This window comes from Solanum stenotomum, chromosome 12, assembly GCF_019186545.1.
Source record: "Solanum stenotomum isolate F172 chromosome 12, ASM1918654v1, whole genome shotgun sequence".
In the NCBI taxonomy this organism is placed as follows: Eukaryota; Viridiplantae; Streptophyta; class Magnoliopsida; order Solanales; family Solanaceae; genus Solanum; species Solanum stenotomum.
The window spans coordinates 5568982-5641070 of NC_064293.1; the positions used below are offsets into that span (position 1 = coordinate 5568982).

At 37.3% G+C, this 72089-nt stretch overlaps 1 protein-coding gene across 1 annotated transcript; it reads right to left on the reverse strand.

Annotated features, from left to right (window-relative positions):
- Nucleotides 1-7735: 7735 nt before the first annotated feature.
- LOC125846662 (cullin-4-like) lies at nt 7736-52530 on the reverse strand. Its single transcript, XM_049526224.1, has 17 exons — nt 52091-52530; nt 34498-34613; nt 34077-34423; nt 32727-32907; nt 28492-28614; nt 28110-28397; nt 19161-19286; nt 18913-19014; nt 18781-18834; nt 11838-11944; nt 11697-11757; nt 11109-11240; nt 10883-11020; nt 10713-10793; nt 10160-10240; nt 9735-9815; nt 7736-8006 (listed from the first exon to the last, which is right to left on the reverse strand). The coding sequence occupies exons 1-17, from the start codon at nt 52431-52433 to the stop codon at nt 7893-7895; spliced, it is 2475 nt and encodes an 824-aa protein (XP_049382181.1). The 5' UTR covers nt 52434-52530; the 3' UTR covers nt 7736-7892.
- Nucleotides 52531-72089: the final 19559 nt, after the last annotated feature.

Consider the following 72089-nt stretch of genomic DNA (forward strand, 5'->3'; position numbering starts at 1 on the left):
TTTGATCTATGAGGGAACCAAAGGAGTCAGTTAGGAGGGTTTCATAGAAAGGATGCAGTTTTATCAAAATTTTGGACCTAAAGTTGGGTTCTATGGAAGAGGTCTACGGACCGTAGAATGGATGACGACCTGTAGAATGGTTTCGTTGAAGTTGAATGGATTTTAAACCCTAATAACAGGTTCTATGGTTGACTAGGACGACCCGTAGGTCAAAACCATAAACCTTATCCGATAGTTTTTTAGTAAGGGTGTTTTGGTCTTTTCTTACCTAATTAACCCCTAAACTATGTCGTTTTGGCTCTATAACTACCCTATAACCGTTTGTACTCATTAAACTAAGCCTAATTTCTCTCATTCACTTAAACTCTCCCAAAATCTCTCAATGCTTCTTCTCAAAATTCTTTCAAGAGCTCTCAAGGTGAAGGTTAGGGTTTCATTAAGCTCCAAGGTTCTTCTTTCCATTGCTAGGTATTTGATTACCTGAGGTATGTAGGAATTCACCATTGGATTCCTTTCATCCATTGGTACCCAAAAGAATATCAATCTCCTAATTGATTTCATCCAATTCCATTAAAGTTTTATGCAAATCTCCATGAGTCCTATTTATTATGATTCAATTGTTTATTTTCAATATTATTATGCATGATTTGATTCAATTACATAAATTTCAATTTATTTCATATGGACCCATGCCTGTACCCATTGTATGAACTTTTATGAACAATGCTTATGAAGGCATGAATTTTGATCATGAAATTGGTTATGAAAATTATGCATGTTTTATGAAAATAATGATTTATGAACTATGGATTCTTTTGAGGTAAGTATCTATGATTTATAAAAGGTTTTTCTCACATATGAATGAAATTATGATTTAGATTCTTGAAAAAGGTAAGCGTCTAATATGAAAGTTTTATGAAATGAGGATTTGAAAAGTGCTACTCTTACTCTTTATATGAACATGATTGGATTGGTAGTCTAAAATGTTCCTTTCAAAGTATTTTGATACGAAAATGATTATTTCTTTTCCATTGGGATTTACTTAGCACCAAGAAGACTTTGGAATGGAGGCCATACTATTAGTAGAGGTTTGGTATCTAGCAGCAATTCCCTCTTCCCAAACTATGTGTCCCCGTAGGATTATCTTAAATGACCTAGCTAGTGGATCCACAATAACAATTAGGAATGAATGTGATAGAATTCTACCTTGGCAAGTAGTTTTCCCTTTTTGGTGTGAGGGTTATGCCGGATTCCATGTTATAGCTCACATGGTCTTATTGTCAGTTAATAGTAAATATCCCACACATGAAGTATGCTTTTTTCAAAGATTTTATTAAATCTTTCCTTGTGTTTTAAGTATACATTGACCTTGATTTTGACTCATGGATTCTTTAAAGGCTCTTACTACGTTTACTTGGTCTAGCATATAATGTTTAAGCTCATCATGTTATCATGCCTATATTTTTATGCATTTCCCCATACTTAGTAAATTCAATGCACTAATGCATACTTTTGCTCATATTATCTTATAATATATGGTCTGATGCTCCTCATCCCGCTCATGGCAAGCTTGAATTGTTTTACTAGCACATTGGATTGGTGAGTCCTCATGCTCTGAGGTCAAGGACATTGATGCTTTAGTTCCTTTATTGTTTTTCATTATCTTTTCAGTTTCAAACTTGTACGTGGTGTATGGGTTACATCCCCAACCACTCTTATGTTATTAGAAATGACATGATCTTGGGAGAAAATTCAATGAGGGAGCCAAATGTTCTATAAAGCTTGTTGTGACTACCTTGTGAGGGTGTGGATCTATGTTGGCACCAATTTGAGCCTAACCTATTTGTTGACAACCCAAAAGAAGCTTCTTGAACAAAATTGTCCCTACCTTCTCTCCCAAAATCTTTTTCTAAGCATTGTGATGTTTGGATAGAAAACTTAGGAAAAAATCCTAAGTTGGGGAGTGTGGATAGGAAGGATGAACGAGAGCCAAGTGAAGGGCAAAGAAAGAAGAAATGAGAACCAAAATCTGAAAGTATTATAAAAGAGGGAACCCCTCCTTATAAAAAAAAATGTGTGTGTAGTTGTCATCAACTTGATGGAAAATGAAAAATAGAAGTGAATGAAATAAAGGGGAGTTCCAAATAATTTGAGTGAAAAGTATAGATTTGAGTTCTCAAATGAAAAAAAAAAGAACTTGAGAAGAGGTGATGATGATTGCAACAATGCTTTGAAAAAGAAAAGTCACCAATCCAAATTGACCATGTCTTAACCCTCAGTCCCATTACAAGCCTAAAAGACCCTTGAGATCTTGCATGAACTAGGTTGTGTAATGATTGGAAAATATGGTCAAATCGATAGGTAAAAGCTTCCATGTATTTCTCTTTTGAGAGAGTGAGAGTTGCATTGATTCCTATTACTTTTGTTGATTTTCTTTGTGAGAGCATGAAATCGTTCTTAATGTAAGGTCACTTAATGCATATGTCGAAATATGTTCTTGCTATAAAAAAGGTAGTTAAAGTGAGCTTGAACTTGTGTTGAGACTAACTAGTCATCAATTGGAGCTTTTTTATCATGATTTAGGGTAACATACTATTGAGAGTATTTTTGCCATGGCGTTTGCATGTTAACTCTCTTTGAGTACTGTTGTAGACACCCTTATTAAGCTTATTGTGTTCTTGATTTACTTGAGGACAAGCAAAAGTTTAAGTTAGGGGTGTTGATGAGTGGTATATTTGCACTCGTTTATGGTCCATTTAGCTTAATAATTGGTGTCCTCAATGTCTAACTTTTCCCTTTTCTAATCAAATGTTGATGATTTGCAGCCATGAAGGCAATTGGACAAGGCATGGACTAAAGCTTGAAAGAATGACCAAAAATGCGAAAGAAGTGCAAAATGAACATTGATGATTGCCTAGAATGAAGGACGGATCGTCAACTGAGCTAGACTTCGCCCAATCTGATAGCGCATATCACTTTCTTTTTACCAAAGAAGGTTGGCGAACTCTAGTAAAAAAAGCGATACGCCGACTAAGAAATGTGGATCTAAAGCACATCGCCCAAAGAGACAGTATGCAAGGCAAAAATTTAATGCTCGAAGGGCTAACTAAGGTTGTATTCGGCGATGCGCCGAATGTGAAAGGCTGACTCAATCGAGTTCACCAACTGAGGTTCAAACACCTAAAACATAGAGCATCACAAAGGCGAGCGTGGGGAAACGAAGGGTGATTCACCGAGTGAATTAGGCAAGCCCGACTAATGTCGCCAATTTGGTTACGACGTAGACATTTGGGCCAAATTTAGGAAAATATAAATAACCCAAATGATAGAGTTTTAGAAGAGTTGAACAGTATAATTGAGAGGAAAGTTTTGAGAAAGAACACTTTACTTTTTAGAACACTTTTTCTAGCTTTCTGGGTGGTTTACAATTTGAATCTTGAATTCGATAAATTGAAGTGAAATCCAAGGTGGATTTACTCTTAATTTCTTGATTTCAAGTCATTCATGGTTGCTTTCATAGAAGGTATATTTTTATGATGAGTGGCTAAAACCCCAAGATCTAGGGGAGCTATAATGGGGTTGGGTGTCAATTTAATGTAGTGGATATTTTGCTATGCTTTGTTTTGTTGTTGTTGATGCATGAATCTGGTCTAATTATCATAGGGTTAACTTAAGGGTTAAGGTTGCAAACTTAATTCCTACTTCCGATCTTCTGTTTATGCTCGAAAGAGATTAGCTTGAGTGGGTAATTAATTCAATACTAGCAATTTGGTTTGATGTCTTTAACTTGCTCGAAAGAGAGGTTATGGGTCGGATCTATTTTCCCTATTCTTGAAAGAGAGAATGGAGTAAGATAATGGGTCATTAATAATTGGCATTAGATGAGATTGAAAGGATATTCTAGGAATAAATGTTTTGAGATCAAAAGATGATTAGCGTTAGTGAAAATGACTTAGCCTATTCATGTATGCACATCACGATAGAGTAGCACATTATTCCTATATGACATTGATATCCGATCCACGCACCCCTAGATTGCTTGATAACTCTTGATTTTGTTCGAATTTTAGTTTAATTGGAATAATTGACAACAAATCTTTACATTAAGTTGGTGGTACCATCCACCCAATTGTTTTGACTACTCCAAATGAGTTGCTTTAAAGTCCAAATCTCTCGATAAAGAATTATCCACGATACCCGCTCCCTGTGGGATTTGACCACGACTCTTTGTTGGATTTTTGTTGACTACGATTGTTTACCTTTTTAATTGGGTTTGAAGGGTGATTTGAGCGTTATCATCACCACTTCCCCAAAATTGATATGAATGCTCAACATGATGCAAGCAATGAGAATAGCAGCCTCAACATGTACCCTTTGATCATTCTTCGAAGGCATGAGGTTGTCACATACAAAAATCAAGCCACAACTTAGCTTCAAACAACAAGTCATGTCGTACAATCTCACCGCCTACAGAAGCTTAGGAGGGGTGTACCACAGCTATAATGTTAGCCACCCCTTGGAGTTGGTGGCTTTTGGTGGTGAACTTCTATGAGAACAAGGTTCTCGAGGTTATATCAATCTCTTTCCTCACACAATGACTAAGTTTAAGCAAGGGAACTCTTCTACCATGCCCTCGTGTTTCATAGCATCTTGCATCGCTTGGTAAAGGATGTAAGATTATAGGACTAAATCGGGGGAATACCCTCCTGATGCATCCATGTGTTCAGCTCTTTATTTTTCCAATGAATTCTTGAAATTCATGTAAGAGGAAAGATGAGTTCTGATCACAGGTTTCTTTCTATTCCTAACTTGATCTAGTGTTTTTTCCATAAAATATTACTACTTTTCTATATAATTAGATATATTTAATATACTTAGTTGTTTAGCTAAGGAGAGAACTTTGAGTAAACAACAAAAGGGGTAAACACTATACAATGAAGAGTACTTTTACGGAACCTCTACTACTCACCAAAATTCCTCAACAATCTGATCAGAGAACGACAACTGAAATCTCTAAGAGTCTGTTTGGAAATCCACATGGTAATTGAAATTGATGTAACTATTACGGTAGTAATTATTAGCCTAGTAAATACACTAACTTGTTTGTTTGCCATAGCGTAATTACAGTTTAATTACAAATGTAATGTTTGGATACACAATTGCAATCATAAGATTATATTAAATTTTTAAAATAAAAGTTAATTATTTAATTTTTAAATTGGACAGATAAGAAATTTTATAAATGATATTAAATTAAATATTTAGGATATCTATTGTCTTTTGATAATAAACTTATTAATAAACATATGTTCTTAAATAATATTGTCAAAAAATAATTGATTTATATTTTTGAAATTAGTATATTTCAATTGAATTAAGCATAAAAACTAAAAGTACAAGATTTTTATGAACATCATGAAATGCATGTTTGTAGAAATATTAATATTATAAATAAAAGGGAAAATAGTATGAAATATATCTAAACTTTGACTAAAATTGCTATAACAATCCCAAACTTTTGACGGGTCCTACTACCTCCTGCACTATTTAATAGTGTAATTTAAAGGTATATATGTGCCTAACTAGACCACTTACTCGGTCAATCGTAAGTGATTGTCTCACACTGTCACTTAATAAATTAGATTAGTCAATTAGTTTAATCAATTGATTAATTGATTTTCAAAAGTATATTTGAACATTTGATAAATTAAAAAAGAAAAAAATGTATTCAGTTCCCGACCTTTCCTCTTCCCCAAATTTGATAAAGTGTCTTATTTTTCTTCACTATTCTCAAAGGGAGCAACAAACCATGAAAACATTGCACTTTCTCATTCAACTTTGGATCATTCTTGTCAAAATTAATGCTATTCAAATTCAATTTTAATGCTTTTATGGGTGACCCTAATGGAAAAAAAATAGAAATCAGAGAAAAGAAATTAGAAACCCTAATGAAAAATCGAACAAACAAAACAACTAAGCATAAAATATTAAAGAGAATAGTTTGTTAAAGCTTACTTCTTTGATCTACAATGGTGATTTTTGTTTGAGTGAACAATGGCCATGGAGAAGAAGAAGAAGAATTAGGTAAAGAGGTAAAAAGAATTGGGTCTAAATAAATGAATATTATTACAAAATAAATTTCACCTTTATTGATATGTGACAGTTTATGATAGGCTCATAAAGTATTTATTTTGTTCCCTACGCTTCTGTCTTATGTGTATTCATGCACTGATCCAGATGGACACATATATACTAATAAAATACACTATTAAATAATGCAGGGGGTAATAAACTCGCTCAAAGTTTGGATTATTCAGCAATTTTCATCAAAGTTCGTATATATTTCGAACAATTTTCCCTGAATAAAATGTCATAAATTATTAAATATTTAACAAAATTATAATCTATTAAGTCTAACTAAACAAATAAATGACCTGCATTGTGAAATCTCAAGTCAATACTACTAAAACAAATGAAACTAAAAATATAACATAATTTTTAAATCCAAAACAAAAAATTGAAAACATTCAAAAACAACAAACATTAGGCCATAAATAGTACTTCATAGCTACAGTTTCACTAATTACAATTTGCAACAACATTTTGATTTAACGCATTTATATTTTTGTATTTTTTCACGGGTTTGAAGAAAAATAATACAAATACAACTAATTTGTGTCGAAATGAATTCATATTACGAGGAAAGAGGCGAGCAAGATCAAGAGAGGGAGGAGAGAGGATTTTATTCTTTATTTATTTAGTACATAACTGTTTTGTATTTTGTATCAATTGTATTCAAAATACAACGAGTACAATTGTATTCATTCTCTCTTTGATTGGATACAATTGATACATAATACATTTGACAAATGCATATTATATTCATATGATTACAAATACAATTGATACAACAATACAAAAACAATTTTCAAATACAATTGATAAAAATACAAAGCTCCCACCTAAATTTGAATGAAACAATTAATACATGATACATTTGAATGAATTACTTTTTATTGATAAGAGAGAGGGAGAGGGAGAGGGAGATTAAACTATTGATGTTTTCCATAAACATGTTGCCATCTTCGCCATTTTCTATAATGTTCCCAAAATTTAATATAATACTCTTATGTCAAAGTTCAACATAATAACATACATAAATATCACATAAAAGAAAAGAAAAATGCAAGCCTATAACCTTACTAACAATGAATTCCTTTAATTTAAAAATTAACTACTAACAAAATTATGATGATAAAAAATAGATAATACAAAAAATTACATGGAATCAAAAGAAGGTTGAGAATGAATAAATAAATAAATAAAGAAATAATTTAAGATATTTTTAGAATAAAAAAAAAAATTAAAACAAAAAAAAAAACTAAAACGGAAAAAAACAAAAGTATAAATAAAAAGAAAAAAATAATAATTAACTTGTAATTACACCATGTAATTATAGCAATTCATGGTCCTTCCCTGAGAATTGGAGTGTATTTACACCTAATTAATTATACCCAATTATCTGCCGACCAAGTAATTATATGACCAATCAAACACGTCATATAGTATAATTACACTCAATTACACCAAATTCAATTATCAAGATAGCTTTCCAAACGGGCCCTAAAGTACATGATATCGACAGCAAAATTATTACTCGAGATGAAGTGAAGACAAAATGGAGAGAAACTTGCTCATATGGTTCAAGAAAAAAACGAAAAGTAGACATAAGAAATAAAAAAAAAAGTAGACACACGAAATAAACTTAAATATAAGCTTTACAATGTATATGACAACAAAATTAATGGTTACAAAGTCAACTGTACAGAAGCTGACAAGGAAGTCTCCCAAGTCATTTACATGGAAAAAAAAAATTGATGTCTGGAAACATTCTAAGCAAGGTAGTTGTATATTTGAGGATTGTTTTTGTCCCGTTCCAGGTACTCCCTATCTATGAGGCTTTCAATCCTTTTCTTCAGATCAGCTGGTTTTATTGGGAATTTAAGCTGCTCCAACAACAGTTAAAATAGTTGAATTAGTTTAAACAGAACAACCCCCCTTAAGCTAATATAGCTTGAAATGAAATGACAACACACATGCTTTATTTACAGTAGAACTGATCAAAATACGCTCCAAATGAAAACACAGCTAAAATCAAAAGCACTAGTACAGTAGCAAAAATATGCTCCTATTTCTAGCAATGATTGTTTCTTCTTTTTTTTATTATTTTGATAAACAAGAAACCCCTGAGAACCAGCGGCACACCATCTGAAACTCGGTGGAAAAATCAGCCTACCCCTCTACCCATCAATTATTACAAGTGACTTGACCATGGTACGTGGAAACAAATGTTGTAATGAAAGAGGCAAATTGAAGATATTAACTATTATTGTAGAAGAAAAACAGTCACAATATTGCTGTTTTAGGTGTTCATGAGGTCATACTTTGTATCCTAACTACCACTATACTCAGTTGAATCATATTGGCAACAATAAAGTCTTGATAATCATATAGGAACGTCTTCTCATCATCAAACTAAGCGAAAGTGCAGACCAACCCAGCTAAAGATGAATTGGATCAAATACACACTCACCATTGACAAGGTGAAAATATTTGAACCAAAAAAAGTAAAGTTGTAGAAGACAAGTTCTGAAAATTATTTTGGCAAATAGCTGATTTCATGAATACTAATAACCTTCCTTGCCTACAATGATTCAGTATAATTGTATTAATAGCTGATTTCATTGATATTCCCCTATTTTCTTATTCCGAGATGATAATGGTTCACTCTAACTTGGAAGTCAAAAAGTGATGGCCTTTTAGTGGTTTAGAAGACGCTCTCTTAACTTGCAGTTAGGTAAACTACTACCTTCATGCTTTCTAATTCATTTCTTCATCTAGTAGATTTTCTCATCCTCAACATTACCTATTACCATTTCATTAATAACCATTTGCCTCGGGAAAAGCATAACTATATATTTATTTTACTGAGAAGTCAACAACAAAGCAGTAGCTGTTTCCATTTAAAAAGGTTAAGGTTGCTGTTTGGAATTGAACAAATCTATGGTTTTACTTTCATCATAAGGCTTCTTATTTATTTAAGTTCACAAGGAAAAAATTTAGTTAAACTTGTGCTCAGATTTTCAACACCTGTCTGCCACCTGCATACTAACAGATCCAATGTTGCTTGCCAATTATTCTTTCATCAATATTTTTTTTCTGTTGCAAGAACTCAGAATAACATTTCATCTACAGAGAAAATGGTAAGGTACATTTCTTTTGAATAACAGTGGTGTTCATACCAGTTTATACACACCTCGACTCATCAATTGATTACCAGCTATCTGCTACGGAACAGGTACAGCATAACTCTATCACCAAAAATTTGGCCAAAGGGAAAAATTCACCAAGTATCACCTTTACTAAAATCAGTTCCCGATTATTACTTCAATTCTTCAACCCCTAAGGCCACACATTACTACTTCAAATTAATTGATATAAGTGCTCAGCTTTCTATGACCCATCAATTATCCCCTATTGTGCTCAGCTTTCAACACCTAGCAGTTAATCCTATGCCTGAATCCAGACCATTCGAATACAAGTAATGGTTCTCAACCACATACGGAGTTTGGGCATCTGAATCCACAGGGTGGGAGTAGGAGGCACCAGATCCATTCCCAGCTCAAGGATTAACAATTACTGAGTTAACACAACAAGGTGGAAAGTTTCATTACCTGCTGAAAGAGTTCAGTTATTAAGAGGGTATGACTCAGTACTTTTCTGGTCTTCATTATCCTAACAATAGCAGCATCAACCTGCATAAGTAGGCAGAGATGATTGAAGAAAATCAACAGCAAAAAACAAGTCTGAAATTCCTTTAATGTTTCAGCAGCCCTCGTCTTTTTTCTGACTATTTTTGGCCTTAGAAATAATAGGATATTAGGAATATATCAATAGTAAAACAGTGCAGTAAGATGAAATATGAACAGCATGTCATGTCAGTTAAAACTAAAAGACAAATTTGTGATGCATCTATTGAAGGCAGCACAAATCTCTTGTCTGTTAAAAATGCTACAGCAAGTTTTATTTACTTTAGAGTAGTTTTGACTGTGCAACTCATTGAAATACTAATGTAGAGAATAAGAATAGATGAGCAAACCTGGTATTGCCGGTCCTGAAATACTCTCTCAGTAGTGCTTGTGTTCTCCTCAACTGTTTCCTTCATCTGGATGGCATTTACCTGTATATATATATATATTTATTGTTAGCTCTGACATGTCTAGCAGGAATAGCAAACCACTTAAGAGGTTGTTTTGGATTGGCTTATTTTAACTAGTTTTAAGCTTTTAAGCTCTTTTATTAATTATTTTTGGAGGTGTTTGGGAAAGACAAAAAGTGCTTTTAAGCACCTACATTTAGGTAAAAAAAGGTACAAAAATAAACTAAAAGCTAAAATTTGGATATGACCAACTTATGACCTTTAGCTTTTAGCTTATAAGCTACTTTAAAAAAAAGTCAATCCAAACACCCCCTTGTACCAAAATACCAATCACATCTTTATCTCATATTTGTCAACAGAACACTTCTTTTCTTTTTTTTCTATGGAAAAGCCACTTTTTTTACGTTTTAACACTTCAGTCTTTGAGGTGATGGCATTATCTGAAAACACCAAAAAGCACTTGCCTTTATACTTGATCAAAAAAGGGATTTACCTTTATACGATATAGTGGAGCAGTAAATTGATCATTAAACACAAAGGTATCATCGTCCTCCACATCTCTTCCTTTTGGAATCTGTAAGATATTTTTTCCAAAAGAATCAGTATGTAAGATGGTAATACGATAAAAGAAAGAAAAATCTTGACCTAGCAATGACCACATACCTTCTGGAGAACACGAACTTTTCCACATGCAAGAGACTGTAGAGTCCTTCTCAGCTCTTTATCCTCAATTCCAGTTGCTTCCTTGATATCTTGGAAGCTAAGGTTTTCCGCATCATTAAAAAGCATCAAAACAACAGTCTGCAGCAAGAGGATAAAGGTCACAACCAATAACTTAGATAATATGCAAAGGAATACTATTATGCTAATAATACTAGAAAAAACCAACCTGAAACAGAGAAACTGCGAGCTCCTTTTTTCCTTTTGGATATTCAGCTTTCAGAACACAGTGGCCCAATGAATTTTGCCACATCAAACGCCTACCACTGTACTTGCTCAAGTAGAACTCCTTGAAAATATCCTGCAGCATGGGGCCCCGCATAACAAAATGTAAAGTGAACAGAAACATTAAATGGTGTCAAAGAGGAACTAAATATAAGTGTTAAATTAGGTCTTAGGCCTAACTCACACCCCAAAAGCTAGCTCAAAGGGAGGAGGATTGCCCAAGCCTTATAAGGAGTCCACCCATCTCATTAACCACCGATGTGGGACTTTTTCATTCTTTAACACCCACCTCATGCCCAGTGCTTAGCTTCTGGTGCGTGGGCAATTTTTGATTTTGGGGGACCCCAACATCGGGTGAGACGGGCCCTGCTTTGATACCATGTTAAATTAGGTCTTAGGCCTAACTCACACCCCAAAAGCTAGCTCAAAGGGAGGAGGATTGTTCAAGCCTTATAAGGAGTCCACTCATCTCATTAACTACCGATGTGGGACTTTTTGTCATTCTTTAACAATAAGCAACATGGTGCCAAACCTGATAGACATTGAGTTCGTGGGGAAGTCGAACATCCATGGGGGGATAGGTTGGCCAGTACCTGCAGTACAACCAGCAATGAACTTCTAACTCTGAAGATACAGACCACAAATATCTGAAAATTCTTTAATATCAACTTACCCCATTGTCAAAACATGGACACTCAACTCGATCCCTGTTGGGAGCTTTGTTCTGGCTTGGGAAGATTGCTTGAAGGATTCATTTATCTCTTTTGATAATTCAATGTCCTGGACAAAACAGATTTGAAGTATTAGCAAAACAAAAAAGATGATCTAGATGTTTTCTCTTGGCTGTTGGCAAAGGAAGCAGTGTCGCACATGAGAAGCTGACAAGTTTTCAACTACGCTCTAGATGCTTTTTATGTGGTAACAAGCAGAGACAATCAACCATCTTTTTAGTTTTTTCACATTGCAAGTGGACTGATCAACTGTGGAGGATATTCATTAGTCTGAGAAAGATAAAAACGGGTGAAGCCAAGGAATATAGGACTCCTGAAATGCTGGAATAGTGATGGCAAGGCATAAAAAAAAGAGAGAGAGAGAGAGAGAGATGGAAGATTGTCCCAGAATGTATATGGTGCACAGTTTGGAAAGGAAAGAAATCAAAGATGTTTGAGGGCAAGCAAACAAATTATAGAAGTTTAAGATGAATTGCTTAGGCCTTGATTACTTTTGGTGTGACCAGGAAGTGTCGGTACAGGCGGATGATATTTTTGATGTGTTAGATTATTTGTCAAAAACGGAATTTATTGTAGTTTCAAGCTGTAAGCTGTAATACATTTGGAAGGGGACTACATTAAGATGATCTAATGTTGAGTATGGTGGACATTTTGAGTCAAAGCGTGATGATGGCCACGCAAGAGCAGTAGATGAGATAGTAAACAATGACCATCTATCCCCAATGGGAGGAACTGGATTAAAAGAGGAAGGGGTGGCAGACAATCCATAAACTACCCTGTGAGCTCATCACAGGGACAACCATTTCGATTAATTTCCATGTTGAAGTCTCTTTATTGGAATACAAGGAGCATTAACACTGCTCTGGAGAGACTAAGACAAATGATAAGAAGCTTGAAATTCCCAATCAGTCAGAACCTTTCTATAAAGGTGATCAACTGGACAAATATAGAATAAAGCTTGGGTACAACAAAGCTTTCTCTAATATCAACAGTCAGATTAGGGTTTTCTGGGAGGATGGACTGGATTGTGAAGTGATCAATTCTGATGAGCAGCAGGTCTCATGCCTTGTGAAGTTGGATGAGAGTAGATTTATATTTTATAATGACTTTTGTTTATGCTAAGAGCTCAGCAACATGAACAGAGTTTATGGGACTGTCTGGGAAATATTGCAGATACTCATAAAGATGCCTTGGATAGTTGCGGGGGATTTCAACTGCATTGTTGATCCTGCTGAACAAATGGGTGGAAGACCTGATTGAATGACTAAAAGGATGGACTCTCTACCGTGTATCATGGACTGTAACTTGATGGACTCTGGTTACACCAGATCCCACTTCACATGGTGCAATGGGTGGATCCCTGATAAGCAATTTGGCAGAGATTGGACAGAATTTTGTACAACCAAGAATGGTCAAATCAGTTTGATTCTACTAGTGTTTCTCACCTAGTTAGAATGGGTTCTGACCATTCCCCACTTCTCATTGAAGTAACAAAGAAGACTAGGCATCCTATTAAATACTTTAAACTTGTTGATTTTGGGTGGATGAACCAGATTTCTTAAATGAGTGGAGCATGCAGGGAATAAAGAAGTCAGTGGACCACCAATGTGGAAATTTCATTTGAAACTCAAAAATTACTGCCAAAAGATTGTCTGAGTGGTCTAGAAATTGTTTGGGCAACATCTTTTGACAAAACTAAGGAACTGGAACTAAGGTTGCAGGCCAGCAGGCTGTCTCTAACTCTGATAATTCTGATAAGAATAGAGACTTACTTAATGAAGCTAATGCAGAGTTGATCAGAGCTATCAAGGAGGACGAAAATAATTGAAAACATAAGTCTGGAATTAAGTGGTTTGTTGAAGGTGAAACCAACTCCAAATTCTATCATTCTGTGGTTAAAAGCAGGAGGAGTAGGATGTCCCTCAAGAAGATGAGGAGAACTGATGGAAGCTGGATAGAGGGTGATAAAGAAATAGTTAGAGAAGCTGTAGAATTTTTTCAAAGTCAGTTCTCTAAAAGCATTCAGAACAGGGATATATTCCAAGAATCGTTGGAAGGGAAGAAAATCTAATGTTGAATGTTATTCCCACAATGGAGGAAGTGGTGATGTCTATGAGTTCCCACGGTGCTCCTGAATCTGATGGGATGTCAGGAATGTTCTACCATTCTTGTTTGGAGATCATCAAGAATGATGTTTTACTAATGATTCTTGATTTTTTTTTGAAGGAACTCAATTACCAAAGGCTTTGATCTATACCTGTCTAGTCCTTATGCATATCATTGGGTGCCCTCAGCAATTTAGTGATCTCATATCAATCAGTCTAAGTAACTTTAGTTTCAAAATCAGTAGGTTACGGTCTCTCTACCTTCACAAGGTAGTGGTAAGGTATGTGCAGTGTTGTAAAAAGCGTGCTTAAAGCGCGAGGCAAGGCGAGGCGAGGCTCCTGCGCTTTTAGTTCCTGAAGCGAGGCGACATTGAAAAGGCGCTCGCTTCTACTGTAGAAGCGAGAAGCGCAAGAAAAGCGAAAGCGCGATAAAGCGCGCTTTTTATGAAAAAGCGCCAATTAGGGTTTTTTTATTTTAAATGTAAGGTTTTTTTTTTAAAAAAAATTCTGAAAGATACTTACGCAACTAAGAAGCTGCGACTTTTTCTCTTCTTCTTTGCGACTGCTGTAGCCTGTAAGTTTTCTTCTTCTTCTTTTTTTTTTTGATAAAAGTTAAAGTTCTTCTCTTCTTCTTCTTCTTCTTCTTCTCTTCTTCTCTGCGAAGCTGCTGCGATCTGCTACTGTTTTTTTTTTTTGGTTGCTGCTGGGTGTTTTTCTATATTTTTATTGCTGCATTTTTTTTTTCCAATTCTGTTTGCTGCTCTGTTTTCAATCTCTATTACTGACCTGTTTTTTTTTTCAATTAATATTATTGCTCTGTTTTTTTCAATTCTTTTGCTGCTCTTGTTGAAGAATAGGAGTTTGATTCTTTGTGATTTAATTATGTTTTTGAGTTTTTGCTTTATATGTTATGACTTATGAGTATTATTGACTATCTATTTACTTTTAATCTAAGAATATATTACCTCTATTCAGTTGTTTAATATTTTTTTATTTTTATACTAAATATCGCTTTATTCAAAAAAAGCGCGCGCTTCGCTTCTCGCTTCTGTGAAGCGAGCCCTTGTCGCTTTTTTCCGCTTCTCACTTCCCAAAACACTGGGTATGTGTACACTCTACTCTCCCCAGAGCCCACTTAGTGGGATTCCTGGGTATGCTGTTGTATAAATCAGAGATAAGTCAATTATGCAGAAGCTGATATCACCGCGTCAGACAGGGTTCATAAAGTGAAGGTCAATCACAGAAAACATTATGCTCAGGAGAAGGGGCTTAATATCAGACAATCCAATGGACATGGAAATGTGGTTGTGAAATTAAACATGGAAAGGCTTATGACAGTATGGAATGCGACTATCTGTGCCAAGTTTTATACAGTTTGGTTTCAGTGAATTGTGGATAGATAGAGTTCAGAGGAACATTTCTACTCTGTCAATATCAATGGGGGTAGATGTGGATTCTTCAAGTCTACAAGAGGGGTCAAGCAAGGAGATCAGTTATCTCCATCTCTTTTGTGTTGGGGCTAAATTACTGTCAAGACTTAGGGATAATCTGATCTTCAATGGGTTCATCCCATACTCCTTTGTCAAAAAGGACCTACTATCACTCCTCTCCTATGCAGATGATACCATCCTTTTCACCTCAGATGACTCAAATTCTCTCAAGATGATGATAGATAGTCTCGGTGCATATGAGATTTGTTCTGGTCAGCTGGTGAATAAACAGAAATCTTGTTTTATTTTACCTCCCAGGTGTACTCTTGAGACATTTACAAAGGTCTACAAGACTACTGGTTTCAACAGATCTGACTTCCTATGCAGTTTCTGGGATGTCTATTTTTGTGGGGGCTAACAAGGTACAGTAATTTAGTTCAATGGTGGAAATGGTGGATGCTAGGTTGCAAGGATGACATGGAAAACTACCCTCTTTTGGGGGCAAAGTTGTGCTGATAAAGTCTGTCTTGCAGGCTCTTCAGTCATCAAGCAAATGGAGATGATCTTGGTTAACTTCTGTTGGGGAAAAAAGGAGGACAAAACACAAATCCCATTGGATCAAGTGGTCTGAAATGTGTTTCCTACTTCTGAAGGAGGAGCTGGGTTTAGACCAATTGAAGACTTTTGTAATGCCTTTGTTGCAACGATGTGGTGGACTTTTAGAACTCATAAATCTATGCTCAGTCAAGCCTTAAGGGGTCGTTTGGTGTGAGGGATTCAAAATAATAGTGATGGGATAAGGAAATAGTGATGGGATTAAAAATTTTATATCTTGTTTGGTTGCCATGTTTGGGATAACTTATCCCACCATTTATATCATAGTGATGGGATAAGTTATCCCATATACATGGTGGGATAAGTTATCCCAGGATAGCTAACCCCAAGATAACTTATCCTGGGATAACTTGTTCCCAACCAAACAACCCCTAAATGATAAATACTGTTCTAGGGATCATAGCCTAAGAATCTTTGAGATATGGACAATCTGAGATATGGACAATCTCATACTTGGAGAAGGATGATGAAGATTAAGGATAGAGTCGAACCTTTTATTCTCAGGAAAATTGGTCAAGGGGATATCTGATCAGGAATGGGGCCTTTAGCTAAAATGGTCACCGGTAGACCAACCCCCATGAGCACTAAAGTTAGCATTTTTATGTTAATGGGAGATGGAGATGTGATCCTTTGGCTACCATTTTCCCTGCTACTGAGGTTAATAACATTCAAAGGGTGGAGGTGGATCAACAAAGGGAAAACTGGGCATTCTGGACAGTGGATATAATGGGAGATTCTCAACTACTTGGCAATAATTGAGGTCCTTCAGGAATGAAACACTTCCTGGCAAAGCTCTGTGGCATGGGAAAATGCCTTCCAAAATTTCTTTCCATTTGCAGAGAGTTCAGAAGAACCAAGCTTCCAGTGATGAAGGTGTTCAAAAGTGTGGAGTCTAGATCTCTTCTAGATGAAATTGTTGCAAAAAATACCAGAGAGAGAGTTTCTAACATCTGTTTGGTAGCAGTGATAGTGGTGGCTCCTTAAGCCTATGAATGTATAGAGTTCTACTTCAATGGCTTCCCACATGTATTTGTGGGGAGATCTGGAAAAGCAGGTGCAAAGCTAGGTTTGAGAAAGTACATATGTCTATCAGGCTTATCATTTGGCAGGTATGCCAATAAGAAGCCTTGGTGATAAAATGCCCCTTTCCTAGTCTAAATTTCCCTGCCAGGTGGAGAGATTTGTGTAACAATGTGGAAAGATTAAAACCTGTTGTCCAAAGCGTAATGGTGAGATGGACTATTCCAGAGGATGGCTGGGTGAATTGAATTTGGATGGATGCAGAAAAGGTAAACTGGAGTTGCAGGTGGTGGTGGAATTATTAGAAATCATGTTGGCTATATGATAATGGCCTTTGCTTCATCCTATGGTATTTGCAGTAAGAATGTGGCAGCTAAGGCTATTTTACAAGGAATGAGCATGTGTATTGACAATGGTTTCCATAAAACTATTGTTGAGTCTGAATCTACGCTAATGGTTGATATAATCAATAGGAAGAACAATGTTCCGTGGCAGATCCATAACATTATTCAAATTTGGTCCTTGATGCATAGAGAATTCTTTTTATTTTTTTCACATCTTCAGGGAAGGAAATGGCATTACAGATCAAATGGCCAATTTGGGTGTTACAGACAACACATTGTCTTCACTGAAGATCTTTCTTTGCCAAAGCAAACTAGATCCTCACTGAATCAAGAGCAGGATGGAAGACCAAATATCAGATTTAAGGTTGGGAAGAATGTTTTTACTAATGACTAATGCATTGGGTCTTTCCAGTGGCACTCAGTTAACCTATTTAGCTTTGTGCACACTGTATTTTTTTGTTTCTCCTGTAAAGAAAGAACCAGCCATTGTATAGACTGTGTTCTTGATGCAAATAAAATGTATTATAGTTTACATCATTGTACTTTATCCTTTGGAGGCTAAGGTCTATGTCCTCCATGTAATCCATATCTTTTTATAAATATATTTACTGGATTAGGTAAGGCCTAATCACGGGAATCCATATGTATCCCAACATAATTTCTCCCTTAGAAGAAATTTTCGGACAGTGCAGGTATCTTTTTTTTTTTATTTGCACCGGGTGTCCGAGTCTCTTTGAGCCCCGACTAATCCCGGGGGTGCACAGGCCCTCGGCAAGGAGTTTCCCGCAAGTGCACCACGGTTAATTCAGGTTTTACCCAGTCCGATGGCCCTCAGAAATTGTTTGCACCTAGTGGGTTTCGAACTTGAGACCTTGAAAGGGAGCAAACCCCAAGGCTCAAGTCAATTGCCAGCAGGCCAACCCCTGAGGGTTCGGACAGTGCAGGTATCTTTCACAAATGTTAGAGCCTATTGATTTATTTTCTTGTAACAATTTTAGATATCAGTCAAAATATCCTAGATACAGCATTGTACACAGAAAAATAGCAGGGGACCAGTGGTGTTGGGCTATGGAGATGAAATGGAGAGAGGATAATGCTGACACAGGTACATCCAAGGCCATCATGATCTGTCAATTACACAACAGAAGGACTAACAAGTTCATCTGATGTTCAGTGAAACCACTTTGTGCTAGAGCAGAAAGTTCGAAACTGATGTTGGTAGATAACATCATCCAGGAAATGTATAACCTGTTTGCAAATTATTCCATGACTGATACAACACTATTTCCAGACTCCAATCTCAAGACGCTGAACAAAAAGTTCAATATATTTGCTATTTGGTTGAATAAGCGTGTACATAGCTAAACATACCTTGAACATTCCTTCCAATTTGTTAGTGAACTGGCTGCCACACTCGGTCTTCAACTGTAACAATAATGGTAAAATTCAGCAGATGGTACCAAAGAAAAGCAGAAACAGTGATAGTTAACATTAAAGACAGACCTTAGAAATCATGGACTTTTCAGCATCAATTGAAGCACTCTTACCCAACAACAGTCTTTTCGCAAGATCTTTCTTGTAGAATGCTTCAAATACATCCTTACCCTGCACAAAGATGAAAGATCAAACAAACTCTTAGCATACTTTCAGGTAATAAAACATACACTGATCTATCCCTTGAACAACAGAAATAGACTTATGCAGCTATAGATTGCATAAGTTCTCAGGTTACTGCTATTGTGTTCTCATACCTGTATAAACCTGAACAAAACCAGGACTTTATCTAATGTCCCCTCCAATTCCTCCTCTGATGTACCTTTATTCCCAGCACGAAGCTTCTCGTCCAAAAATTTAGCAATCAGCTCGGCAGGTCGATTCTATTACAAAGAAAATCCTATCAGTTTGAGAATCAAGTAAATATTACACTAAATAAGAAAGCATTAGTGCTTCTAAAGTGAAATTGCATTAGATCATCAGATGCAATCAGCCTGTCGGCTACCTGGAGAAAGGCCGTAGAAACAATACTCATAAGGAAGTGAAACCTGTGTAACGAGCAACACTTCTACCTGGGATATCAGTGCCTAGTATGACAATCTAGACTTCTACAAACTCCTCGAATGATTTTGTGCAAACCAGTACATGACATGAAGAAAACTTGCAGAAAACACAGGAAGTTGAATAATCAACTCTTAGGCAAGAATAAGGCGAGCATGAGTTTGCAGTATAAATAGCTAGTTGACTGCACCCAAAGATGTGGCCAAGTGATTAATGAAATGAGTTGAAAACCATGAGGTCTCAGGTTTAAATCCTTGTAAAGGAAAAAACACTAGGTGATTCTTTCCCATCTGTTCAAGCCTTGATGTATAGAGTTACCCGGTACTTGTGCCAGTGAGAAGCAGCAGGTACCTTAACGAACTAGTCAAAGTGTGTATAAGCTGGCCTGAACACCGCAGTTTTGAAGAAAAACACTGGCTGACCATGCACATGTTCTCACGGAGAAGTGTTAGCAAAGAATTTCCAGTGGCCGCAATTTTCTTCTTCCAATCAAGAGGGGCTTTGGTGGCTCGTTATCTATCCACACCATAATTAACCTTATCATGCCAGACAAGCTATGAAGGATACACTTACATAACCTATTGTAAATGTCAATATCAAGTCCTCAAAACATTTCTTTTTCACTTCTATTTTTTGCATTGTACGTCTTTATGATCTTGGTACAGGTTCAGATAGCTCTGCTTAAAGTTGCCTTCCAACCAATGCTTAAAGTTGCCTGATCAGTGACTGTATTTTCTTCAATATCTAATGAGTCAATAGAGTTGAACCTCTTGTGAGTTGTGGCCATCCTGTAAGAGAATTTGGTATTCTGGTCTCCATTTTCCAACCGCTGGATTCTTGACCTCTGTCTCCATGCTATCTCCTCATTCCTAACTACTTCTCCAAACTCCATAGCCAGATGAGCTTTTTGAAGTAATTCATCCACAATAAGGAGCGCCTCTGTTCTTGAATGTTATCAAGATTGGAGATCTGATTCAGAATGTCTTCTCTTTTTTGCCTCCAGTTATTACTATTATCCCTACCCCATTCCTTTAATTTCTCCTTAAGGAACCTCAGTTTTGAAGCCAGAATGAAAGAGAGTAATCAGATACTGTAAAAGACTGCCACCAATCTTGCACTGTGTCCTTGATGCCCTCCATACCAAGCCACCATTGTTAGAATATGAAGTAGGATTGTTTGTACTCCCAATCACCACAAGTTGGTAAAATTGGGTGCGGCATTAAAAGTGAAGAGTCCAAGCAACTTAGGTTATGATCACACCCCAACTTAGGAAGGATAGATTGCTTAATCTGCAGAAACAACTCTTCCCACTGATGTGAAAAAAGATCTATCAATTCTGGATGCTCTCCTATGACTATCTCCCCTTCTGCAAGTGAAAGATCCTCCAATAGAGGAGGATCAATCAGTTCCATGTCATTGATCCATTCTGAGAATTCTGCCATTGCCCCAGTGATTCTGCTACAATTTGCTCTCTCAGAAGGATATCTAGTGATGTGCCGTGGATTTACGGCACTTGTGATGCTTAAAACTTAGAATTTGTGTAAGTTCTCTAGCGCATTTTAGTAGATTTGATGTGGTCTCTAGTTGTTTTACAGGAAAACAGGATTCGGGAACCAAGTGCAAGTGTAGGAACTGTACAGGCAATTTTTTGGGAATTATGAGAGTTGTCTACGAGCCATAGATGCGTCCGTAGATAGAGGTTCAAAAATTGGTGAAAAAGGGACTGAAATGTACGAGTTTGCAGTAGGGTCGTAATTGCATCCATGAGTCGAAGACTTTGATCATAGAAAAAGTTTTGAAAGATGGGAAAAGACCCTGATTTGTACGAGTGATCAGTACGAGCCGTACTAGTATCTACGAGCCAAAGAAGCTGATCGTAGTCAAGATGCTGAGAGTGCACTAAAAACCCTGAGTTCTACAAAAGGAAAGCACGAGGAGTAAAAGCTTCCACAGGCCATAGATCATGTTCGTGGAGAAGTCCTGGGACTATGCCTTGACTGCTATCAATGAGAGAGATTCCACGAGCCATAGAAGAGACCACGACCCGTAAATGGGTCCGTAGAAGTTGTTGAACCCAGTGTTCCTGATTTTATTTGGATAGATTTTTGATGTCTATAAATACTTTTCCTAGGTTTTCTTTTGCATTATTATGTATGTATTGGTACAGGAAATAGAAGTAAACAACTCTTTTGCTTTTATTCTAGACTTTTGGAGCACAATTACACGTTTAATTTGGGTTTTTTGACTTTGAATTCAATTCCAGATTCTGGATTTCTACTATTCATCTAGTAAGTGTATGGTTATGCATAATTTATTTATCACTGATAGTTATCATACAAGCATGAATATGCTAAATCCACAACTAGGGTTGTGGGAACCATGGAAGATTAACGAAGTAGACCTAATACTTAATAAACCTTAAAAAGAGTGCATGCATTTATTGTTTTTACCTTCGCTTTGATTGCTTTTTTAACGGTGGTCAATGTTAGAACTCGTCTTATTCTTACTTGTCGGACCAAGGAGGTAACGAATGGAAAAGGGATTCTACAATAGATATTTGGGGCTATCAACCCTCAACTAATAGCTTGACCTTGTCCGGAAATAGCTAATTTGGAATAAGGGTAAGGATTAGTAACGCATTCACCCGTAGACAGACCAAGTTGTGTGGTGATATTCACTTATTTAGGGGACCAACCACTTAGGTGAACTTAAGCATGCTACACACTAGAAAGGATTATTAATATTTGGTATTGGCTATGAATTCATGGGGATCACAAAACCCTAGTTCCATCTTTTACTGATTCAAAACACGTGAACTTGCTACTTTGTTACTTGTTATTTGTGACAACAATAAAAGTAGTTTTGTTACACAACCCCCACCCCCACCCCAAATCTAATAGCTTGACCTTGTCCAAAAATAGCTAATTTGGAATCAAGGGTAAGGATTAGTAACATATTCACCCGTAGACAAACCAAGTTGTATGGTGATATTCACTTATTTAGGGGACCAACCACTTAGGTGAACTTAACTTGTCGGTCCTGCATGCTACACACTAGAAAGGGTTATTAATATCTGGTTTTAGTTATGAATTCATGTGGATCACAAAACCCTAGTTTCGTCTTTTATTGATTCAAAACACGTGAACTTGCTACTTAGTTACTTGCTACTTGTGACGACAATAAAACTAGTTATGTTACATAAACCCCCCCCCCCCCTCTTTGGGAAATAATATGACCAAGGAGCACGAATAATAGCAATTGAATTAAGTCCAAACCATATTCTCGTGGGATCGACCCTAACCTTTGTTAGGTTCTATATTTGAACAACGGCCGCTTTATACTTTTTTTGGGAGGTGTAATTTGGGAGTATCATCAAGTAATGTTGAAATCTCCACAAAGCACCCAAGGCCCTTCAAATTGGCACCTGACAACAACCAATTCCCACCAAAGCTCCCTTTTCCACTTTATCACAATCGCATAGACAACACTCTAAGTACCAAGTGAAATCTTGGGTGATACCTACAAGCTTACAAGTTAGCATCTGATTTCCACACTCAACTAACTCCCCTTCCACATATCGCTTATCCCACATCACCATAGTACCAAGTGAAATCTTGGGTGATACCTACACAAACTTACAAGTAATCATCTGATTTCAACATTCCCCGTATCTTTTATCCCACATCACCACAATGCCTCCACTTCTCCCTATTACATCCACATGCTAAGTTGCTCGAACACGGGTGCAGATCTAGAGGTCGGATCCTTCATGACCTAATTTTTAAGATTTGGGGATATGGATCCATGTATGGATACGAGTGGGAGGATCCGCCTAAAATAATTAAAATATCTAAAAAGTAGAGTTATCAATCCTAAATTATGAGATATTATGTGGAGAACTTGAGGAGAATCATGGAAGGTGATTAAAGGAAAGGGAGTGATATAGAATTTTATTTTTGAGAAAGGTAACTTGTATTATAAACAAAAGAATACATATAATACTTACATCCAAAAGTTGCAAAAAGCAAAGAACTCCTATGGAGGTCATAAGAACTCTAAAATACTAGGAATATCCTCTGCATCTTGAGGATATTCATGTTTACACTAAAAAAAAGAAAAAAACCAGGCAATTCAGCTTTAAATTATGCATAGAGCAGCTCTTGTTTTTAAAACATCTCTGGTTCCTCTCCATCCATATAGGCCACCAAATGTAGGCAGGGAAAATCTTCCATATCTCCCTGTGTCCTGACTGATTCCCATCTCTGTTCCAGCAAGCTAGAGCTTCTTTGATGTTCCTTGGCATAGTCTAATTGATGCCCCTTAAGTTGATGAAAATCTGCCACAACTTCACAGTCTCTCTACAATGTAGAAAGAGATGATTTATTGTCTCGACCTCACATTCACAAAACCAACACCTAGAACAGATTTGCATGCCTCTTTTCATGAGGTTGTGTTGAGTGAGTGCAGCCAAGTGAAACATGCTATCTTGAATGGTATCTTGACTTTCCAAATCATCTTCCAAGGCCATCCACCTATATGAGTACCAGGTCTTTGTGAGCTTCTATAAGCCGAGCCAACTGAAAATCTGCCTTGCTCATCCGGATTCCAAAATAGATTGTCCTCATTTGTGTTTAGATCTTTGCACTGCCCTAGAATGTTGAGTAGCTCAACTATTTTATTGACCTCCCAATCATTTAGATGTCTTCTAAACCTTAGATCCCACCCTTGATTATCTCTCGTTTCTCTGATTGTAGCCTCTATTTGAAGGCTCATGTTGAACAAAATAGGGAACCTATTTCTCAAAGTCACCTGATCCACCCATTTGTCTTCCCAGAACAAAGTCCTTCCACCATTCCCTACCTTGATTTTGCATTTGTTAAAGAATTTGATCCACAAATTTCTGATGGATCTCCATACTCCAGATCCATAGGGTTGTGTGGACAGGTTGGTGATCCACAAATTCTCCATACCAAACCTAGCCTTTATTGTTTCCTTCCAGAGAGCTTGTTCTTGTGAGGCAAATCTCCATAACCACATAAGTAAGCTTTGATTCTGGATTTTCAGATTCCTAATCCCCAAACCTCCTTCCTTTTTGCTGAGAATGACTTGGTCCCACTTCACTAGATGGAATTTATGATTATTAGTATCACAATTTCCTTGCCATAAAAAATTCCTCCTAATTGCATCCATTCTGTCAATCACATTTGCAGGCATATGGAAAACAGACATCATATATGTGGGTAGAGCATCTAGCACACTGTTGATGAGTGTGACTCTTCCTCCCAAGGACAAATATTGACTCTTCCAGTTCACCACCTTCTTCTCACACTTTCTAGAATGTTGTTCCAAATACCTTTTGACCTGCTCTTGTCACCCAAAGGCATGCCAAGGTATGTTGTGGGGAGATCCCCTACCTCCCCCCCTAGAATATTTGCAAGCATGTTTATCCAAGGCACCTCATGGACAGGAAAGATGAAGCTCTTTCCCCAATTGATGTGTAGGCCTGAGATGGCTTCAAAAAGGATCAAAATTACTCTCAAGTACTTTAGTTGAGAGCTGTCTGCATCACAAAATATCAATGTGTCATCAGCATACTGTAAGTGGGAGATGGCCAGACCTTGTCTGTTATTCATATTAGCATTGAATCCTCTTATCCATCCTCTTGTTTGGGCTGTTCTGAGCATGTCATTTAGGCCCTCCATCGCCAGGATAAAGAGGAAAGGAGATAAAGGATCTCCTTGTCTCAGTCCTCTCTCTGATGAGAAAAAACCAGAGGGGGCACCATTTATCAAAATAGAGAACTTCACAGTTGTAGTGCAAAACTTAATCCATTTTAGCCATTTTCCTCCAAAGCCCATGTTTTCCAAAGACTTCCAGAGGAAGCCCCAATTCAAGTGGTCGTAGGCTTTTTCAATATCCAATTTGCATAAAATGCCTGGCACCTTACTGTTGTTTCTCTCCACCACACATTCATTTGCAATCAAAATTGCATCCATGATCTGCCTACCTTTTATAAAGGCCTTTTATAAAAGGTATTCAATTTTCTTTCATTTCACCTTAGCTTTTGTATTGATTATAATCATTAAAACTGTCCAAACTTTCCCCATCGATTTTGGTCAAAGTACCCAAAATTGGTTGACCAAATCGGACATGGATCCCACACCCACACCCACACCCAGGTCGTGTCGACACGGGTACTGCACCAAAAGTGAAGATTCCAGGAAACTTAGTCCAAATGCACCTCCTCCAACCATCTGTTATGCCATAACAGGTGAAGTAAGTTCCTTTCAGCAGCCCCCCCTCCCCCAATTTAGTTCCTACCAGGACATTAATGTATGCACCTTATTGTTGAATTGTCCCCCTACTAGTCTCCTTTTACTCTCCATGTTTAACCCCCTCACGTTCCAAGACAAAACTTCTAACTTCATTGAGATGGTAAAAGTGTGATCCTCCCTCTGCTCCTAGGTTACCCATCCTTGAAATTCCCATCAATGCCAAATTTCTGACCTCGTTGGTAAAGAAGCCAAACTGTTCTCAATATTTGAGATTTTGTCTTCTTACTGGATGACCCCCTTGTTTTTGTCAATTCTCTTAAGCATTTCTAAGGCTATTTCTTGGCAGCCCTTAAAAGAAGCACCAAAATTTAGGCTCAGTTTTATTACATTCGACTGCACCCACAGAGTGACTTGGTTCTCCACTTCAGACTCGCTGATCCCTTCTTCAATTTGTAGCGGAACTGAATCTTTATTGGACTCCAGTTGCATGTTGTTGTCATTCTCCTGGCCAGAGAATTATGTTTGTAAACGATGTGAACTGATGACCTTCTTCCTTGTGTCATTACAGCCAGAGATATCTTCCCCTTGCATGTCTTCTTCCCCTGTTTGCACTGTAATTGTTGTGGAAGGAGGCTTGGTGGTTCGCATCAAAGCTTCTTCTTCTTTGCAACTATCGTATTACAATTGTTGTTGTTGTGCGACCAGATGTGTAGTGATGAAATTGGTAAAAGGCTCCGCAGTTAAAAGCTTTTTGGGCTCAGATTTTTCGGTTGTCCTTATTGGGTTAAAAGGCTCTATATTACATGCAATTTTGGCCCACTACTTTCAGACAAAATAAAACCCTTATTTGAGTAGGGGCATATTTTGAAAACCTTATTCACATGGCTACTAGACCCCACCATATTTCTTAAATGCATATCACTATCTATAGGATCCTTTCCCTCTCTCCCTAGACCAAATATCTGGGAAGTCAATATCTGCTTTGTGGAGTCAGCAACTTTATCCTTTCCTTTTCTGATCTAGGACTGACTTCTTGGTTGTCGAGCTCAACCACCTCAGATCTGCAAAATCTTGCTGGAGCTTCAACCCAAACTGGAAGGGAAAAAATCAAACCACCATCTTGGATTTCAACTTCCCTAGGAATATTTTTGATGGGGCCTTTCAATTTGATTCAAACCCATCGCAGATGATTTTTTTATCGTGACTCCTTTTGTTGCAAGCCATCCCCCACATTCATCTCCTATCTCTATCATAATATTCTCGGACTATAGTTGAAGAGGTAGACCAAGTACTCAAATCCAAAACCAGTAATGACTAATAAAATTTTCCCACCTAGTCGAAAGTAAATACAATTTTCCATGATGAAAAAAAGGCTTTCAAAAAAACAGAAGGTAGGGAAGATTCTAGTGGTTGAAGACCACCGGCGAAGGGAGATCTTTTAATCGATAAAAGTGCCTGAGAGCATTTCAAGTTTTTTATGTATTCCCTTTTGGGTAGTTTTGATACATCTCTTCTCATTCCCCTGTATTTCATTATGAAAATACCATATACCTTCCATGCATATATTCAATTATTTTCCACGATGACAAATATACATGTAAATAACATTAGAATACTCAAGAGTGTATTGAACATAATGTACCATCCCATCAAAATATATTCCAAAAAGTCAGTCCTCTGGAGGAACATTTTAGATATAATTAATTACTGGAACTATGAATGAAGTTGGTTTGATAGAAGATTATAACATAAGGGCATTAATAGTCACAGAGCCAAATGAAAAGAGAGAGACCATGTTCCTGCCAAGTGATACAACATAATGCATCAAACCCTAGTGTTCATTAAAAGAGAGAACTCCGATCTCTTCAGCTCTTTAAAGGGAGACAGAAACCTTAGTGTTCAATGGAAGAGAGAACTCCGATCTCTTGCTTTTTGCTTAATTATGAGTTACTGATTTATTCATCAAAAGCCCCTTTAAATAGGAGTCTTATTACATCAATAGGAAGTCTAATTCTTATGAAAGTAGGAGACCTAAATCCTATTCCAAACTAATAACTATAACTTAACCTAATCTTTATGAAACTATGAAACATAAATCCTATTCTAGAATAATAAATAAAACAACTAAAAATATAATTAAATACTTAATTTAAGGTCTTCCAACGCATCCACAACATGTGGCATTTAGCGACCATGTGTATCCGAAGATCTACCTGGAATATGCTCAAACCATTTCAAACGGCCTCCTCTCAGTTTATAATCTAGACCAATCAAATATGATGATCTCTAATCTCCTATTACAAAAATGATACCTGACCATATCATCAATCCATATATAAAGCAGACAGGCCTAGTGAATAGTAACTATACCTGGCGGATGTTAATGAGATGCTCAAATGCATCCTTGATAGCGTTACTAAAAGCTTCATTCTTAGAAAAGCTTTCTTCCAATATTGTATCAAGAGATGCCTTAAATTCCAAGAGGCTGGCTACCATATCTTTGTCTTTCTCTTCATCTAGCACAATGCTTTGACCAGTTCTTCGGATGTATGAGCTAAGGGCTTGCCTTAAAGATTCGAGATCATTGACCCTGCAAAATAGCATATACATCCTTTGGAGATCTTCAATACGATTACCATCCATCAACACTGTGAAACCCTGGAGAGATAGTTGAAGGATACAATTTAAAAAGAAAACACCTTGTAAATCCACCGGCAAGAAATAAATAGATAAGGTATCCCAGAATAAACACCTTATCAAGAACTGCAGAAATGTGTCGTTCTAAAAGTTGCCTCTCTGCAGTTGCTATCAGTGGTTTTCTTGTACTTGCGTCCAGGTAGAGTAAGCACCTGTCATGTTCTTCATGTAACCTTACCTGCAGTGAAGAATTAGGATTATGAAGGTCAATTGACCAGTTTCGAGTTTGATTTTGGAAATTAATTCACTTATTATCCCAGACAAGATTTATACATTAAAAAATTACAAAAAAAATAACCACAAACTTAAAAAGCCAAAAGTGCAAGTGTCATTTGAGCAAATCATGGTCGAAGAATATCTATTGTGAAAATAATTATACTGGAATGGTTACTTACGTACAAGTATGTTCCAGAAACAAAAACAAAAAACTTTCTAAATTGGGAAACAATCTAATTTGAATTTCCGTTTTACCCTCAATGACAAGCTTTTATAACCACACAAATGTTCATAGCATATTTAAGAGAACAAGTTTCAAAGTCTTTGTTTCGTAAACTTTGTGACTCGTCAAGTACGCCATATAAATTGACGCAGAGTAGGGTGGCCAATTCAGCCCAAACTCATTTCACCAGCCAAAACCCAACCAAGTTTTAATGGATTTGGAATGGGCTATATTACAAATGGGCTAAGTTCGGGCACAAACCATCTTAACCCATGACGAAGCAGCCCAAACTCAACTCATCAATATCCAACATTTAACCCCAATAATTTGATTCTTTTGTAACCAAAGTTCACTCAAATAAGAAAATTAATAAAATATTTCAAAGTTGACCTTCCTAAACATATTTGTAAGAAGTTAAGTTCAATTGCTGCACTGTCCAGTGGCAGCAGCTCTTTGGAATATGTTTGTTTCCATTGCTGGGATCAACTGGATTCTCCCGCAAAGTGTCAAAGTAGTAGTTGGAAGTTGAAGTCTTAGAGAAGTTGATAGCCCCATCAAGAAGACCTGGCAAATGATTCCATCATGTATTTTTTGGTGTATTTGTAAGGAAAGGAATCTCAGATGTTTTGATGGTATCTCAACTCCAATAGCAGTTTGAAATCCTTTTGCCTAATTAATCTCTTCCATTGGAGCAACTTATCCCCTGTAAATGATATATTACCCCTCTTAGATTTCATTAGCTCCCTCAATATGCCTTAGCGATCATTCTTTTGCTTGTGAATAACTCCCTGATTAAATAGGTGTTTCTGTTCTCAGGATTTAACCATGTTTTTGTGTATGTAATTTGCATCTCATTGATGCCTTTCTAATACAACATCTTACTTCATCAAAAAAACAAAAATGCTAAGTTCAATGTCATAAACTTCCTCTCAATAACATTTTATGTAATTATGTGTTCTTAATACTTTTTTATTTTATTTTATATGATACTTTTCCTTTACAATAGCTTTTTAATACATTATTTATGTATTTTTAAATATAAAAAAGATACAATTTCTAGTACTTTTATGGTATTATGTAGTATTTTTATTATCTAAATACTAATTTTAAAAGGTTATAAAGTAGAGGTCTTAATTAGACAAACAATTAGAAGGCTTTACTGTTATACTTTTTTTTTTTTTTTTGAGAATGGTAAAGTTTACTGTTATACTTTTTTTTTTATGACAAGGGAAACCCGCAGCCGCTACCCTTTGGGTGCGCACAGGGTAAAACCCCCACTTCAAAACCTTCATTATTCTAGAAATGAAGGTAGCTTCTTTTTTTTTTGAATTGGTAATGTTTCCTCAACATAAAGGATATGTTGGAGACTACCAAAATTTGCTAACAGCATTGAGATTGGTTGCTCAGTCTAGATCAGGTATTGTTATTTCTCAACGCAAGTATGTCTTAGACATTATTGAGGAAACAGGAATGATGGGATGTAGACTCATTGATTTGATACTCCGATGGATCCGAATGTTAACCTCCTTCCAGGACCCGAGGAGGAAGGGGGGGCACTCAGTAATCCTAAAAGGTATAGATGGTTGGTTGGAAAGAAAAATTATCTCACAATGACTAGACCTGACATCTCTTTTCTTGTGAGTGTTGTAAGTCAGTTTATGACTTCCCCTTGTGATAGTCAGTGGAATGCAGTTATTTGTATTCTGCAATATATAAAGTCAGCTCCAGATAAAGGACTACTCTTTGAGAATCAAGGCCATGAGCATATCACCGGATATATATATAGACGTTGATTGGGCAGGACCACCCTCTGAAAAATGTTTTATATCTAGATATTGTGTTTTAGTAGGAGGTAATTTGGTGTCATGGAAGAGTAGGAAACAAACTGTGGTTGCTCGTTATAGTGCAGAAGCAGAATATCGAGCAATGGTTGTAGCAACTTGTGAGCTAGTTTGGATCAAGTAGTTGTTGAGAGCACTAAAACTTGGAGAAACCGGTCATATGGAATTTGTATGTGATAATCAAAAGGCCCTTCATATCGCATCAAATACAGAGTTTCATGAGAGGATTAAGCACATTGAGATTGATTGTCACTTTGTTAGAGAAGAGATACTCTCCGGAGATATTGTTACAAAATTTGTGAAGTCAAGTGATCAACTTGCAGATATCTTCACCAAGTCCCTCATCAATCCTCGTATTAATTATATTTGTAACAAGCTAGGTACATATGATTTGTATGCATCAGCTTGAGGGGGAGTGTTAGACTATGAAGAAGTGTACGCAATCCTACTAAGAATAAGAATAGGAATAGTTTATAATATCCTACTTGGTAGGATTGTATAATAATGTCTATAAATAGGGTCTTTGTGTAATAATGTTGATACACAACTCAATAATATTCTTTTACAATATTCTCACATGGACCAACCTTGGGAAGGACATTACCTTCCCAAGTCAACAATGGTAGAAAAATCTTGTTTTAGAAGGATAACTGGGAATGGTCAGAGGGCACTTTGCAAGAAGCTTTCCCCACCCTCTTCAACATTAGCACCAACCAAAATAGAACAATAGAAGATACCTGGACAACTCCAGGTGGAACCTAATTTCCAGGAAGATTTTGAATGATTGGGAGGATGAGAGAGCGGTTGCTGTACTTGGTAGAATAGGAACCTTCATAGGAACTACCAATGACCCTGATATTATCACATGGAGTCACAACACAGATGGCAAATTCTCAGTCAACAGAGTCTCCAGGAGGGGCCTTTCAAAGCTGACAGGAAGAGACAGAAAGTCCCTAGAAAGCTATTTGGAGAAGCATGGCACCTAATAAGGTGTATGTTTCTCCTGGTTGGTAGTAAGGAAAGCATGTCTTACCCATGAAGCTTTACAGAAAAGGAAATCTAACTTAGCTTCCATATGCCCTCATTGTATGGAAGCTATTGAAACAAACAGCCACCTTTTCCTCCACTATAAAGTAACCTCCCAGGCTGGTCCTTATTCATCACCTTGGCTGGGGAAAGCTGGAAAATGGTAGAGCACACAGCTGATCTATTGAGTTGCTGGATCAGAAGGGGAGGGAGCAAAAGCCAAAAGAGATGGTGGAAAACTGTCCCAGCTTGCATATGGTGGACTATATGGAAGGAGAGGAATGAGAGAATCTTCAAAGGCAGATCAAACTCCATTCAGAAGATCAAAGGAAAATGTATTTCTACTTTATGTTTTTGGTGTACAGAGCAATGTATAGTAGATGAAATACAGATAGTGGATTTCCTAGGTTTGTTGTAATTAGCTATCTATGTAATCACACTTCTGGAGGTGGCTAGCATACCCTTAATGCTGATGAATACACGTTACCAGTTTCAAAAAAAAATATTAGCATGAATCTGTGATCTGCATAGATAAGATAATCCTTTTTTAAAAAAACTGGTAAATGTCATAGATAAGATAATCCTTAATTGGCTAAAAATTACATTTTTGAAGCTCATGGTTGTACAAATAGATAAATTTATAAAATTTTATAATATAATATTTATGATGACTTGCTTGTGACAATTTGGTTTAAAAAATTAATATCTCTAAAAAGAAACAATAAAATCCTGGTCAAAATGGGGAGTTATGACCCTTCTTGACCCAAGCAAGCTTTGGGCAATATTGGGCATTGGCCCATCAATTCATTCAGCCCATCTTGACCAGCCCAACTTTGGCCCAAACTGCCCATTTGCCACCCAACACAGAGGGAGTACAAGGTGATATTATGGACGGAGAGGGTATTATTAACAAAAGAGAGAAACAAATCCATTATTAACATTTGTAGCTAAAAACATCAGGGTACAAGGAGTGGAGAAGCACACCTCCACGTGCTTCAAGTAATCTGGAACATCTGACTGTTGCATGTATTTGACGCCTTCAGCAGCATAAAACTCAGAAGTACGCTCAAGAAATGGCTTTTCAAAACTTTCAGCATAAATCCCCAAGGCAGTGAACATCTTCAAAAGATGGTTAAGCAGAGTTCTATCAACTGCCTCACCTAATCTGTAAAAACAAAACCAGAATGAAATATACCAGAAGGCTGAAATTATAAAAACGCAGTATCTTCTCGAATAGACCACCCACCCAAACAAAAAAAAAAGCATACCCATTGTGATCCCACAAATGGGGCCTGGGGAGGGTGGTGCATACGCAGCCTTACCTCTATATGGTGAAGGTAAAGAGGCTGTTCCGATAGCCCTCAACTCAGGTAAAGCATATCAAAACAGTAAGAAAAGGAAATACACCAGTGAACTAGCCATGCAGAAAATAATGGAGAGTAGAACAATTACAAAACAAAATAATATGATAACCAAAACAAAGGAAACAACAAGCAATAATAAAAGCGAAGAACAAGATAGTGGAAGAAGTAATAATAATAATAATAATACTGATAAGGGAAACTAGACAACTCTCCACTTCCTACTGACTTTTTACCCTGATCCTCGACCTTCTTATCCTCCTATCTAGCGTCATGTCCCCAGTAAGCTGCAGGCGTGTCATGTCCCATCTAATCACCTCTCGCCAATACTTCTTCGGTCTACCTCTACCTCTCCTCAGACTCACAATCGCCAACTTATCATATCTCCTCGCTGGGACATTTTGCATCTCCTCTTCACATGTCTGAGCCATTTCAATCTCACCTTGTCCACCACGAAGGCTAATCTTGCCTTATCCCGAATATATTCGTTCCTAATCCTATCTCTCTTAGTATGCCACACATCCATCTCAACATCCTCATTTTCGCTACACTCATTTTATGGATGTGCGTGTTCTTGACCGGCGAACTCTCAGCCTCATACAACATAGCTCCTCCAGAAGATAAAGAGAAGAAAAAAACCTAAGCTTTAGCTATCTTCTTTTCATTCATTCCCAAATGAAAGAGAGAAACTCTGATACTGTCAAACATGGCATTGAAGAGGCAAAGCAACATTTGATGCATGTCAGGTCAAACGACTTCTCATTCCCTACCTCTGCAACAGAACCTATTTCTTTTTCCAATAGATAATATGCACTTAAGATCTCATTCTTCTAATACTTTAGGTAGTAGGAGTAGTCACTTGAACTAGTTAAGCACAATGCAACCAGACATCCAATAGAAACACATATATAAACAATCAAGATGAACCCACCAATCGCAAGATCATTAAATTCAACCATGAAAATTTCTTAACCTTTCGGTCTCAATCATCTGTAGGAGGCCAAAAACAGTTTTGTGTTCTACTTCTGAGGCAAGAGAGAGATGTTTGCGGAAAAGCTGCAAGCCCATATCCCACAATGAACGCACATTTGGGGTTTGTTTCACATATGTTCTATCAAGATACAAAGCTATTCCACGAATCATCAACATCTGATCACAAAAATCCTGCCAACACCTCTCAACAAGCGACAAGAAAACTACAAGATCTTCACTTTGGCCAACTAACGAACGTAGCGCTGCAGCTATGTGTGATTCACACTCTTTTTCAATTCGTTGATATAGATTTCCACCCATTTTGTGCAGACAAAGGTCATTCACAGCCTATCAACAACAGAAAACTCAATCAGCACACTTTTATAAGCAACACTATTAGAAAGCAATGCCGCAACATGCACCTGATAAAGCTTTTCTAAGTCACATGGATCAGGCTGCTTCAAGAATATTGCACTAATAGCTGACTTTAGAGTTGCCCAAGTATTTTCCTCAAAGTTTGTCGGCAATGTAGGTTTTGCTTCAAGAAAAGAAAAATGAGTGAAAGGTTAAGCATATACAATGTTGTCTTCACATATTGAATTTCACTTCATCTACATTAATCCATAGCAGTTCAATGTGATGAAAGAAAAGAATGCATAAAATCGTCTTGGCCCAGACTCCAGCTTAAAAGATATGAAGTTATTCATGCCAAAATAATAATAATAATAAGGGAACTAATAAGAAGAAAGATTCGACTTGATATAGAAAATAAACTATGTTAATCAGACAAATCCCTTCAAGTCAGTACTTGGCAATAACACAGAAAGCACATGGGATTCCAGCTTCTAATGTGATCATATACTTCAGCATGCTATTAATGAACTAGCATCTACAATTGATTTCTTTTTCTTCTTTTTATAAAGCTATAACGAGAGCCTCATTTATTTATAGAGCATCTTATCAGTAACCTTCTTCTTAATGTTCTTCTTTTATTACTATCTTTTTGGCTAATAACTAGGTAAACAGTGGCAGGAGCACTGGATAATGACAAGCATAAATCATTAAAGATTATAAAGAATAAATGACAAGATAAATGAGATATCTATGGATAGTCAATGAAGTGGACCGAGAACCATGAGGTCTCAGTGAAAATCCCAGCAGAGGCAAAATCAAGTGATTTCTCTCATTTGTCCAAGCCTTGGGGGACAGAGTTACCCGGTACCTGTGCTGGTGGGAGGTAGAAAGTACCCCATGAAATTAATCGAAGTAAATGCAAGCTGGCCCGGACACCATGATTAAATTAATCGAAGTGCATGCAAGCTGGCCCGAACACCATGATTATCAAAAAAATAAAATTAGATATATATAGAAGACAAAACCATGAAAAAATCAAACAGGTAAGGATACTCTACAATGACATTCTACAATGAGATTGATGTGGACCAATTGAAAGGGATGTCCTACAGTTTGATAGCACTAATGTTGCAGGTGCAACTGAAAGGGACTCTAGAAAGAAATGTTAGGAAATTATCAAAAAGGCAGCTTCAATTCATGTGTTTCAGAAATGGCAAAAAAAATTAATGAAATTGAAGCTAAGTTAAGTTATTCGAACTTTCTCTGTCTCAAAGGCCTATAATTTCTTCAATTCTTACAAACTTAGTAATAGGGCACACTGAAAGAAAAAGATCTATACAAGAGATACCAATTAGTTGGGAATATGTTTTAGTCATGTTAGTTACTTTAGGTCCTATTTATACCAGTACAAAATAGAGAACGTCTCATACTTTTTATTGTATTAATCTATATAATGTTGGCATGAAACAAATTTAAATGGAAAACATATCAGTGATGATTCTCATATAGCCAGCTCAACTTGTTGGGGATTAAGACGTAGTTTTTGTAATCGAGCTTTCTTTCTAAATTTCTGTATTCAATAATTTTCTCATAAAAATGCAAGGACAGTCAACCATCATAAGTTTGTTTTAACCAAACATCATTATTTTGATCAAGTAAATAATATTATTTCGATCTCACGGGAGCACCAAAAGGAAAATAGAGATAGCAAGTTATTCCTCCAATCCATAAAAATCATTCTCAAGCCCCTCAAACGCACTTTTATATCTCTCCCTCCATATAGTCCAAAGAAGAGTTGCTGGAAAGAAATTACTGCAAATAGAAGTCTATGTCTGGGACCTTGGGTCACATGTGGAAATTTTAATACACACAGATTTATGATAGAGAGAAGGGGATGTAACAGAATCACAAACACTATGGTTGTTTTTTTTAGTGGATTGAAGACATGGAATTACATGATCCTCATCTGATTGGAGGGAATTACACCTGGTTCAGAGGTATAAGTCATCATAGTGCAGCAAAATTAGATAGATTCCTCAACTCCATGGAATGGGATGAGTCCTTTAAAGCCATCAGACTGAAAATACTGCCAAGAGTAGTCTCTGATCACTGCCCCATCATCCTAGAATGTGGCAATTTGGAAAAAAATGTTTACTTCAAGTTTGAGAATTGGTGGCTTGAATGGGAAAATTGTAATGATTTAATCCAAAGCTGGTGGAATGATTTCATGGTACAAGGATTATAGACTTAGCATCACGTTAAAGACGCTAAAACAGAAACTTAACCTTTGGTGAGCTAGTTAACAGAAAAACAGCATTCTCAATTATTAGCTGATCTTGATCACACTCAAGACATTAGAGATTTGAGTGAAGAAGAGACGATGATAAGGTCCACAATTCTAGTGAAACTGGAGGACTTGTCCATGAATGAGGAATAAAGCTGGAGGCAAAAATATACATCTTATGGCTTAAGCAAGGAAATGAAACAACAGATTATTCCAGAGGATGGCAACAGCCCATAGAAGGTATAACACTAGTGACAGATTCGTAGACAGGGGAATTGAAGCTGTTGAAATTAAAATGGCCATGGTTGAATTCTACACAAAACTTACTCACAAACTGAAAGCTGGAGACCTTCGTTTGAATACTCTGAATATTCTAAGATTAATCAAGTAGAACAAGAATGGATGGAGAGACCCTTCACGGAGGTAGAAGTATTTCAAACAATTGGGCTATGTGCAGTAGACAAGGCCCTATGCCCAGATGGTTTCACCAAGGGTTTCTTCAAACCTTGTTGGGGGACTCTGAAAGAAGATTTGATGCAAACTTTAAAAAATTTCCACCACATTGAGATCTTCGAAAAATCTTTCAATGCTACTTTTCATAGCATTGATACCTAAGAAGCATGGACCAAAAGAACTCAAGGATTTCAAGCCAATAAGACTTGTAGGTAGAGTTTATGAGATCATCTCCAAGATGCACATTGAGAGAAATGAGAGACAATCAAGGGTGGGATCTCAGGTTTAGGAGACACTTGAACAACTGGGAAATTAACAGAGTGGCTGAACTACTCAACACTCTGGAGCAATACAAAGATTTAACTCCCAATGAGGACAATCTATTTTGGCTACCAGACAAGCAAGGCAGATTTTCAGCTGGTTCAGCTTACAAGACATCACAAAGATCAGTCTCTCAGAGTAGTGGCTGGCCCTGGAAGATGATCTGGAAAGTCAAGGTACCCTTCAAGGTTGCATGTTTCACTTGGCTACTAGCCAAACAGGCCACACTCACCCAGGACAACCTTATGAAAAGAGATCGTCAATTTTGCTCTAGGTGCTCTTTTTGTGAATGTGAGATTGAGACAATAAATCATCTCTTTCTACATTGTAGAGAGACTGTGAAGTTATGGCAGTTTTTCATCAATTTAAGAGGCATAAGTTGGACTATGCCAAGGAGCATCAAAGAGGCTCTAGCTTGCTGGAATAGAGATGGGAATCAGTCGGGACACAGGGAGAGATGGAAGATTGTCCCAGCCTGCATTTGGTGAACTATATGGATGGAAAGGAACCAGAGATGTTTCGAAAACAAGAGCTGCTCTCTGCAGAAACTGAAGATGAACTGTCTAGTCCTTTTCTTTTTTTGGTGTAAACACGAATATCCTCAAGAAGAAGAGGATATTCCTAGTATTTTAGATTATTTATGAAGCTTAGTAGGGACACCTCTCCCTCTGTAATTTTGTTGCAAGTATTACTGGAATACTTTTCTGAGTATTCCTTTTGTTCATAATACAAGTTACCTTCTTCAAAAAAAAAAAATGCACATTGAGAGGCTGCAGACTGTTATAGGGAAATTGGTGAATGAACATCAAATGGGCTTCCTAAAGGGCAAGCAAATCCTAGATGCAACTTTGCTGGCAAATGAATTAGTTGATTCTAGAACAAAACAACAAACTCCCGGGATCCTTTGTAAACTGGACATTGAAAAAGCTTTCGACCATGTCAATTGAGATTTTCTTTTCAAAATTTAAAGGGACATTTTTGGCTCCAAATGGATGAATTGGATAAAATTTGTGTGTCCAGTGTGAAGTTCAACTCCCAAAGGAGTCTCAGACACTGTGATCCTTCATCACCCTTCCTCTTTATCATTGCAATAGCGGGACTCAACTGCACAATTAGAAAGGCTAAGGAAAATGGATGGATAAGGGGTTTTTCTGCATAATCTTCCGATGACAGAGGGGTGGAAATCACTCATCTCCTTTATGCAGATGATGCACTTGTCTTTTGTGATGCACAAGTGGAACAAATCAGACACTTAAGAGCCATACTGACCATCTTTGAGGCTATTACTGGGCTACATGTCAACTGGCACAAAAGCTCCCTCATCCAGTCAATCAAGTAAATGATATGCATCTTCTGGCTTCAAACCTAGGATGTCAGGTAGCTCTGCTTCCAACAAAATATCTAGGAATCCCTTTGGGAGCTAAGAATAAGGCCCAAGAAATTTGGAATGAAGTCCTAGACAGATGTGTTAAAAGGCTTGCAAGATGGAAAAGTCAATACCTCTCCTTAGGGGGCAGATTGACACTCATTAATCAGTCATGGATGCCCTTCCAACTTACATGATGGCTCTATTCCCAATCCCCAAGTGCAAAGAGAAGATGATGAATCAACTGAGGAGAGATTTCTTTTGGCAAGGCAACAAGGAAGAAAGGGTTAAAATCTGGTGAAGTGGGAGTGTGGGACTCACTGACTCTCAACAAGAAACAAGGAGGTTTGGGTATAAAAAACCTTAGTCAACATGTTAGAATATGAAAAGGAACAAGAATAGTATATACTATCCTACGTAGAATAGGAATAAGAATATGAACACTATATAGAATCCTACTTGGAAAAGGATTATAATGTAGTGTCCTAGTTGGATAAGTAGTCTAGTTGCATATATAAATAATCAAAATCTTAATAGCAATTACAAAAAAAAACAGAGGTAAAAGTAACTCTGAAGTCTAAAGAGGAAGGAAAAAGACACAAGAAATCTGATGAAGAAAAGAAGAAATACGTATTGGTTGGACTTTGGACTTTTCCCTGTTATTATCCCTTAAGATTCTAATGGTAGAGCGGCACAGATCACAATACAGGACGAGATGCATCTCAATGATTCCACTGTCGTCAAAATAATAATTCAACAAATGACAACTCCCTATTTGTGCTTCTGTTAAACACCCTAAATTGGGTTTTTCTTTCCTATACTGCATTTTCTTTTAAAAATACGTACAAGAGATTAACTCTAGCTTATCACAAAAAGATATCAAGTTACTAAAATTATGGTCAATCAACCTACTAAGACATTGGGTGTAAGTGTCCAAATCCACAGCACATGTCAGCTACAATGTTGTGGAAAGTGCTAGCTTCATCGCTTAAGCAAGGCGAGGTTTAGCGCTTCATGAGGGTTAGGCAATGTGAAGTGAACGAAGTTGTCGCCTCTGTCCGTGAAGTGTGATGTGAGGTGGAGACAAAGTAGACACTTCTTTTCTTATTAAAGCAATTTTTAAAAAGAAAAAGAATAGATGGGGACCTGTTTTAGAAAATGTAATGGAGCATTCTCAGCTCTTCCTCCTCTCTCTCTTCATCACTCATTTACTATATGCAGATGACCCCCTAATTTTTTGTGATGCTGAGGAAGACCACCTTAAAATATTGAGACTGATTCTTACTTTTGACGCTATGTCTGGGCTACATGTCAATTGGAGGAAAAGCTTCTTGTATCCAGTAAATGAAGTACCAAACATGGAAATTTTGAAGTCAATACTGGGAGATGAAGTGGGTGTCCTCCCAACCACATACTTGGGTATGCCTTTGGGGGTAAAATCCAACTCTATGGAAATCTGGGATGGGGTGATTGAGAAGTGTGAGAAGAGGCTAGCAAGGTGGAAGTCTCAGTACCTTTCACTAGGGGGAAGACTAACTTTGATTAATTATGTGCTTGATGCACTTCCAACATATGTGATGTCATTATTTCCTATCCCACCAGGAATAATCAATAGGTTGGATAGCATCAGGAGAAAATTTTTATGGCAAGGGAACAAGGAAAGGAGAGGATATCACTTGGTCAAATCGAAAACTGTGATCACTGAAAAGAGAGTTGGGGGTCTGGGGATCAAGAACATGAAGAACCAGAGTAAAGCTTTGAGGATGAAATGGCTTTGGAAGTACTCAAATGATAATCAGAAACTGTGGGGCTCAGTTATAAAGGCAAAATATGAAGAGAGTGATATTTGGATGACAAAGGAGGTTACCACCTCTTATGGTGTTAGCTTATGGAAATCCATTAGAGAACTTTGGAATGAATTCAAACCTAACACCAAGATCAAAGTGGTAGATGGCATAAAAACTAGGTTTGGAAGGATGATTGGCATGCAGAAGGAAATATGGAGACTCTTCCCTGACATCCACTATTTAGTTCTTCAGCAACAAAGTACTATAGCTGACTTATGGACTCCTCAAGGGTGGAATTTTGTATTTAGAAGACACCTCAATGACTAGGAAATTCCAAGAGTAACAGAATTTTTTAGAAGCATTGATCTATTTAGTGGTCTGGAAATAGGGCGAGACAGATTCCAGTGGTTGGGAAACAGTAAAGGGATTTTTAAAGTAGGTGCAGTGTACATGAAGTTGAACCATCAAAATCTGCAGTTACTCAAGTGGCCCTGGAGACATATATGGAAAGCCAAGATCCCCTACAAGGTGTCTTGCTTTGTGTGGTTATTGACTAAAGAAGCAGTATTGACACAGGAGAATTTAATGAAGAGGGGAATTACACTTTGCTCTAGATGTTTTTTCTGTGGGAAAAAACTGCAGAAACAGTCAATCATTTGTTTATCCAATGAGAAGTCACTGACCAGTTGTGGAATCTATTCCTGAGACTTAAAAACATCTCCTGGTCCATGTCTGGGAGAATTTCAGAGGCCCTATATAGCTGGGAAGAAGCAGGGACACAAGCAAAAAACAGAAGTAACGGAGGCAGCAAAAGTCAAAAGAAGTGGTGGAGGATCATCCCACAATGCATCTGGTGGACAGTTTGGAGAGAGAGAAATGGGAGGTGTTATGAAGATAGATCCAATTCCATCCAGAAAGTTAAATGGAATTGTATAATATCTTTGTACTTTTGGTGTAAAGAAGTAGGTTTAGAGGATATAGATCAGTTTGTAGATTTATTAAGATCTCTGTAAGTATCTTGTTTTTTAGTTGCTGTTTTTTTTTATCTAACACTTTTTGATGGTATCCAGCATGAAGGACATGCTGAGGAATACACATTTACCAATTTCAAAAAAAAAAAAAACAGAAGTAACTGGAGAATTGTCCCTGCCACTATTTGGTGGACAATATGGAAAGAGAAGAACCTTAAAGTTCTTGAGGATAGGGAGAGTAGTATGCAACAAGTTAAATTGAATTGCATTTTTTTTTTAAACTGGTAACTTTGTGTCTATTGATAGAAACAGATCAGTACATGGGCTGTACTAGGGCCATATTTACAAGTAAATCCAGATCTTATGATCCCATGTCTATAATGAATCTAACACATCAATAATTAGATACAGGATCATTAGCCCAAATCTGATTACACCAAAAACATAGAATCAAGATACAATTCAATTTGATCTGTTCTATACTATTTTCTATGTTCTCAAAACACCTAGAATTTCTCTCCTTCCAGATTGTCCACCATATGCTGGCTGGTATGATTCTCCACCTACTTCTGCTTCTTACCAGAACCCTAGCTTCTTCCCAACTTTGAAGGGCCTCTGTAACCTTTCCTGGAATAGTCCAGGAGAAACCTTTTAAGGTTTATGAATAGCCTCCAAAGCTGACATGTGATTTTGCAGTGAAGGAACAAATGACGAACAGTTTCTGCTTGTTCTCCGCAAAAAACACATCTCGGACAAAATTATCCCCTTTTTCATCAGATTGTCTTGTGTAAGGACAGCTTCCTTAGATATGAGCCAAATAAAACATGATACCTTGTAGGGTATATTCACTTTCCATATAGTTTTCCAGGGCCAGTTGACATTCTGTTGATTGTGACTCTGTGTTTTTGGTGTAATCAAATTTACTCTAATGATACCGTCTCTATCATTGATGTCTTAGACTCATTATAGGGATAGGTCGGTATTACTAGAGTTCCTTATGTAAATATGGGTTTCAGTACAACCTATGTACTGTTCTACAGAAATAGAAACAATTGCCATTTTCAAAAAAAAAAATATAGTTCAATCTCATTGCTTCTACTTTCATTGAATTATCTGAGTCTTTTTTTCACTTTGTGCCACCACGACTTGAAGGTAATTTTATAAAATGGTGATTATTAGACCAGGCACCAGCTATGTTGTATGGGGCAGAGTGTCGGCCGGTCAAGAACTCACACGTCCAAAAGATGAAAGTAGCAAAAATGAGGATATGGAGATGGACACTAGGTTGAGATAGGATTAGAAACAAAGATATTTGAGATAAGGTAAGAGTGGCCTCTATGGTGGTGCCAAGATAAGGGAAGTGAGACTGAGATGGTTCATACATGTGTAGAGGAGATACACAAATGCCCTAGTGAGGAGGTATATATTGGCGATGGTGAATCTGGGGAGAGGTAAGGGTAGGCCAAAAAAGTATTAAAGAGAGGTGATTAGATAGGACATAGCACACTTGCAGCTTATTGAGGACATGACCCTAAATAAGAGAATATGAAGGTCAAGGATTAGAGTAGAAGGTTAGTAAATAGTGGAACATTATCTAGTTTTTCTTATCATTATTATTCTTTTTTACTTCTCCTACTATCCTATTCTTCGGTTTTATTATTACATGTTGTTTCCTTTGCTTCGATTATCGTACTACTTGTTTTTTGTCCATTGTTTTTCGTCTAGCTTCTTCACCACTGCATTTCTTTTTCTTACTATTTTGATATGTTTTTCTTGAGCCAAGGGTCTATTGAAACAACATCTCTACCTTCACAATGTAGGGTAAGGTTACGTACACACCATCCATCGCAAACCTCCCTTATGGGGACTCCACTGGTATGTTGATGTTTCCCAATTTGTTTATTTATTTAACTGGTTATACTGGATATGTTGTTGTTCTTGTTGAATCTTCTTTAGTTTGTCAATTTATTCAATTTGGTAATGCTCTTCAGCGTTTCTATCCTTCTTTTTATTTATACTTGCTTTGGTGCTTCTGTTTTATTTTATTTTATTTTATTTTGTCTTTTTGCAGTTTGTTAATTTGGTAATCTTTTGTTTTATCCCTTCTCTATTTTCTTTGATTTTGCTTAAGTTACAATGATTATTACCTCTTTACTTTTAAATTGAAAGACTTATTAATAGATACTATTTTTTTTTTTTGAAATCAGTAACTTTGTATCATTTCAAGGATCAAAACAGTACTTGGGTAGTACTGAAACCATATTTACAATAGAGCTCTAGTGTCTTTCCTTTCTAGCTATAGAGAATCTAGAACATCTATGATAGACACAGTATCATTAGAATAAATTTGATTACACCAAAAACATAGCAGTAAGATGAAGTTCAACTTGATCTTCTGCACATCATTCTCTAAGCTCTCAAAACAGCTGGAATTCCTCTCCTTCCAGATTGTTCACCAGATACAAGCTGGGACAATTCTCCATCTACTCCTATCCTTTGCATGTGAACATATTCCCTCCCAGCTGCTAAGAGCCTCTGTTATCTTGCCTGGCATTGTCCATGCTATACCCTTAAGGTTTATGATGATTCTCCACAAATGAGCTGTGAATGGACAATGCAGAAATAGATGGTTGACTGTCTCAGCTGTTTCTTTACACAAGAAGCATCTTGAGCACAGGGTCATACCTCTGCTCATCAAGTTGTCCACTGTTAAAGTGGCCTCCTTTGCTAGTAACCATACAAAAATTGATACCTTGTGGGGAACTTTTATCCTCCAAATCTGCTTCCATGGCCAGTTTGCTATCTGTTGGTTGGATTGGTTCATAATTTTATATGCAGCATTGACCTTAAAAATGCCTTTGGAGTTGCCCTGCCACCATAAATGATCTTCACCAGCTTGAACCCCAGGAAATTGATCAAGTTTGCTGAGGAAATCAGCCACTCTTTGAACCTCCCAATCATTGCAATGTCTTCTAAAATTCAAGCTCCACCCGTCAGATGTCCACATTTCAGCTATAGTATACTGTTGGTGAAGTACTAGGTTGAAGATATCTGGAAAGACCAGTTCCATGATACCAACCTCATGCCAATTATCCTTCCAAAATCTGGTTTTGTTTCCGTTTGCCACTTTGATTCTTGATTGAGTTTTCAACTCACTCCAGAGGGATCTGATAGACCTCCATAGGCTGACCCCATATGGAGTATTGACTTCCTTGGTCATCCAGCTATCCTCTTGTTCATATTTGGCTTTAATCACTCTTCCCCATAATAAGTGGTTTTCTTTGGTGAACTTCCACAACCACTTCATCATTAGAGCTGTACTTTGGATTTTCAGGTTCTTGATACCCAAACCACCCCATTTTTTGTCACAAATGACTGAGCTCCACTTGACCAAATGGTAGCCTTTCTTCTCTTTGTCACCATGCCACAAGAAGTTCCTCCTAATTCTATCCAATCTCTTGATGACCCCTGCTGGAATGGGAAACAAGGACATCATGTATGTTGGAAGAGCATCAAGTACTGAGTTGATCAAAGTCAGTCTACCTCCTCTTGACAAGTATTGGGTCTTCCATCTTGCTAATTTCTTTTCACATTTCTCAATAACAGTATCCCAAATCTGAATGGACTTTGAATTGGCCCCCAAAGGCATTCCCAGATAAAGGGTTGGCAAAGACCCTACCTCTCCTCCTAGAATAGATGCCAACAGAATCATGTGGGGCACATCATTAATGGGATAAAGAAAGCTCTTACCCCAATTTATGTGAAGGCCTGAGATGCCTTCGAAGAGCACTAGGATTATTCTGAGATGTCTCAATTGGTTTCTATCAGCATCACAAAATATGAGGGTATCATCAGCGTATTGCAAATGAGTCACCTCTAGGCTATCACTCCCAGCCCTAGCTACCTCAAAACCCTTTATCCATCCATACAAATTAGCTGTTTTGAACATACTATTCAGTCCTTCCATGGCAATGATAAACAAGAAGGGAGACAGAGGATCTCCTTGCCTGAGACCCCTTTGAGCCTTAAAGAAGCCAGCAGGTGATCCGTTAATCAACACAGAATAACTAACAGTGGATATACAAAATTTAATCCAATGTATCCATTTCTTCCCAAAGCCCAACTTCTTCAGCATGCGTAGCAAGTACTCCCAGTTTACATGATCATATGCTTTTTCAATATCTAGTTTGCATAGGATACCAGGCTTCTTTTGCTGCACTCTTGAGTCTATTGCTTCATTTGCCACTAAAACTGCATCCATGATTTGTCTGCCTTTGATGAAAGCCATTTGCTGAACATCCACCAGATTGGAGATCACTCCTTTCAGCCTCTCTGTCAATACTTTGGAGAATAATTTGTAGATGCTTCCTATCAAGCTAATAGGCCTATAATCTCTTAATTCTTTAGCACCTTTCTTCTTAGGGATAAGAGTTATGAATGTTGCATTGAAGCTTCTTTCAAAAACTTCTTGCTCATGGAAGTTATGAAAGGCATTCATAATGTCCTGTTTCACAATCTCCCAGCACTTAATGAAGAAACCCATGGAGAAACCATCTGGACCAGGAGCTTTATCTCCTGCACACAGTTTCAGACACCTTAAGACTTCCTCCTCAGTGAAGTTTTCCTGCAATCTCACCTTGTTTTCCACTGAAAGAGTTGCACAATTATTGAGCATGTTGATGGGTCTCCAGTGAGTAGTCTCTGTATACAACTTTTGATAGAAGTCGATAATGGCACTTTCTATTCTTGTAGACTCCTCGGTTAATTCACCTTGCACCATTAGCTGGTCTATGTAGTTGAACCTTTTATGAGCGTTTGCCACTTTATGAAAGAACTTGGTGTTCCTATCGCCTTCCTTTAACCATAAGGCCCTTGACTTCTACCTCCACGCAACTTCTTCATTTTTAATCAGACCCTCCAATTCTAAGGTTAAATCTGCTTTCTTGGCTGATTCTTGTTCTGTCAAAGGTTTATATTCCAGTATCATATCCATTTCAGCCAATTGTTCTAAAGTTTGTTTTCTTTGGATCACTAGGTTGCCAGCCTCACTCCTGCTCCAGTCCTTCAGTTTATGTTTGAGTGCCTTCAATTTACATGATAGCACAAAGTCAGGCCTGCCTTTAAAACTGAAGGAATTCCACCACTCTTTGATCCTGTCATTGAAGCCTGCAGTCCCAAGCCACCAGTTTTCAAATTTAAAATAATTCTTCTTTTTTATCCAGGAACCACCCTGTAAAGCCAAAGGAATGTGATCAGAGGCCAACCTTTGCAAAGGGGACTGCTTTATGTTGCTGAAACAGTCATCCCACTCTTCTGAGAGTAAGAATCTGTCGATCCTGGAAGCTGTGTCGTGATTGTCCCCCTTGAACCAAGTATAATTGCCATCTTGCAGCTGAAGGTCGATTAAGTTCATATCTTCAATGAAATCTGAGAACTCTATCATCCCTCTTGATCTCCTGTTGCAATTTCTCTTCTCCGAGACATATCTTGTAGTGTTGAAATCACCACAAATAGCCCAAGGACCTTCCATTAAACCCCTGACATCTGCAATTTCTTCCCATACCTTTCTTCTTTCAATATAACAGTTTGGAGCATAGACTCCAGTTAAATGGCAAGAGAAGCTCTGAAATTGTGCCTCAAATTTACATGTTAATGTATAGGCCCCAATTTCCAAAACTTCCCCCTTCCAGGCTCTGCAATCCCACATCATCATGATACCTCCTCTAGTGCCACTTGCTTCAAGGTAGGCAAATTTGATCCATCTTCCCCCCATATTTGTTTAACTAAGTTTGTAATTTCCCCCTCCAGTTTAGTCTCCTGGAAGCATACTATGTCTGCTTTCCAGTCAACTACCAATGTCTGCACCAATCTTCTTTTTTCCCTATCGTTCAGCCCCCTGACATTCCACGAGACTAGTTTGAATTGCGGGTCACTATTTAGCAACTTTCTCCCCTTGTTTCTGCATCCACTATCTTTGAATTTAACATCAAAGGTGACAAGACTTTTAAGTTCTTGCACCCCTTTGCATCTACTCCTTTTACTAATGCCAACAGATTCCATCCTTCTTGCTTGTCTACAACTATCAACCTGTAGAAGTAATTCTAAGGCCTCCTCTTCATGTCCTTGGAAGTCGATCCCCAGTAATTTGCTCAATTTGATCATGTTTTGTTGGACCCATGCTGATGTCTCCCTCTCTTCTTCGATGATAGCTTGTTCTTGATGAATGTGAAGAGGTACCACCTCTTCAATCTCCAGAATTTCAGCCGGAATCATTGACTTTTGGCCAGAATCAACGATCCTGCTTTCAATTTCCAGTGTTCCGTTAGAGTTTTCCTCCCTTGCTTTCTCCATCACGGAGATTCCTTGCGGAGTCCCCCCTTGCACTGCTTCTACTAAATTCAATATCGCCTTGTCCCAGGCATTTGTTGAATTTGTGAGTTGAAGTTGTGCATGCGTCTGTTCTAAATCAACAGTGTTCACCAGCACTTCGAAGAATTGATCGAAGCCTACATGTGTGTTCTGATTTCCTTGCAAGTCATTAAAAATGACATGGCCTGCAAGATCAGGCCCAATTTGTCCACCGTAGACTTTCCCCTTTTTGGGCTCCAACTGTTGGCCCAACATAAGGCCTTGGCCCACATTAATTTCATCACTTAAAAAAGGCATGTGCTCCTCATGTGCATGTACTCTAATCTGTCCACCAGCTGCCAAGCACTTTTCTCCCATGTGGGTTATGTCCATAGAATCCCTAGAAAAAGGGGATACTTGTACTTTTTTGCAGAAGCTTTTCTCTTTTATCTGCTGGGTCATCACATTAACCGGAAATAAACCTGCATCTTCTTCTCCAGCCACTTCCTCCTCTACTTCCGGTGATATTTCGAATCTCGCCTTGCTTTCCGGCCAAATCGGGATATAGTAAGTGATTCCTCCTTGAGTTATGACTACCTCTCTTGGTAAGGATCTCCCGTCATTCTCCACCAGAATACGTGCCCATTTCAGATGGTTCTTGAGTTCTGATTCTTCCTCAGTGGCTACCCATCCCCCACAAAATTCCCCCATCTCTCTGAAAGTTTTCTGTGACCACAGATGAAGAGGGACTCCGACTGCTTTTATCCAGGTTTTAGTCACTTTGCTGGAATTTGGGATGCAGCCAACCGTTCGACTCCACCATTTGAGTTGTACTTTCTGATTGTTCCATAACCACTGTCCTTGAAGGATTGTCTCAGCCATGAATCTATTCGGGAATTCGAATAGGAACATCTCACCATTCATCTCATAGATGTTTACTCCAAAAGCCTTTTTCCATGCAGAGACAGACCACTTCCTTACTTCTGAAAGGGTGGGTCTTTCTTTTAGCCCTAAACCAAAACTTCCGACCAAACTTCTCTTCAGAAGTTCATTCTCCTGCCCCTCATCAACTTTTGATATGGTGATATCGCCTTTCCTGCTTGTCCCATCAGCTTTGTGGAGGGTCTTGGTGTGCCATTTGCTCTCTTGGACAGCACTAGAGTATGGATAGTTGACTTCCGTAAATCTTGGGGGATCATTCAATGTGATGCTTTTGGAGCTTTTAATGAACCTCTCAATCTTGAATGCAATTTCCTTCCAGCCAGCATTCAATGCTATTTCAGGAATAATTAGGACATCTCTTTCCCCTCTATTTAATGAGACAAGGCTCATAAATCTCCCGTATGAGTTATGTTTCCTGCTGAAGAAATGCTCAGTTCCCTGTTCTGTAAACTTCCATTTCCTAAGATTTTTTCCTTTGTCATGGGAAGCTTCTTTGAGAGTGAAACAAATCCAGTCCATACACTTACTGCTCATGGTGGATCTGTGCATCATCTTCCGGCTTCTCTCTACCCATTCAAACCAGAGTGACCTGCTGCACTGCCATCTAGAGATGTCAAAAGACTTGGAACCGGCGTTAAAATAGATTCTATTTTCCCCCATTTCAGTGGTTGACGATTCAAAGGCACGAGAAAGAAGTTAGGCTCACACGGAAGGTGATTGCCTGAGTGGAAGAAGAAAGAATGAGATTTCCGGTAGAGGAGACCGGAGGAAAGGAGGAGAAACTCCCTCCTCCTAGGAAGGAGAGAGAGAATCCTCGAAAATTGTGCCTGAGAGCATTTTTTTAAGTCAAAGATATTTCAACTTTCAGTACTGTTTTTTCCATCAATTTAGATACTATTTTGTTGAGTTCTTGTTTGTTTAGTTGTTTTAATTATTTGTGCAATGCCCATCTTGAGATTCCTTTTAGATTGTGCTTCACTTAAATGATGCAAGCATTTCGCTTCTCGCTTCACACTTTTTAGCGAAGCAGGCCCTTGTCACATTTTTCTGCTTCGCACTTTCAAACACCGGACAGGTATAATAAGTTCAGTATCAGAGCTGCCCCACTACAGCTTAGTCGAAGCAAATGAAAGATTTGTCTGACAATGCTTTTTGAGAAAGAACTTCTCAGCAGTCACAAATCTGGTGTTGACTCACCTTTACTTGGACAGCTTCAAGAAGGTTGGCAGCATAATCACAGAATAATTTTTTATAAGTAGCATGACCAAAAATATTTGGAAGCAATTATTGGCCACAGCATCTTCGTCAACACAAGAATTTCTACGATCCACACTAGTTATTCCTTATTTTCATATTTTACTCCCCATGTCCAAGATGGCATCTTAATGAGAAGAATGCATCTGAATAGAACAACCACCCTCACATAACCAACCAAAGAAATTCTTGAGGGGAAAGATGCATTTAATACACAATATTTTTTTCTTCCTCTAATAAATGAAGTGTAAACAAATTCATTGATATGCTGGGAAACAAAACCCAGCATACAACTGGTATACAAAACATTTGTGGAACTACACCAAAGAACAGTTCATATGCAATACTTTATAATGGTAATGTATATCAAAATTGCTGCTTTCTTTTAATTCTCTTGTAGCACGACTCAATCCAACACTATCTACCCTGTGTTTTAAAGGTTGTGTTTACTTTCCCTCAGATTGGACTTTGGAGAAACCCACAAGCAGTCCCTTTTGGATAAGATTTTGATCTACTGTGCCTGCCAATGCAAATAAAAAATCCCAGAATGATTAATGATTCTTGTATAGATGTCTCCATCAGAAAGTGATGACATGTCAGTTACTCAGTGTGCTTCTCAACCTCTTTTTGCATTGTCCAGTGGCGGCAGACCTATGGAACATGTTTCACACTATTATTGGACTCAGTTGAGCCATGAATCAGACAATCAGAGATGCTTATGTATGCTGGTGTTTATGGAGAGTTGATAAATCCACCAAAAGAATCTGGACAATGAGTGCTGCTTGTATTTTTTTGGTGTGTTTGGATAGAAAGGAATAGCAGATGCTTTGATGGAATCTCAACTTCAAACCACTTCCACAGATCAGGTTTTTCCTTGGAAACTAATATGGAAAGTTAGATTTTTACTTTGACATCTATAAATGGCAACGAAAACTTTTTGATTTTCCTGCTCTTAGCCAAGTTTATGATGGTATTGGAGCTAACTCACCTCTTATTGTAATTTTGCATCTTCTTGATGACTTTTTAAAATGTCATTACTTCACCAAAAAGAAAAAATAATGAAGTTCCGCACAAGCTACGAAAGTTGTGAGGAAAACACAAAAAAATATGTAAACATAAAATTGGCCAACTATTGAAACACTGGAAACTCAAGACAATGAAAGAAACTAAGATTCTCTCATTGGCTATTAAGCATATGCAAGGGTAAAGACAATTTAGCTCTTGTCTAAACTCTAGTGAGTAGAAGACAATACAAACTAAAAAAGAAACATCAATAACAATCCATGTAAATTGAGATAGCATGCACAATTCCTTGAAGGACTTATTTTATTAAAACAGCATCATCATAATATCTCTGCCAACCAAATGTGCATATGTGTTCCTACAAAGTTCTTAAAGATTACTCATTAGCACACTATCTAATGAAATTCTATCATACCATAAAATGATACTGAATCTCTCAAGTCTAACTTCAGTAAACGTGCTAGAGAACAACAGCTGGGAGCAAATCACAGTCTTTACCTTTTAGTTGTCTCTTTAGCATAGTTTTTCTTCACCAAATTAACTATCTCTTATCAGGATAATGCAGAACTAATACTTTATAACTTAGTATCTGAAAATAATACAAACTTCCTAAGAAAGTACAACCCTAATTGCACATAGTTTCACAATAAATAATTTATTTCAGGTATAAACCCTTACTCAACCCTAAATGAGCAAGGAGCAGCACAAATTAGAACTAAAGCAGCAAAAGAGGAGAGCTTAAGTACTTTAAAAAGTTCCAAATCTTTATAAAGCCGAATACTTGTACAACTACAACAATACTCCAATGCTAGATGCAGTTGGCTATATACACCATCACTCTCCATTTAGCTCCATTCATTCCAGCATTAAATTTTATTTCAAAAATACAGAGGTACTAAGTCGAAATCAAACCTTTAAGGAGCTTAATTACGAGTTTCTTAGCAGGCTGAGGAGGGGTAGCTTTCTTGCGAGACAAATTGGCCGTAACCCCACCAGCAACTGAAGAGGCATCGATGTTGGAATCCTCCATCATGGAAGAGTTTCCAGAAGGGTCGTCGATATCGGAGGAAAAGTGAACGTGCTGACCGTTTTTGTTGTCAATAGAACAAGGTAGAGCTTGTGACTTAGCCTTCTTCATGGAAGAATAAGCTGGGGTTCGGCCGCCGGTTCCACCGGTGGTCGGAGTAGAGGAGGACGATGATGAGGGATTTGTGGGGATGAAGCGCTTTTTGGGGTTAGTGGTGGGTTGAGACATAGACGAGAAATGTCTAAGAAGAGCTCATTTTGTTCTTCTTTCTTTCTTATATTTTTATTAAAAGAGAAGAACAAACAAGAAAGAAATGCTCCTTAACCCAAAATGATTTATCTATTATGTATGTAAAGAAAAAAAAAAAAGAAGGGATTTTCCATTCATTTTCCTTTTTAATCCAATTCTAGAAAAATGATTGATAGAATCGGTTTCAAAGGGTGAAAATCGATGGAAATCAACTTTTCTCGAATTCTAAGAAGTATTCTATCATTAAATTAAAATATTATAGATTTAAACTGAAATTTTAACAAATAAAGTAAAGACTTCGCTAAATCGAAATATATATTTAAAATTTTAAAAAAAAACTTAAAATATGAATTAAAAGTAAGATCTGAAATTTGAGCAATAAAGTTTATGCTCAATGATTATCCATTTACTATGTGTTGATGAACGTGTCATTAGTTAGAATGTTCTTTTCTTTTGATGGAAATAAGTTTATTTTTTTTTATATTTTATATGTTATCCCTTAAATGGTGGAAACAAATACATGGATCACTCTACCTTCATAGAAACAGTATTGTCGGCGTATAAATATATAAAGAAGATGAAGATTATGAAAAAAAGAGTTCTTAAGGAGTGATTTATCATGCATAAAGAAAATGAGTGTCAGAGCACTCAACTTTATTTTTTGAAGAATTATCGCTAATGCATGTATCTAAAGGTACATGTTAAATGATTTGTAACACCTTGAAATAATAGTATGTGTGCAATTAAGTTGACGTCGGCAAAAATCTATAACTTGAAGACGCTAAAAGGAATATTTGAAGCTCATAAGGTTAAGACTATAAGGGATAATTTGGTATGGTGTATAAGAATAATGTCAAATAAAGTGTATTAGTAATATTTATATTAGTAATGTTCGCATTAGTTATGCTTGCGTTATTTCGTATACATTATTTCGTTTGATGTATTAAAAATAGCATCTATTGCTTAATTTTTTTTTAAAATGTTTATTTACAAAGATACTCTCCACAAATATATTGGAAAAGATTTTAAAAAGATTTTGAGGGGCAATTTGGTCTGTAATCATACAAATGCATGCATTATATCTCCTTGAATTACTAATAACATGGATTTCCATGTATTATTTGTCATTCTACATATAGTACTATCTCATATGTACTTACGCCCCTTTTTGTCAAGGATGCTGCATCTTTTGATTGATGCAGACTCACGTACATATACACATGATCAGACCACTTAGGTTCCATATCTTCCACTATAGGTGAGCCCCTCTTTGTTTTTGGGGCTTTGTCTACATATTTTAGGAAGTTTTGTTTTCTTTTAAGGTATACCGAGGGTCTTGTCTCGTTGACACTATTTATTTATGTTTAGAGGCATCTTAGATAGACGAATAGTTATGTTACGTTTAGACCTTTGTGTTCTTTGACAATGGTTTTAAATTTTTATGACTTACGATATGAAATTTGTTTTCTTATGAATTTTTTCTCTTCAAATGCTTTCAAATGTATTTTTCTGCTAATGTTTAGATGTATGCTCATGTATAAACTATGTTATGGGTACACTCAGGCCAGATGTGGCATCGGGTACCGGCCATAATTAGGGTGTAGGCTCGTGACGTGACAAACTTTACATCAAATTACTAGGTTTTCAAGTGACCTAAGATGTCTATGAAGTCGCGTCTAGTAGAGTCCTTCTTCTGGGTGTGAAGCGTGTCACATCTATAATATGGAGGCTACAAGACATTAAGAAATGCTACCCTTCTTTCATATTCTAGTTCGTACGATAGAGTTTAACTCTATGAAGTTCCTTCTAACTCGCGCGTTCACGTATTTCAGATCATGCCTCCAAAGTGTACCACTAGTCAAAGAAATACTACAAGTATTGGGGTTCCCGTTGGAACTGATATATAGAGCAGGACATAGACCAGGAATGGAACTCGCTCGATAGATTAAGGCACAAGTGTCGAGGCTCAACTTGTGCTTGCTAACTGATGAGTCAAGGATTTTTGACTTATTTTAAGCTTCTAGTTCACCAAAGTAATGTCCACAATGCCCATTTATATTATTTTCTTATCAAAATGTGTTTGTATTTCAGCTATGAGAGCATAAGGATGATATGGAGATAAAAGATATCAAAAGAAACCAAAGACTTTGAAAAATAGGCAAAGGGCAACAATGAGGATCACCTACGTTAACTCAGCACATCACCAAGTGGAACAAGCCATAGATCATTGATAGAAAACGTTTGGGTAAGGTTCTATGTTCAAGAGGAAGGAGAAAAGTGTGAAAGAGGAAAGACCTTGTTAATGCTTCAAAGTGGGTAGAGTCACTATAATCCAAAACTGTCCTACCATGCCCATTAGCCCCATTACAGGCCTTGAAAGACTTTTATGATCTCACGGGAGCTAGTTCATTGATCATTTGGAAAATATGGGCAAGCATATGGGTAAAAGCATGCATGTTATTATTCTTGTGAGCGTGAGATTTGTAGTGATTCCTAAATTGATAAATGCTTATGGTTTGTGAGAGCATGTGATCATTCTTTGTGTGAGGGCATTTGGATATTTTTGTTGAGCATAATTTTGCATCTTAGTGAGCTATTGTGAGCATTTATTTTGATTGATAACGACTAGTCATTACTTTAGGCTTTTAATGCATAATTGGAAGTTGTAAACTTAGAAACTAACTTTGTGATAGCACTAGCATATTAGCTCTCAAAAAGCACTCTTTGAAGACATCTTTGTTGAACTGATTGATATTATGTTTTACTTGAGGACAAGCGAAAGTTTAAGTTGGGGTGTCGATGAGTCGAGGATTTTAGACTCATTTTAGGCTTCTAGTTCACCAAAGCAATGTCCTCAATGTCCATTTATATCTTTTTCTAATCAAAATGTGTTTGTATTTCAGCTATGAGCACATAAGGAGTATATGGAGATAAAAGAGATCAAAACAAGCCAAAGACTAAGGAAAATAGGTAAAGGGTGATGTTGAGGATGGCCCAAGTTAACTCGGTGCATCGCCGAGTGGAACAAACATCGATAAAGGCTACTGTTCTCAGCCCCCAAGTCTATGTTTGGAGATGGAAAGGAGAAGTCAGTGTATCACCAAATTGACTTGGTGAAGGACATTGGTGTTACTGAAAGTTACATGCAACTGAAGGAAAAATCAAATTCGAGAAGCCTGTTGTGCTTGGTGATGGAGTCAACTGCTTGGTGCATCACCGACCTGTTCGGTGATCCCAACCATGCTCTCTAAGTGGACTCAAAGGGAAATTTTGTGAACATTTTTTAAACGAATAAATAAATCATTGAATAGAGAGAAATATAATCTTCACTAATCTAGATTTTGTAGTAATCTCTGCAAAACCTTATATTGGGAATGAACTTGTACTTGAACATTTGAGAAATCCATTTCAAAAATGTTATTTAGGGCGAGTCTTGGGACGGAGTGTAACAAAAATGATCTCGGGTGCAAATTGAAGACATAGATCCATAGGGCATAAGTCTTAGAATTTGAGGCATAAGCTCCAACAGTAAAAACGTAAGTCCCGAGGGTAAAAACGTACTCCCTAGGTAATTTTTTTTGTTTTTTAACATTTTTTTGCTTTAAATCATATTTTTACTATTGGTGTAATGATATTTCTCAAATAGTAATTGTAATACTTTTTTCTTTAATGGTTATTAGTACCTCTCTCAAATAAAAATCATAATATCTTTTTCTATATATTATAGGTTATTTATTAAAATTTATTTGTAAAATAATTGAAAGTTTTACTCTTACTTATTTTCTTAGAAATAAAATTATAAAATTGAATATACATAAGACTACGCCCCGTAGATCCATAAGTCTTATGCCCCGTGTCTCAGGACTTACGTCTCGCTTCGTACTACATAAAAAGTCTCGCCTCACGCCCTCGCCTTTTAAAACACCGGAGAAAACCTTTTTAAGATTGAAGGTCTTAATGATTAAATTCTTAGGATTTCTACTCAATTTTCTACTATGAGTGATAATCTAGGTATATTTACTTTACCTTTTGTTATGACTAGCTTATCTCCCTATTCTTAGGGGGTGTGCAATTGTATGGATGGTTGATGAGTCGGGGATTTCGACTAATTTAGGGATTGTTATTCAAGGATTTAGTGTCCTCAATGTCTATTTTATGCTCATAATTGATTTTTAAATGTTGATATGCAACAATGACGGCTAGAGGGTAAGGCAAGGATATTACGAAGCAAATAGGAGCGAAAAAGCTGAAAATGTTGAAGGAAAGCAAAGTTTATACTCGCTAAAGCCACTCGGCGTGTGGCCGAGTGGACCTTCAGCTCGCCTAAAGTTCTAGCATGCTAGCCCATGGACAAAACTAACTTGGCAGGCAGACAAGTGGTTCAGCGACACGCCGAAGAGATCAGCGATGCCAACCCAGCTCATCGTAAATTACACAAAGATTTGGTGAAAAGCCATGCCAAAAAGGCGAGAAGAGGAGCACTCAGTGCATCGCCGACCAGTTCGCCGAACCCGACTTACTTCGCCGAGTTGACTTTGTGCTGCAATTCTGCGAACGTATAAATGCAATTTTAAAAAAAAGGGAAGCAGTTCCCACATTATTCACTTCTGGGTTTTTGAGTTTTTACATTGTAGAACATTGTTTTTATATTTTGGAGTAGAGATTGTGAGATTTTTAACTTAAATTTCAACATTTGGGAATTGACTATCATTGTCAAATCAAATGGAAAACTTCGTTGGTAACGACTTCTTGTTTTTCACTATGCTTGGCTACAACCCCTTTTCTTAGGGATGTGATTATGTAGTTGAATGCATTAATTAGCTAATGGGTGTTGTTAGTTACTGATTTTATTGTTGTTTTGAAGTGGGTTTAATTAATTGTTCATGTTTTAATTGAGGAATTGTAGTTGCAAATGCAATTCTAGCTTAGTACTCTATACTTCCTTGAGAAAGAAGTATTAGAGTCGAATTATTAGTTGATAATTGTATTGATTGCATCTTTAAGAATCTAGCTTGAGAAAGTGAGTTTGATTGCATTCTTACAAATCCAGCTTGAGAAAGTGGATTAATTAAGGAATTGGGTTGTTCGATTGTGTTTTACTTGTTGAGGTTCAAAAAAACTCACTTGAATCGCAATAGTTGATTGAGAAATGACTATTGCACTCAAAACCTAGCCTCCCCACCGAGATTCAACACCTTTGAGTAACTAGTAATCACCCATTACACGAATTAACATTCAACTTATCACACTCCCGGGGATCATTCTCTACTTGTTTACTTCCCATTTAGTGGTAGTAAATTGGTTACCCAAATCCCACCATTTGATATTAATCGTTGAAACTTTGTGATTTACTTTAATGTTGCAAAACCTCTACTTCTACAAACGATTAGAACACGAATTTACTTCTTAATCGAATTCTCTAATGTATCACCCCATGTGGGATCGACCCCAACTCTTAGTTGGGTTTATACTTGTTAGCGACCGCCTACACTTAGAATTGGATGAAGTGTAGTTGAGCGTTATAAAAAATGGAACCGCTGTCAGGGATTGGTGTTTAGAATTCTTTTATTAAAGTTTAGTCGTGAATTGATTTTGTTGTAGTTGAGTCATCTTATTTGTATTCATTGTTGGCTGCTCTAAAACAAGTGAAGAGATGAGTATAAATGAGAGTAACCACAACCAACTTGGGAACAACAATGACATTGGGAATTTGCATGATGTCAATGAGGATTAGTTGGGAAGTGCGGGTGTTATTCGATTGGCTTCTATTGTGGGCAATGCGGTGTTTCATGTGACAAACACAATGTTGCAGTTGTTGCAAATATAGGGTATTTTTGGAGGACTCACTTATGAGGACCCTCATGACCACATCCGAAACTTCGTGGATGTGTGTGGGCCATTTTCTTTCAACAACATCACTCAAGAGTCAGTCCGACTTTGTTTGTTTCCCTTTTCTATAATGGGAGAAACAACAAAGTGGTTTACCGAATTACCAAGGGAGTTAATTACTTCTTGGGATGAGCTCACTAATGCATTTTATGAAAGGTTTTTCCCTGCTTCGAAGATGGTTAAGTTGAGGGATAGTATTCAAAACTTCAAACGTATTGATGGCGAGCCTATCCATGAGACATGGTTGAGGTTCTAAAAGTTGGTACTTCGATGTCCAACTCATGGGCTACCGGACAATGTGTTACTGCAATATTTTTACTGGAGCCTTGACACGGTCAACAAAGGTGTTGCAACCAGCTCATTCGACGTGAAATCATGAGACAACCGTTTGACATAGCATCAACCCTCTTTGATGAGATGATGAAAATTAATTGTGCATGGTACATAAGAGAAGATTATGTGTCCTTTAAATTTTGGGTTGACAAAGGAACAACTAGAAAATAACCAAGAAAGAGATGAAAACATGGCCAAAATGATGACCTAAATGGACCTATTGACGAAACATGTCATGGGAAGTGGTTGCAAAGCAGTGAATGTGGTCGGAATTAATAGTGGAGTAAATCCTGATGAAGCACACTTTGAGGTCATGTACAATAAATAAGTGCATTTCTGGACAAACCAGTCAGGGGGTTCTCGTCTGAATTATCCAAGTCCAGGTGGGAATCAAGGTTGGAACATGGATCACGATGATGGTTTGAGAGACTGAGATAGGGAATGGCGTGACCGTGGTACAAATTGAAGGAAGTGGGATGGTGAAAAAGATCGTTATGTGCATCCCCATGAGCGTCAAAAGCCAAAATAGCCAAGGGCTGATCCAGAAAACTTTTGCATCGAAGATATGTTTGCTCGTATTCTAAATAAAGTGGAAGGATCCGACAAGGTGCTAAAGAAAATGAAAGATGATGTCTCTTACCAAATGGTTACATCACATTTGGTGTCTATTGAGTAGTTGGAAATGCAGATGGGTCAGATCTCAGCTCATTTAAATCCAATTCCAAAATGGGTCTACCAAGTGATACCATGGTTAACCCAAGGAATGAAGCTTGAAAGCATGTCTTCGTCGTGCCATGATGTTAAATAAGACGTTTCTTAAGAGGCAACCCAAGTTTTAGTTTAAGTTATTTGAATAACGGTTGTTGGATGCGGAGGTTGAATTTTGTGTTCAGGAGTAGAAAGACCAAAGGGCGAGCTCATACCTCACTCGGTGAGTCGCTGAGAAGGTCGGTGAGCCCGACTTACCTCGTCTTTCTGACCCTTTATAAAGGGTGTGTTCTGATGTTTTTGGCGGGCAAATGATCTACTCGGTGAATCGCCGAGTGGATCAACGACATAAGTGCCCATCACCGACTAAGGCGCGAATTAAAGTGTCAAAAGGCTTCCAACCATTTTAAATTCAAAACCTCTCCTTATTTGGCATTTTTCAACCCTTGCACTCTCTCAACTTCATATTAGATCTTAGATTTTTTGATAATTTTTTGCGTTGGTGTCATTGCGTGATTGGAGTTCATTGCATTTCTTGTTTTCATCTTTGCCCATGTCGTTTCTTTGTCTACTTATGAGATTGGTGTCCCGAATTCACCTTAATTTCTTGTCATATTCTAAGCATGTTTGTGTAGTTGTTGGATCTAGTGTGTGCCTTTGCATGTTTATTTTATTGATTAAATAGTGTTGGGTAATCGAGCATGTTAGATTTGTGTTTGGCTTATTTAAATTTAAGTTTTGGGTTCTAAACTGGTTGAATGAAGGTTGTGTATATTGGGTTTGGTGTGGGTGAAGTCTGAGTAACCAAAAATTGCACTAAACAACTTTAATTTGCCTAATGATGGATCGAGTGACGTCGTTCTTAAGGACAAAGACGTTGTTTGGTCGAATCTGGATAATTTGAGGTGAAATCTGAGTACCCCGGGTAAGTTATGGTATGGTCTAGTCTTGAATTATGTAGAATGAGGCTTTGATTTGGTTGTCATAGGTTGAGCATTGAGAATTGGGATGCGGGGTAAAAATCTTGCATGATGAGTCATTTGGCGAGTTTAGTCGAGCTCGCCGAAAGACAACTGTTTGCCAACTGACACGCCTTATCGCCCTTTTACCCTGAATTATTGTTGGTTTATTCTGTAACTTTCGGCGATACACATATGCTCGCCGAGTTAACTCGGTGACTCGCCGATTGGCTTTGATCTCGCCCTTTTGAAGCCCAGTTTTTGAAAATTATTTTGTAAAATTCTGCGAGTCACCCTTGCATCGCCGATCAAGTTTGGCGTTTCATTGAATGGCCTTTTATATCGCCGTTTTATGCTGAAGTTATGATATTTTGTTCTGTCATTTTCGGTGAGCTCTTTAAGGCCCACCAAATGACTTCGGTGACTCACCGAGTTGGTCGGCGAGTTTTCATGCATTTTTGAATCTTTATACTTCACTAACACTTTGCAACCACATTTGTTTGATTTGTGTTGTTTTGCAGATATGGCTAGAGAAAAGGTTCCTTGGAAGGGTCTCCCACCTCGGAAGAAATCGAAAGGGGTGGTAATTGCTGCGGAGGTTGCACCTCCACTATCTACTAGACCTCGACCCACTCAAACTAATGGTCGGGGTAAGGGAAAACAACCTCCAGAGCCTAGTTCGAGCAGATCCAACTCCGATAGCATGGGTGTTTACTCCACCTACCTCACTACATCTGAGTCTGAAAGTGGGAAAGATATTAGGTCCAGGACTCTGATCTATGAGTCCTCACTAGCTGATGATCAAACCTTTAAGTGAAAACGTGATGAGTTGCTCTCCAAAGCGTTGCATGATCCGGTGAGACTCCCGGCACTCCCTACACCTCCACCACCTCCAACACAGGCAGTAGAATATGCACCACAAGTACCCCAGCCCAAGCACCTCCACCAGGCTGAAGGATGCTGGTATGAGAACAATTTTGGAGAAGAAGAGGTTATCCACTGATGGGGTAGTGGATAAGTATCCTGCAATGTGGGACACACTCCGATTCCACAAATTTGAGTAGTTCACAAAACCCCGGAACCCGTATGTGCCGACATGTGTCTGATAATTCTATGAGAGTTATGCACATTGCTCCCAAAAGGGAAAAAAAGGTTGGAGTAGGGGAACCGTTAGAGTTCGTTGAGGTGCATAGAAAGAAGTTTAAATGCAGGGAGACCGATATAAATGAGTTACCTGCTTGCACGGTTTGGGTGACGCACACCTTGACCACGATGCTCAATATCAAGTCGTTGGACGACTTGAAAGGGTGGTTGGCCCCATTGCTATCTGATATATCTCCTTCATGGATAGAGGTAGGGGTCCCGATATACAAGAGGGACATTCATGTTGCGGTTTGGTACTGGTTTGGGTTCATTAATAACACCTTGATGCCGTCTCAGAATGAGTCCATCCTTCGGCACCCGAAGGCTGCACTTATGGGGTGCATTATTGATCAAGGGAGTGTAAATTTAGGGTCGATTATAGCGCATGAGATGTCCATGAGGGCCAAGCAGAGTCAAACCTCATTGCCTTTCCCTGTTCTCATCAGTGATTTGTGTTGCCGAGCTGGAGTACTGTTCGTGGCCAAGACTGATGTTGAGTTTACTCCCACCTCTTTTACTGATATTCGAAGCATCGAGGTAGAGTATACGAAAGACGAGTCTGAGAGGAGGAGGGCGACACCAGTGCATACATCGCCAGCTTTCGATGTAGATATTATGGAGACAAATACTACTCCTCCTACTCCGGCTAGTGAGCCGACAAGTATGCCTAGCTCCTCCGCCCCTGCTACCTTATTGACTCAGGCCAAGATATATAAAATGGGCCACCTCACCCATTCGGCGGATGTGGAAGCTTCAAGGTTTGAAGTAGTTGTTCTAAGTATTAAAAATAGAGTTATAGTGATGGCTTTAGCTCCTATTCAGGAGAAGCTAAGAGGAAATAGTGAGATGATTACAACTCATATCCTAGCATTGGATGCCTTCACCATGCGGGTTGAAGCGTGTGAGCATGGTGGTTGACAATTAGATGATGTGACAACCTTGAAGGCTGATGTTACGGGGTTGAGGCATGATGTGAACGAGCTAATGTCCATTGACCTTTCGATGCTCTGGGGCAATGTGAACATTCTTGAGGGCCCTAGTTCAGATGTTCCAGCTATTTCTGAGATCCCTCAGGCTACTGTGATTGGATATGCTACTTTAGCCTGCTCTAGCTGATGTTGGTGAGGAGTCGGATATGTCGGAGACCGATGTGAAGTAGTACGAGACTCGAGATGAGGCAGTGTATGAAGACTTGGATGACCTTGAGGGTTATCTTAGCTACGGATGCCTCACTTCGGGACACTTCGATGATTGGTCCCAGTAGAGCGCAACCCACTATTGGAAGAGAACTGGGTTCTGATGCCCAGATTGAGAGAGCCCTAGAGACACAACATTCGCCTTAGGCTTAGCCTGACAGGGGTTCCTGACTCTCTTCCTATTTTGTTTTTATTTACTTTTGTGATATTTATGCTATTTTACATTAAGAACACTGTCTCATTTTTATGGTGGGGCGAGGGTATCTTCATACCTACCTCTTTGGGTTGTATTTAATTTTTTTGGATGATTGTTTGTTTTACTACTTTTTGTTGTATCCAAAGCTTCTCGTTTATTATGGTCAAATTTGTGAATGTTGGTTTTTAATCCCGTTGATCCATCTCTCGATTTCTTGATTTGTGAATGTTGTGATTGTTCTCTTGCATATTTGAGTATCGATTGTGATCAATACCGATGACTTGAATAGTACTCTTGGTTGAACGATAGTTTGCGCAAGTCCAATGAGGCGAATTTGAGTTCCATAAGTCATATGTGAACTCTTAGCATCTCATTGTGACTAGTCAATGTCGAAGTGAGTCTTGTAATGATCGTTGCATGTGAGATTAACTTGTAGAGTCATGATCGATAATTGTGTTGAATGCTTTGTGTGGTGAGGTGTTCTTGAAATATATGCTTGTTGACACCTAAAACTTTCCCCATTGGTCCAATTGACTAGCACTGACAATGATCTTAGGCACAAATTTTTGAGACTGAACCAAATAGCTATTATACCTCTTTGTGACCACTTTGTGAGAGTGTGAACCTAGCTTGGCACCATTTGAGCCTATTATTTTCTTTGGATAAAACATGAACACATTTATCCCTTTTCCTCCCCACCTAAAACCTTCATGAAGCCTTGGTCCATTTGAATAGACAACTTAGGCCAAAAGCCTAAGTTGGGGGTGTGGTGAAAAATGAGAAAAGAAATTTAGTAAGAAGTTTGTAAAATTCACCCTTGAAGAATTGTGTTAAAAAAAAATGGAATACCTCCATATAAAAAAAGGTGAAAGAAAGAAAAGCAAAAGAAAATGATTGAAAAAGAATTTTGCAATTTGTGCATTGGTGGAAAGAAAAGGGGTATCCAATAAGCCATACAAGAATTTTTGTGCTTGAAAATACTAGGGTGGATTGTGAAAATGAAAAAGAGTGAAAGAAAAAGAGAAGAAGGGAAATGCAAGCCATGCTTCATAAAGGTAGAAGTCACTAAGACAAAATGATCATACCTTTACCCTCAGCCCTGTTACAAGCTTTGAAAGACCTTGGTGATCTTGCATAAGCCGAATGATATGTTGATTGGAAAATACGGGCAGCCCTATTGGTAAAATTATGTATGTGTTTACATTGAGAGTGTGAGAGTTGATTTTGATTTCTTAAGTTATAATCTTTTATGAAGCTTTGTGAGAGCATGGAATCATTCTTGATGTGAGGGCTTTCAAATACTCTTATTGAACTTGAATTTGCATTTGAAGTGAGCATTGTGAGCTTGACCTCTATTTGATGATTGCTAGTCATGGTTTGAAATTTCTAATGCACTACTGAACATTGCATGTGTAGATTGAACCTCATGTGCATTCATGTTGAGTCTCAAGTAGCACTATTTGTAGACATCCCTGTTGGTCTAATTGATCTTGTGTTTTACTTGAGGACAAGCAAAAGTTTAAGTTGAGGGTGTTGATGAGTCAAGGATTTCAACTCATTTAAGGCTTATTATTCAAGCATTTAGTGTTCTTAATGCCTATTTTATGCTTATAACTGATGTTTAAATGTTGATATGCAGCAACGAAGGCTAAAGAGTAAGGCAAGGACATTACGAGGCAAATATGAGCGAAAAAGCTGAAAAAGTTGAAGGAAAGCAAAGCTGGTACTCGCCAAAGCCACTCGACATGTCGCGGAGTGGACCTTTAGCTCATCTAAAGTTCTAGCATGCCAACCTATGGACAAAACCAACTTGGCGAGCAGACAAATGGTTTGGAAACATGTCGAAAAGATTGGCGATACCGACCCTACTTGCCGAAAATTACAAAATATTTGGTGAAAAACCACGCTAAAAAGGCGAGAAGAGGAGCATTGGCGCATCGACGACTAGTTCGGTGAAACCGACTTATTTCGCCGAGTTGACTCCGTGCTGAAATTCTAGGAAGGTATAAATGCAATTTTGGAAAGAAGAGAAGCAATTCTCACTTTATTCAATTCTGGGTTTTTGAGTTTTTACATTCTAGAACATTGTTTTTGCAGTTTAGATTAGAGATTGTGAGATTTTTAGCTTAAATTTCAGCATTTGGGAATCACAGATCGTTGTCAAATCTGATGGAAAACTTCGTTGGTAACGACTTATTCTTTTCACTATGCTTGGCTACAACCCCTTTTCTTGGCGGTCTGATCATGTAGTTGAATGCATTAATTAGCTAATGGGTGTTGTTAGTTACTGATTTTACTATTGTTTTGAAGTGGGTTCAATTAATTGTTCATGTTTTAATTGAGGAATTGTAGTTGCAAATGCAATTCTAGCTTAGTACTCTATACTTGCTTGAGAAAGAGGTATTAGAGTCGAATTATTAGTTGATAATTGTATTGATTGCATCTTTAAGAATCTAGCTTGAGAAAGTGGGTTTGCTTGCATTCTTACAAATCCAGTTTGAGAAAGTGGATTAATTAAGGAATTGAGTTGTTCGATTGTGTTTTGCTTATTGAGGTTCGAAATAATTCACTTGAATTGCACTTAAAACCTAGCCTACCCACTGAGATTCAACACCATTGAGTAACTAGTAATCACCAATTACGTGAAATTAGCATTCAACTTATCACACTCCCAAGGATCATTCTCTACTTGTTTACTTCCCATTTTAGTAGTCATAAATTGGTTACCCAAATCCCCCTATTTGATATTCATCGTTGAAACTTTGTAATTTACTTTAATATTGCGAAACCTGTACTTCTACAAACGATTAGAACACAATTTTACTTCTTACTCGAATTTTCTATTGTATCACTCCTTGTGGGATCAACCTCAACTCTTAGTTGTGTTTATACTTGGTAGCGACCGTCTACACTTAGAATTTGATGAAGTGTAGGTGAGAGTTATCAATGATTAATATTTGGGTGTTGTTTAATTTCTTATTAAATGTTTATTTTATATGGGTTCAGCTGCCTTTTTATGTTTTCATATAATAATTTGAGGTTGCAAACTCTTTTTTAGTTTAGATCTCTAATGTTGTTTGTGAAAGACTGTTAGAGTGCAAATATATGGTTTATAATGAGTTGATTTAGTTTGTTTAACAACTGAAGCTCGAAATAGTTTGGCTGAATTAAAGTCTTAGATTGATTTGAATGCAATACATGTTGGGGTTTGATGAAACCCACACGATTTGTGATGGTTGATTGATAAATAGTTATCATTATCATTCCGTCTTTATAAAACAACTTTCAACTCAAATTGGGCAGATTTAGCACATTTAAATCCTAGTCTAAAAGGAGAACTCCTAAGTGATATCGTTTTGAATCCAAATAAAGATATTGTTCATTGTATGACAATTGTGACAAGAAGTGGTAGACCGGTAGGGAGTGAAGCAATAAAGGATGATGTAATGATTGAAAAAAGACAAATCAAATGTGAACGATGAAGAGGAAATTCTCGAAGAGGTGAAGGTTGATGGTCCAAAGGTTGTTGAGGTAGAAATTGAAGGTGCGAGTCTCATGAATGAATATGATACAAGTGTGAGTGATGTGGCTACGCCATCGAATTTGAATTTGCCACTCACAATTCCTCAACCATTTCAGCTTATGTGGAAGAGATGGTGAAGCTGAGGCAAAGTGGTGTGAGCATGAAAGAGTATGGTCTTAAGTTCACCCACTTATCTTGCTATGCCCTAGTGATGGTTCCATACATGAGAGCTAGAATGAGGAAATTTATGTATGGATTGGAAATCAAGTGAATAGAGAGTGTAAGGCTACATTATTTATCACTGATATAGGTATCCCTAGATTCATGGTCTATGCTAAAAAAATTTAGGAGGATAAACATAAAGACAGAGAGGACCACCAAAGTAAAAGGGCAAAGTCAGCAGGTCATGAGCCCAATCAACAGAGGAATGGAAATAAGTCATTCTTTTAATAGAGGTCATCTGGATCTGCACTATCAACAACTAATGTACTTATACCTAGGAACAAAAATGAGCAATGGTTTCAGGTTAACCAAGGTTTTAGGGAATCATGCTTATAGTCCAGACTAGTGTTGCTTAGGGGACTTCGTAGCATCATCCCTACAATATGTGTGGTAAGAAACACCTTGGAGAGTGTTGCTTAGGTATGGATGCATGCTATAGTTGTGTCCAGTGAGACCATTTTTAGAAGGATTATCCATTAGTAATGTAGAGCTATAAGAGAAATAGAGCCCAATACTAATTCAACAACCTTATATGACAAGGTGCATAGAAAGGCGTGACTTCAAGGATAGATGGAGGTCAAAACCACTTATATGCCTTAGCCAGTCGTCAGGAATAGGAGACATCTTTTGATGTTGTCACATGTATGTTAAAAGTCTTTTCCCATGATGTTTATGCCTTATTTGACCCCGGATCCACTTATCTTATGTAACCCTTTATGTTCCTGAGAAGTTTGGAATGAGTCCCAAATAACTTAATGAACCCTTTACTATGTCTAAGCCTATCACTAGGGGTGTGCAAAAACCAAACCAACGACCGAACTGATAAAAGTGTTATTGGTTTATTGTTATTGGATTATTGGGTTAACGGTTTTTAATGGTTTTATAAAAAAAATTGTTGGGTTATTGGTTAGGTATTGGTTTTTAATATTGGGTTATTGGGTAAACCGATAACCCATTAACACTAGTAATTTACTATTTTTACTTGTACATAAATATTATTTATTAATCTCAATACCTTAGTAGTTACTATCTTTGTCCTTTAGCCTTCAATTCACATTTCATAGTGACTTTGAGTTCACAATTTCACATTACAAAAAACGTTAAAATCTAAAGTTAGAACCTTATTCCTCTTAATTTCTCTTTGTGTTTTGCTTGTATAGTTCTTTTCATGTTTGTTATTATTGTTTATATTTGATGAACATTTTTAAAGTTACATTATTGTGTTTTCGTATCAAATTTATTAGAAAAGTCATATATTTGTTTTATAAGTATTTTCTGATTGGTTAAATTGAAAACCGAACCATTAAGGACCAAAACTGATAAATCGAAAACCGATAAAAAATATCTTATTGGTTTAACATATTTAAAAATCGAAACCGATAATATATAAAACTGAACTGAACCGACCGATGCACACCCCTACCTATCACTCAGTCTTTCATAACTAGACAAGTCTATAGAAATTGCAGTTTATGTATGTCATAGAGATACCATGAATGATTTGGTTCAGTTGAAGATGATTGATTTTGATTTGATTATGTGTATGGATTGATTGTATTCATGTTATGTTATAGTTGACTATCAAACTAGAATAGTGAAGTTTCAGTTTCCAAAAGAACCAGTGTTAAAATGGCAAGGGGTATAGTAGTGCATAAGGGTAAGTTCATTTCATACCTTAGGGCCAGAAAAATAATTTTCAAAGGTTACATCTATCATCTAGTCCAAGTCAATGATTCTAATATTGATGCCCCATCCATTCAATCAATTCCTATTGCTAACGAGTTTCCATAGATCTTTCCTAAAGAACTCCTCGAAGTTCCTTATGATAGGGAAATATACTTTAGAATTGATATTCGTTTTGACACTCAACCCATCTCTATTCTACCATATAAAATGACTCTAATAGAGTTAAAAGTATTAAAAGAAAGCAATCTTCTTGATAAGGGTTTTAGAAGACCTAGTGTCTCACCTTGGTGTGCTCCAGTCCTTTTGTGTGTAAGAAAGATGGTTCTCTCTGAATGTGTATTGACAATCAATAGTTGAACAAGGTCATAATTAAGAATAAGTATCCTCTTCCTAGAATTGATGTCTTATTTGACCAATTTTAGGGTGGCATATGTTTCTCTGATATTTATCTTGCATTCAAATACCATCAGTTAAAAGGTTAGAGAGTGACATTTCGAAGACAATTTTCCTAACTCAATATGGTCAGTATGTATTTCTCGTTATGTCATTTGGACTAACCAATGCTCTTACAACTTTTATGGATCTCATGAATAGAGTGTTTAAATAGTACCTTGAAATGTTTGTTATTTTTTAATTGATGATATCTTTAGTTACTCCCATAGTGAGGAAGAGCATATTGGTGACCTTAGAATTATTCTTAAGACCCTCAACGATAGACAATTGTTTGCTAAATTCTTTTAAGTATGAATTTTGGTTGAACTCAATCGCATTTCTTGGGCATATTGTTTCCAGTTAGGGTATCCAGGTTGTCTCTAAGTAGATTGAGGCAGTGAAGGGTTTTCCTAGGCCCACTACTTCGACCAACATTAAGATATTTTTGGGCTTAGCCAGTAACTATAGAAGGTTTGTGAAGGGGTTATCATTTATTGTTGCTTTATTGGCCAGATTGACACAAAAGAAGGCCAAGTTTCAGTGGTATGATGTTGGTCAGAAGAGATTTAAGGAGTTGAAGGCTCAATTGACTTCTGCTGTAGTCTTTACCTTACCAGAGGGTACATAAGGTTTATGGTTTATTGTGAATAATCCAAAATCAGTTGTGGTTGTATTTTGATACAAAATGGCAAGGTTATAGCTTATGCTTCAAGGAAACTTAAGACCCATGAGAAAAACTATCCAACTTACTATCTCAAATCGGCACCGATAGTATTTGAATTGAAGATTTGGCCTCAATATCTCTATGGTGTGCATGCTGATTTGTTCATTAATCATAGGAGTTTTCAGAATTTTTTTAGTCAAAGAGAACTAGAACTTTTGAAAAATTATGATATGAGTACACTCTAGCATCCCGATAAGGCCTTCTTGATGATTTTAGTAGATTATATTTGGGAAGTAAAAATCATTTTGAAGAGGCAATGAAATAGTTGGCCAAGGAAGTGCAAAGACTTATATGCTTAGGGGTTTGCTTTTTAGTCGAAGAGGAAGGTAGTCTACTTGTTCAGAATGGGGCCGAATCATCCTTAGTGATGGAAGTAAAAGAGAAGCAGAATGATGATCCCATCTTACACCAATTAAAGGAGGAAGTTCTTAAGAAAAAGGTGATAACCTTCAAACAATGGGGGAGATGGTGTATTAAAATACTAAGGTAGACTATGTGTACCAAATATGGTTGGCCTGAAAGATAGAATCATGGCAGAACCACACATTACCAAGTATTCAATTCATCAAGTTTCCACAACATCGCCAATTTCGTTGCTAGGTGTCCAAATTGTCAATAGGTTAAGGTTGAGCACCAAAGGTTGTGCGACATGGATCAAAATATAGCTCTTCCTATGTGGAAGTAGGAGATGATCAATATGGACATCAATAACATGACTGATGAGTTGTTATTTTATCAACTCATTGGACTCAAATTTATGAATTATTGTTATGTTTTAATGCTAAATTGATGGGATTTTAGGCCGTTATTCTCTTGTGTGCAAGAATTTCTTGAAAAAATCAAGTTTGAAGGATTTATAGTTTAAAATTACTGAAGCACACCAGTGAAGGAAATGACGTCTTGCATGATCTGGTTAGCATCTTACCAGCTTTACTATTGAAAACCATCTAAAGTACTAACGACTCGTTGACGCTGTGTAATTCCTTATTAGCATTCTACTGACTCTAGTGCAAGTGTTTGTGAAGGAATTGAAGGTTGAAGTGGTGATGAGATTGGTGCTGAACATTCTTGGATCGACGTTACGCCGATCCAGTGCAACTTAAAAATGGAAGCTTAAGGACAAAAATGTACTTGGAGGATAACGTGTTTCATTTGGAAGGTTCCATGGATAGAATAGGAATTTGTGTGATTATGTACCTTTATCTTCTTCCCACTTGGGAATAATCTAGAGAAAAGAACTTTTTGGATAACTTTGTATTGATAGAAAATAACTAAGATTTGTTCCTTACTTGCTAAGGAAGAAACTCATATTCGAATCCTTCTAAGATTTGGATCTCTGATTTGTTAATCAATTTTGCTTAAAATAGAGTTCTCCTACATGGGCGTTGTCTCTATATCATTAATTATGAGTAGATAAATCTGTAGATAGGGTTGTGTGAGCATGATGTGGGTGTAACACTGAATGAGTATTACACCAAATGGGTATTGATTAATTAGGTCTAAAATTGGTTGTTATGCATGGATCTATTATTGTCTTAAAAGTTTTAATCTAAAATTAGTGGTTTCAAATATTGATTGATCTCTCTAACACCATTTTGGCTTGCGAAAGGAAAATGGAGTTGGGCAATACTTTAATAGTGAGGACTTGGTAAATTAGTCTATGAATTGAGATAGAGATAGGATAATCTAATTAATTTTCCATTTAATGATTTGAGCTAGGGATAGTTTATCTACTCAAACAATGTTTGATGTTTTATTGGTAATGGTCTTGAAGTTTGAGAGAATCCATAGGACATACATTTGATAGTTCGAGAGAATATTAAATGTAGCCTAGATCAAACAATATCCATGTATTAACCAATTTGGTTTTTATCAATCTTTGCCTATTGTGTCGAAATCCCATCAAAATGCACACACCCCTAGTCGTTTCCAAACTTGGTAGATCGTGTTAGTGCTGATTCCTTACTCTTGATACTTGATATTGACAATTTATAGTTGTCTCCTGAATCCCTCTATTATATATTCTTTTTGAGAGTACAATGTTTGAGATTGTCTTGGATTGAACAATCAATTTGAGAGTGATCCCAACTATCAATCCTTGCGGTTTGACATCGACCTTTAGAGTTGGGTATTGTATTACAAACGACCACCTATACTCTAAAAAATGGGACATAGTTGAGCGTTCATCAATTACTCAATTTGGCTAATTGTATATCAAGTGACTGATTCGGCTCATATCTTACGAGTAAAGACAACAGACTCACCAAAGGACTATGATATATTTTACAACTATGAGATGGTTAGACATTATGGAGTTCCATTATCCATCATTTCAGATAGGGGTGCTCAGTTCACTGCCCAATTTTAAAAGTCGTTTAAAAAAGGTTCAAAAGTGAACCTTAGTGTTGTTTTTCATCTTCTTGTAGATAGATGGTCAAGCAGAGCAAACTATTCAAACTCTATAAATTATGCAATGGTTTTGTGCCATTGACTTCAAGGAAAGTTGGGTTGATCACTTTCCTCTAAGAGAGTTTGCGTACAATAAAAGTTACCATTTCAATATTTAGATGGCTACTTCTGAGGTGCTTTAAAGGAGAAGGTGCAGATCTCTGATTGATACGTTC

Excerpts from the sequence above, each read along its gene's own strand:
- LOC125846662 (XM_049526224.1), bottom strand. The coding sequence starts at position 52,433 with ATGTCTCAACCCACCACTAACCCCAAAAAGCGCTTCATCCCCACAAAT. Across the intron at positions 11,945-18,780 it reads AATTGGAAGGAATGTTCAAG|GACATTGAATTATCAAAAGA; the intron begins GTATGTTTAGCT and ends TGTTTTGTCCAG. Across the intron at positions 11,241-11,696 it reads ACGAACTCAATGTCTATCAG|GATATTTTCAAGGAGTTCTA; the intron begins GTTTGGCACCAT and ends CCCATGCTGCAG.